Source organism: Thalia democratica, chromosome 1, assembly GCF_965202585.1.
Source record: "Thalia democratica chromosome 1, ktThaDemo2.hap1.1, whole genome shotgun sequence".
In the NCBI taxonomy this organism is placed as follows: domain Eukaryota; kingdom Metazoa; phylum Chordata; class Thaliacea; order Salpida; family Salpidae; genus Thalia; species Thalia democratica.
Genome location: NC_139165.1, coordinates 109,418,350 through 109,490,438, shown reverse-complemented (window position 1 = coordinate 109,490,438; position 72,089 = coordinate 109,418,350).

Sequence of the window (72,089 nt, the reverse complement as noted above, 5' to 3'; positions counted from 1 at the left end):
CAATTAGTAAAAGTATGTTTACTTTTTTTAACTTGGGATTTAATTCGTAAACAAACTATTCTTACAAAGATGTGAATATAATAAAGTATTTTTTTATTTAATTTTTTAAACATAAGTACTAAAAATTTTACGTAAAATATAAATTAGCATTAATTAGTATTAATATAACGATTTTCCAAGTCTCACTTGAAAACCGTTAAGTTTTTAAAGAAAATTAAGAGTTATTGCAGTTATTAATTAAAAGCACTTAAAATTCTTGCCCGTGCAAAGTCTAATGTAACAAAAAGTAAGAAAGAGAATGAGAGCCAGTTTTATTTTATGACGTAAAGAGAATAAAAGAGAATGAAAGCGCATATGTCTTTTATGAAACTGACTGACGAAATTTTTGATTATTGTTTTAAGTCACAAGCTGATAGTCCAGACTGGGTTGTGTGTTAAACCGCCAGGAGCTGCAGAGACTGTATACAAGAAAGACACTTAAATATTGGTATAGATTTGTTTAAAAACGCTTTAGTATATATATTTAAAAATTGTATTTGTTAGATTTAAAGATTGTTGTTTAAAGAAAATTTTGTAATTCTCTTACTGTACATTTTATAGCTCCTTTGATTTTCCACAATTGATTTACTTAAAGCATTTTTCACATAAGTGACATACTTTATAGTTCTTGTATTTTTCAACACTTTGTTTTGCATTTGATATTAACTATTTCTTAAAATATTATTGAGCTTTTTATAGTAGTTATTATACAGTATTTTAGTACACAAATTAAATATTTAACAGTTCTTGTGATTTTTACAATTGGTTTTGTATTCATTAAAGTTCGTTTAATTGTTGTGCCTGGTTATTTATATCTAGTAATACTAAGTCTAGACTAAATTAGTAAACATATCAAATACCAATATTAAAGTCACACTTAAATTAAGCCCCAAGCATGAATGTGCTAGGGTAAATGAACCTTTGGAAGTTGGGTAACCAACTTCCACTGGTTTCATTAAGTTAATATAATTTCAATTAATCATTAATGTTTCGTTTCAATTATTTTTACAATCTAGTTTAATAGACACTATAGTTTAACTATATACAATTTACTAAATCGTTTGACAAGATTTTGAACTATTTCTATTAGGATTATAACTATATTTAAGTTGGATCTTTTTGTAACTTTTGTAGCTAGAATAACTTCAACAAAACTATATTATAAAAAGTAAATCTATACAAATTTAATATTTAGATACAAAAATATCTATACTTTAGTCCATAAACTACATTGTAAGTCTAGTGTAAACGTTGGATTGTTGTTGACTAATCTTTTACTGTTTAATAGTTGGTTAATTTTCAGTTACATTTAAAAAAATTATACAAGTAGTTCCACAGCTTATATAGGCCAATTAAGATAATGTAATTCAAAAAAACATTAGGAAATATTAAATAATTTTGTTATATAAAGTTTAAAATCCTAATTTTTAGGTATAACCTAGATCAGGTGTTGGCAGGCAATTAGTGCTTAGAGGCCAAACTCCAAGTTTTAAAATCATCGCAGGCACAGTTTTAGTTTAGTCACATTTTAACAACCTTTAGGTTTTAGTTTTAGTTTCACACAATAGAGCATTGTATTAGTTTTATTGAAGGTCTTATTTTTTTCACTTTATCAATTTAAACGACTAAATACTAAAAAAAGGTTTATTTTTAAAACTTAATATATTTTTTGAATTAAAGTTTACTTTGACTAATATGCTTACGAGTATGTTTTATACTAGGTGGCATGGCAACCCTATGACAAAGTAATAATGCTTTATTAATAAAGAAAGAAAAATTATAATTGATTTATTAAAATTTTAATAAATCAATAGTTAAAAAATAATTGTGTTAATTTAATTTAACCAAGAAAAATAAACCAGCCGAATTTAAAAAAAAAAGTTTCAAACTAGTATAAGATAATTTAATTTTAACAAAATTTGCCTGAAGTTAAAGAATTTATAAGTGTATAGCAACACTAAAAACTACTAATATTTACTAAGTTCTAAATCGATTAAACAGCTTAACATGACAAAAATAATTTTTAAATATAAATATATAAAAAAACATTTTTTTTAAATTGTGTTAGTTTTATTCATAGAAATAAGCTTATTCTTTATATTCTATTTATTATACTGGTTTATTTGTGAAAGCTTGTTATTCCTGTGTAGTAACCATGGCATACATAAAATAAATAAAAACCTTCCATTAAAAATACAAACGTGCTCGCGGACTGCAGGTTTACCCATCGTTTACCCATGTAATTATTTTATAGCTTTATAATTAGTTTTTATTATTTAATTTTTTAAACTATTATTTTACCTCAATAGTTAAGTTTAGCATAAATTGTTGTCACCTTTCGCTTGTAATGTTCTTCTAAAACAGGGGTCGGCAAACTGCGGCCCGCGGGCCAATTGCGGCCCTTGAAGGGTAAATCTGCGGCCCGCGAGCAAGTTTATTTTTTGAATGGAATGCGGCCTGCGAAAGAAAATTTTGCGGCCCGCGAGCAGGTAAATGCGGCCCGCTGAGCAAAAATATATTCTAAGCTTAATTTTTTATAGTAAAAATGCTGTAGTTTGTTTAAATTTAACTAGTTTAATTTGAAGTCCCTGTATAACATTTTGAAACAATTAAAAGGCTTCACTGCCTTGTGTTAAAAACTTGAAAAAAAAAACAGAAGAGCATCCGAGCTGTGTTTTTCTCAGTTTTTAAATAACTATATTCTTACAATAGCAAAATATGATCTGAAGTAACAGTATTATAACACAGTTTATTAATTATATAACACGTATTTAGTAAATGAACAAAATGCAAATGTTTTCCCTTGTGTACAAAAGTAATGCATATTAATTATCAAAAGTTTCATTTCTTTACAGTTTATATACTTTGTTCAATATGTAACTTATATCTAAGATATTTTATCACTATATTTAAGTGTACACAAAAACATAAAAAATAGCATAACAAAAAGAAATAGGGTTTTTTTAACTTAGATATTAACATATTTTGAATGTTTTACAAGTTTTATGTGAATTTTAAGTTAATTCCTATGCACACCAATGTACAGAGATGTTCATTTATAAATCATTTTTTAAAACGTTTTTTAAGTTAGATTAAGTTGAATTTAATCATAATTTTCAATTATAATAGTTTTTACAAACAATATCTAACTGTGTACAGACACATTTAAAGCAATAAATATGACATAAATTAGATTAGCTTTTGTTCATTATACACTTTTTTTTCAAACAAAACTTTTTGGCAATTTAAATTAATTTCTATGCTTTGCCAACTAACATAAACAGAAGCTCTTTTTTGGAAATACCTATTAAATAATACTAGATTTATTTGTTAAGTATGTGTATTAATAATCAAAATAGTTCAAATTTGTAAAAATAAACAACTTAACATTGCTACACACTCAGACTAAGTCAGGCTGGTTTAAAAACTTTTCGAATCTCAGGCCAATATAGGCATTTTTTCAGTTTTTGACTTAAATAGTTGATTTTATTCTAAAATGTAAGGATAGTTTTTTTAATCACTCAGGCAGGAGTTTATGCTTTGAAGAGTGGCAAAGTAAACTTATGATGTATGTTTTGTTCATTTCACAGTTTTGGTTTTAATTATGATATATTTTAAGTTTTAAGTCTTGCAGCTGCTATAATTAGAAATATTATTTATATTATTGTTTACATATAAATGTGAACAATCATTGTTGCCGAAAAACCTTGAACTTTGAAAAAAAAAAAAATTGAAATTTGACAATTTAGGCTAAAAAAATATGGAACTAGAGAATTTTCGAAAAAACCTTAAGTTATAAATATTTTTTACATGTAAAGGAATTAAACTTTAACTTTACACAAAAGATCTGTCATGTAAATATGTTTTTTATTCTCAACAATTTCATTTATGAAAAAATACATTTAAAGTCGTCTAACAGTATCTTTTCAACGTTGTTATACTACTTTAGACAATAATTTCTTTTACATTAAGCTTAATTTTATATTAAAAGTAGACTTTAAAAACTTGCATTTTCAAAAACATCGAAGAAGTTCAGAAACTTGAAAAATTATTTTGAAAACCTTTGGTAACCCTGAAACTGTTTACATTTTTTCTAAGAGTTTGATTATATATAGCAGTTAGATATAGTTAAATATATATTTAAAGCACAAATATACTTTGTTTGACATATGTTATGTATATACAACAAAGGAACTTGTTATTTACAAAATAAGTAATAATGATAACTTGAAGTATATGACCCAACCATTTTTTATTTTTTATCTTTATCACCCTTTGTAGCTAACTAAATTCATAAAATAATTTCTTTACAACTTAGGTATTTGTTTGACATGTAGTTCTCTTATAAATGGTTTAGAACTACATATTATATTTGAGTGTACATAAAACTATTTAGGATAACACAATAATAAGAAATAGTATTTATTTTGTTTTGGTTTTGAAAATTTTGATTTAAAAAAAGTTTCTGTGTATTTAAATTGATTTCTATGCACACCAAAGTACAAAGATGCTCATTTTTAAACTACATTTTTAATACAGTAATAATAGTACTAAAGTTAGTAAAAACACCTCAAATTAATATTCTCAGATGAGCAGCATTTGTTGTAACTTTCATCTTAATGAATTGATTAAAGTCCTAATTTGATTTATTTACTTTTAGAATATCAAACATTGCCTAAAGGTGACTTTTTATTGTCACTGAAGAAGTTAACATAAATTTTTTACTTCCACCAACATAAGTCCTTCAAAAAAGTTTTTTCTAAACAGTGTTTATTTAAGATACTTAACAGTCGATCCAAGCTCACTTAAAATAACACTTATTTTGCTGAATATATTTATTTCACTGTCAAAAAATATTCATTATTTCTTTATTTCGTGAGCTTTATTTAAAACAGGGTTGCCAAACAAACAAACTAGGTTAAACCTATTTGAAACATTTAAAAAAACTTAGGTGTATGTGTGAAAATTTTATTTCAACTAATTTGAATAAATCTTTGAATTCTCAGAATAGTTTTTATGACTGTAATGATATTTATTAATTATAATTTTTTACTTTTTTTTTAAATTTTGTACTTTTTTTTAATGATACTTTAATAAAGTACTTAAGATTTTGTTTTTTAAAGCAAGTGTTTAGATTTTTCAATTTTTAATGAAGTCAGGCTGGTTTATGTAATTCAGACATTTTTGCTTTTAAAGTTGCAACCATGTTAAAGACTAATTATTACTAATAAGTTAATTTACTAAAGTATTCAAGCATAGATTATGTTTAAAAAATTATTATATTATTTTATATAACATAAAGGTATTAAAATTATTAAGTTAACTAGTTACTGAATTTTTTCTATAAGTGCAAATTGTTTTAAACGCAAAAACTTTTTTCAAGAGTTAACCCTTTTAACAATATGAAAAAGTGGTTGACAATAAAATATATATAAAAGTTACTTATAGATCTTTTTCTAGCTCTGTTTTTATAGAGAGTTAGGTTGTAAGTAAAATAAAAAAAATATTAAGTTTAACTTATGAACTTTTAAAAATAATACACAGTTTGTTAAGTTTTTTGTATATTAGTCTATAAAAATGAGTTCTATTAAATATGTACAACTTGAATAGATATTCTATGTGTAGCTATAAATTATCAAAAATAATAGACTGTTAAAAATAAAAGTCTTTTATTAGTGTCACTAAAACTAAAACTGCGGCCCGCGAAGATTCTAGAAACTTGAAATTTGGCCCGCGAGCACCAACTGCCTGCCGACCCCTGTTCTAAAACAACAAAATAAATTTCGGCAAAAAAAACCTTTAAGCTATGTGTTATTTAAAAAGTTTTATGTATATTTTTATTTAACTTAAGCGTAGACATATCATTATCAAACATATATGTATTTCTATGTTAGAAAAATAAAATTAAAATCTAGTTAACACTTTCAAATAATTTGTAGCTCTTTAAAATAAAATTATATTTCATCTTGATATACTTTTTATTTTAGATGTATATATTATCAAAGTATCAAATTATTTTAAATTTTAAACAGTGTGTTTTTGTGGTACTAACCAGTAGAAATTTTGCTTAAAACTCTAAGGTCACCGTAATTATAAGCACCTTAGTGTGCATAACAATTAATTCAATGTGCAAAGAAAACATAAGTGAAAAAATCAAAACCAATTAAAAAAAAAAAAAACAATTGCATCTCATAGCTTTTTTTTATAGTGTTTTAAATATTTCTGTGTTTATTTAAATATAATATATAGAAGAAATAACGATAACAGAAAAAATAGGTATAAATTACATGCTAGACAAAACACTTACGGTATAAAAAAATCAAACTTTAGTTAATTACTTTGCATAAATTTTGTACAAAATAGGAAACATTGGCATTTAGTTACTATATTTAAAACTTATTTTATAAATACTTATATAATCAAACTACTTTAAAAACTTTTTTTTACTTCACCAGTTGCTGTACAACGAAAAGTTATTGTCAAAACTGAGAAAAAGCACTGCAAGAAAGCTTATTTATATTTTCCAATTTTTTACGCCTAAGCAGTAATTTTTTTCCTGGGTTTTAAACGTTTTCCAGTAACTTAAAAGAAAAATTAATCAATTACATAGTTTTACCAAAAAAATCAATTTAAAGCAAGTTTTATTCGGCAACACTTAGATGGTCGCGAGCCGATTTTAATTCAACATAAAAACCTGATCGCGGGCAACAGTTTGCTGACCGCTGGTGTAGAACAAAAACCAAAAAAAATACTTAGTAGAAATGAAATTATTTATATATAAACTTAATTTTTAGATAAAAATCTTAAGTAGTTGAATTAATCATCTTAAGCGATTAACTTAATTAAATGTATACGTTTTGGTTACGTGAAATATTAAACTTTAGTATTAACAACAGTTCAGTCGACTAAAAACTAGTTAAAGGTCTTAAACAAAATAGACTGATAGTACTAATTGTTGCAAATAAAAAACATAACACAGTATTTAAAAATGAAATCATATTCATGCAGTTTTCTTTTGATTTATATTGATTTTCTGTTTAATAACTTCATCAACCATCCGGTTGATTTAAAATTTTTTTTCAACTTAATAAAGATCGAGCATTGTACTCTTTTAATATAAAGGTGTTCTTAGAGACCTAAGTTTGTGTTTTATTTTAGTATGATGTCAGTCAGATAATTAAGAAAACACGTTTTAAAGTAAGACTATTTGTTTATTACAGTTTTGTTAATCAATAAAATACACAAACTATTTTTAAAAAACACTAAGTTTGACTTTTCCGATGAGTTAACTGAGTAAAAATTAGTTTATAAAAATTTGAAGTCAAAGTAGTTACAAGACTAATAGAAAAAACCAAAAGCATTTAATTTTTTTTTTGATCTCTTTTATTAGCTGAAGTATCAATAGCTTTCAAAATTACTTTTACTATCGAAACGTGACTAAACAAAAATTTAATAATAAAGCATTTCTGTCTATATACAACGTTTTTAATAAAACGTTTGGCATTTAGTTTGATTACGTCATTAAAGCATTCTTTAAGTAAGATTCTTTAAGTACGTTGTACAATTGAAAGTATTAATCAATTAAAAAATGTTTTGAGTTAAGCATCAATTATTTTATTTTTTCTATTTATCATTTTACAAGTAAAATATTAAACTTTTATAATCATTAATTTGAAACTAATCAAAGTCTTAGTCATAGTTTATAAACACTGAACTTAACTTTTCTGATGAGTTAAGTGAATAAAAATTAGATTATAAATATATGAACTTAGAATACATACAAGACTTATAAGCAAAACCAAAAACCTGTAAAAAATTATTATTTATTTTAATAGCTGAAGTGACAACAGCTTTAAAAATTACTTTTACTGTCAAAGAGTGACCAAACCGTAATAAATAAAAAAGCGTTTCTGTTTATATATGAAATTTTTAATAAAACGTTTGGTATTTAGTTTGATTACGTCATTAAAGCAGTTTAGTTCATTTTTTAAAATCCACTAGAATATGCAAAAATATCGCATACCGTAAGAAAAACATCGCATATTGAATCTTTATTTTGGTTTTGCTTGTAATGCTCATTTAATTTTTACTTTCCACATTTATTTAGAGAAATTATTTTAGTTATGTACTAATTGTTTTTATTTACATTTAATGTTTCTCAAGTAATACAAACTATTTTCAAACATTAACTTAACAATAATTAAAGTCTTTGTCATAACGTTGTACCTAACAACTATGGTTATTTTTTGTAGTGTTAAAGTATAAGTGTATAAATACTTTCTGCTAGTATGAAGAAAACTATTTTTTTTACTTAAAAATTTTTATACTTCTCAGTATACATTGCAGTAGTTATTAAAATTATAAAGTATATTTATAATTTTATTTTACATTTTATAATTAAGTTAATTGTTATAACTTTAAACACTATTGCCAAAATAGAGCTAACCAAAACATTAGGTAGTTTTGTTTAAGTTAAATTATTTATTTTCATCTTAATAGAGTTTAACTTTGTGATAACTAAAAAAACTATAAGTATTTTAATACTCATAGTATAAGAACTTTGTGAATTAATAAACCTAAAATATTTAATAAAGTAAGTATATCTAAACATAAGTATGTTCTACTTAAATGTTTAATTAAATATACTCAATTTACATTACACTAATTCTAAAGCTCTATTTAACAACGTAATTTATCTTATAATTGCATGATTATTGTTGTATTTCATAAACAAATGTTTTGTAGTAGTTCACAACTTAGTATGAAAGCTTCAATAACAAAAACAAACTCCCTTTATCACTTCTTTTAGAAGTTAAATAAACGTTTTTCGAAACACTTTAATATAACAATTAAACATAGGCTGTTCAACGTAATTCTTTTAAAGTACTTAAAACTATAAACAATAGTATTCGTAGTAAAACTAAAAATATGTTTTATTTGTAAACTATATCAAAAACATAATTACATAATTTTTTTTTTACTTTTTTATTATTTTTACTTCATAGTTGAGTATGATAAATTTATAATCTAAATCAGGAAATACAAGTATAATTTTTTAGTTATTAAACAAGGTTAATTAAGATCTAATTCAGGTGTAAGTACAGATTTAATGCAAATATTGTTTATTGAAAGATAAGAAAAGTTCTCAAAAAGTTTTGTCTAAGGACCTGGTGAAAAAATCAACCTTTCGTTTAATGATTCGTCCACCACACACTTACAATACTTATAAGAAATTTCCTTCGAGCTATTAAAAAATAGTTTTTTTTTTCTTCTAATATTTACCCCTTTAGTAATAAAACAATCAATTAAACGATCTAATATGTTTTTTCGGCTAGTTGTAGCAGCTGAAACTCAAGTCTGAGGATCCTAATAACTATTGAATAATTTAGGTGTTTATAACAGTTCAGGATAAAATAATATTTTTTGTTACAAATAATTTAAACTAAAAAATTTGTATCACTCAAGCTCACAAGTTTTTTAATAACTTAATAATTAAAATAAGCATTTTTTCAACTGTAATTTCAAACTCTAAACTCAGATTGTCTTTAGCTTGTTTTTTTTCCAGTTTAAAAAACATTAACTAAAAAACTAAACTTTTATAGTTTACAAACTTGTTTAAGTGTAAGTGACAATATACACAACTATAACATGTGCGTGTCTAGACTTTTTTCAAAGGGGGTTCACAATTTTTTTGTTCTTAATTTGCCGCTTAAGTACGCATTTCTTAGGTATGCACTTCCAGTTAAGTACGCAATACTTAGCCGAAAAACTCTGTGTCTATAATGCTTTATTCTGCTTAGAAATAAGAAAAACATATAAGAAGTAGTAGAAAAATATTATATATTTTTTATTTATTATACTGTATTAAATTTACATAAATTATAACTAAACGAATCAGAAAAAAGTAATAAACTTAAAAATTGTATATCAAAGTTCAAATCTGTTATTTATAACAAAAATGTTACAGACATAATTAACTTACTTTATAAAAAATAACTTTTGTATCAGGAAACAATATTATAAAATAATTAAAACTAGAATAAACTTTTATAAAGACAATTTTAACTTTAAATTAAATGTTAGTATAGATGGAGTTCTTAAATTTTTTTTTAAGTTCTGACATTTTCATATCTATTTATAACAAACAATTCTTTTTTTAAGTAATTTAACCTATAAAAATTGAAGTTTCACTAAAAAATGTTTAGACTCATAGAATTAAATTAATATATCTTGATAAAATCTACTCTAGTTTTAATCATTTTATAGTATTGTTTCTTGATAAAAAAGTTATTTTTTTATAGTTTAACTTAATTATTACAGTAATACTTTTGTTTTATATAACATATTCGAATTTTGATATACAATTTGTAAGTTCATAACATTTATATAAAATATAAAGAGAATTTTATTTTGATATAAATGTAAGTATAGATGGAGTTCTTACAATTTTTTTTTTAAATTTTACACTTTTTACATTTTTATATCTTTTTATAACTGTTCAAAATATAGGTTTAATCATTTGCTAATAAAAGATCTATCTGAATGAAGTAACTTCACTGGAATATAAATAAAAACAAAATATATAATCTTCATTTATTGCACCAACATATGTTTCTGTGTGTTAACGAATCAACACACTTCAACTGGGTTCTGTAAAAAATAATTACTGTAATGAAAAAATAGAAGCATAGAATAAAGTTGATGTATACATGTTTTTCATTAAGATAAAATAATTTCTACAGATAATACTTAATAATAGGTAAAATACTTAATATTAAATCCGACTGTTATAAAACTATATAATATTTGCAATTATCAAGTCTAAAACAAGTAATGTAGTTTACTAAACTATTAATTTACTAATTTTAGTTAATTAATACTTAATTTACTTTACTTGTTTTAGACTTAAAAATTACTAATATTATATAGTTTTATAACAGTCAGATTTTATATTAGGTATGTTACCTATTTTTAATTATTAGATGTAGAAATTTTTTTATCTTAATGAAAAACATGTATACATCAACTTTATTCTATGCTTCTATTTTTTCATTACAGTAATTATTTTTTACAGAACCCAGTTGAAGTGTGTTGATTCGTTAACACACAGAAACATATGTTAGTGCAATAAAGGAAGATTACTGTATATTTTATTATTTATCTATTTATAATAATTTATTTCTTACTCAATTAATTTAATCTATAGAGAATAAATTTTACTAAAAAAATGTTTAGACCCATACAATTAAATTAAAATATCTAATTTTATTTAAATGTTTACCTAATGTTGCAGGGATTCTAATCATGGTTTTGAAATCTCTTGAGTTGAAATTTTCAAAAAATCAAGTATCAACTTTGTGGCCTTAGATAAAAAATGAACGAAAAAAAAAATTAAAATATTAAAACACCATTAAATGATAAAAGAATAAATTGCCAGGTAGTGTAGTTGTCTACAGATGATTTTAAAAACTATCTGAATTGAACTTTTCAAAATTAAAACCCAGTTGGTTGACACATTAACAAATAATATAAATGTTTAAGTACAAACACAACATTATTATATACAAAAAAAAAACAAAGTAAAATAAAACTTAAGTGATTATATTTGAAACTTCTAAAATAATTTTTTACTTACTAGCTTAAAAACACTTTTAAATAAACAGTGATTTACACTAAGTAACAATTTATAATGGAAACTAAGAGCATCTAAGTGAAAAGTTCCCTAGAAAAAAAATCTACATTAAAACGTTTACCTATAATGACATCACAGTTAAATTTTCATTTAAAACTTTTTTCAGCTGGGCAAAAATGAGCATTTTTTGTTAAGGAAATTTTTCAATCTATTAGTGTTATAAGTTCAAATTCATTATTTATAATTTATTAAATAACCAAAACAAAATCAACGTTTTTAGTGATATTCTGAGAATATCTTTTTCTCTTTTCTTTTTCTTTTTCAGGGGGTTCAAAGGAAACATGAAACCAGCAAAAACACGCCCCTGTACTATAATATGAAAATTGCTAATTAAACATTATATTTTGACCGGTTACGGACGAAGACCTGACAGTTTATATTTGATTATTAATTACCATAATTGATTTTATCTTTAATTATGAATTGTTAGCTTCTTTTAGTTTTAGCATTAAAAATGTAACTATTTTAGCTAAACTCGGTTTGTTGAATATTTTAAACTTCAAAATTATTGTATGTGTTTATTTAATTTAAACTAGAAACATAAACATTTTTCACTACAATTAATTTAATAAATTTAAGTTTCACAACAGTATGTCAAATATATTTAAATAAATGTCTTCGGACTTGATGCAAAAGACAATAAAATGCTTTTTGCGCTGAAATTCAACATATATGTAAGATATATATTTGTACTACACAGTAGTGTTAACATACTACACATACATATAAACACTTGTAACAATATTTATACCATAAAAACAATCATTATTATGCTTGTATTCAAAAGATGATATATTACTTTAACTAAACTAGAAGGTTGCCTAAACGTTTAAATTAAAATTTCCTTCTTTATAGGAGTTTGAAGTCGAAGGAGATTTCGAGGCCTAAAAATTTTGACTTTAGTTGTAGTTACTATTTGATGATCGTATTTAGCTGTATTTAGTTTTCTCTGTAATGTAGACAAATGTATGTTGAAAATAAATACCATACTTTTATGGTCAACGGTTATTAAATTTTAAAAACTACATTCATAAAACTTAAAAACGAAAACAGTATAGCTGCTGTTAAAATGCTAAAATGTTTTACACTTACATTGTAAAATATATGAAAAATTAAAACAAAGTTAAAATCATAAATAAATTATATTTTGAATATTAATATTTATCGTTCTTAAAGTATAATCATAAAGTTATACTAACTCTAAAATTTGAATGTTTTATTTGTTGTAAACATAACTAATAAAACATTTGTATAGTTTTAATACAATTTACAGGTAGTCATTTGCTTTAACAAAAGAATCATATTTTTTTTGCTTCTATTTTTCGCGGGTAATACGATATTGTGTTAACACTATTATTAAAAAAAAAAATTTCCAGGTAGTTCTTTATTTAAAAAAAAACACTTTATTAGTTTCTATTTTTGACGCTAGAAACTATAAAGTGTTAAAACTATCATATTTAAAAAAATCATTAATTTGAAGTTTGTGGTACGTTGTCTATTACGTAAAAATTATATCAAACGTCCATCTTGATTTTATTTTGATATACAGTTTATTTAAACTCGAACCAGTTGTTATATACTAAAATTGTAATTTTAGTAGCTATATTACAAACTTCTAAAAAATTAAACTGTAATTTTTCTTTAGAAAGATATTCAAAAATAAACTAGTTGACATAAAAACAAAGTTTAACATATAGTTCATTTTATTTTTATCATTGATTGTTTTTTTAGCAAAGTTGGACCTCGGAAATTTAAACTGAACTAATACATTAAAAAATCATTAAAAAACTATGATACTGACAAAAACAAAAGTTATTCTAAAAAAAATCATTCAACAGCATAAAACTCATTAAACTAAGTAATAGAAAACTAGATTGCATGTTTATATGTGTTACGATAATAAAGTAAAATTAATGTAAAATAAAAAATGTTTAAATAAAATTAAGTGATGCTTTTATTTCAAACTTTATCGTGTATAAGTAGAAAACTAAACAAAAGAAAAAAGATGACAAATTGTTTTTGTAGTTTTATAGTGTACATTATAAAATACAAATATTAGTTTTAAGAAGTTATCAAACAAGGTTAATTAAGATTTCGTTCAGCTCAATTACAAGTCTAAGCTAATACTTATATGCTGCTACTTTTGTAAAAAGGATGACAAATTAGTTTTGTAGTTTTATAACGTAAATTATTAAATAAAAATATGAGTTTTTAAGTTATCAAACAAGGTTAATTAGAAATCGGTCAGGTCAATTACAAGTCTAAACTAATACTTATATGCTGCTACTTAAAGCAGCTACAAACTCAGAAATGATGATGAGATTAAATAGTGAATATTTCAGTTCTTAATATTAGTTCAGGTTGAAGTAATCGTTCATTGTTACATGTAATTATAAGTTGCATTAATAAAATTTACAATTTGATTTATTTACCATAAAAAAAAAGATATTTTTTTTTCAGATTATTCCAGTTAAAAAATTAAAACCTTGGTCTTAAAATAAAACTATTAGTTTGTAGCTTCTTGAAAAGGAAGAAATCAAAAATAAGTTTCACTTATTTATACAGTGAATATATTTTTTTAATTCCAGTGGAAAACTATTAGTTGTAATCTTTAAATTAGTTTTAAAGTAAAGTTTAGTTATCTTTATGTAAAGCACAAGCGAGGTTAAAAAGCTTATAAAAAAACTATCGTTATGTAAAACGTTATTAATTTTAAACGTAAAAACGGAAAAAAATCGTTTGTATGCTATATTTTTTTAACTTGATTATCATAAACCATTAACAAATGAGTATAAAAAAAAAATATTAATTTAGTTGATAATCAATTATACTTATCAATCTCTTGGAAATTATAGAAATTCAAACACCTTCTATAATAATAATTTTTTTATTAAACTTAAATAAAGTTATTAATAAAGTAGCCGTTAGGTATTATAATGTTTCTCTACTACTCTAACCGTAATACAAACTTTGAAAACAAAGTATTTGGAATTACAACATTTTGTTTTTGATTATAAAAAGTTATGTAAACTTACTTATCATTACTTAGAGTTTTGTTTAAGTATCTACAGTAGTTTTGAACAATCATTATAATGAAATGATTTTTTAAATTTTAACCTTTTAATTTTTTGTAAGTTATATCGTTAAATTTATCGAAACGTACATTTGAATTCATGACTATTGAACTTCAAACTTTAATTTTATATAACCTAGTTTTATGTATAGCAGTTTTGTACGTATAAAAAGCTATGTTTATAAAAATACTAGATCTGATAAACAAAAATTGGTCAGTTGTGTTCGTAACAACTTAAAAATATTGGAAACTACATGAGATACATTAACAAAATTACAATTTAGTCATATTATAAATAAAGTTAGTAAGTAAATTTTACTGGTTTTATACACTACACGTCACTAAAAGATATTGGTTTCATGCTTGACTAAACACAATATGATAAAAATGTTTCTTTATATACGTATAACGCACCTTTTGTTTTCTGTTTGAGTTTTAAAATCAAAATGTAGTTTTAGATAGTTTTACAACCAATCAAAATTTTTTTAATTCAGTAAAGTTAAAACAAAACTGTTAAGCGAATAATATTTCTTTTACAAATTTTTTTTAATATAAACTTAAAATATAATTAATTTTTCTGAATAAAACTTGTAACAGTTATTGTCAAGTATTTTTCTTTAACTTTACTTCATATTATAAAAGCTTTGCATTCATATTAATATATATTCTGATTATTATTGTAAACATTTTCTTAAAAAAAAAAAAAATTCAGTCAAACATTTTTGGGACTTAATTATCGCGTTATAACCTATAGATGTAAATAACTTAAATACTAAACTTAATTTATATTAAATGCTAATATTGAATAAAACTTAAGGTTACTATGTAAAACAATACATGACAATGAACGAACACGTTTTATTAAAGAACGATTGCAGACACTAACGAAATAAAATAAAACTTAAAACTTAGAAAATACTTTTAACGTTGTAGAATATTTTATACAAAAATTAAACTAGCATCTACTATACATTGAGAATATTTAAATTCAAATGAGAATTAACTGCTTGAAACTAAAATTATAAATATATTTATTATAAAACATTGTTAATTAAAAACTTTAAACGAAACAAATATATATTCTTGAATAACATGTTTACTGCAGCAGGCTGTGGCTAGAAAGCCCAAACCACTCTCTGTGGATAGTTTATATAGTAATGTTGTTAACTTTATTTAACATCACAACAGTAATTTCTGACCTGCTCTTTGTTTTCTCCTTATCTTATCTTACATCAGTGTACAATTCGACCTTGCAAGCTTTTTTTAAGATGCTTGTACAAAAAAAAAATTTAGTTCAAACTTTCTATAAAATTTAAACAGATATCAAGTGCAATTTTATATCTTGAAACAGTTAAATTTCAAGTTTTCCAGGTTTAATGGCCACCCAGTATAAGTGTTTAAAATATAAACAAGAAAAAGGAACTCCTTTTTACCAAAGTTGACACACTCGGATGAACTTTTACTCGGATGAACTTCCCAATTACTTTTTATTTACTTATTTAGTTTTACTATTTAGTATAGCTAGCAAAACAAAAACCGACATATTTTTATGCATACAAATATTCGTAATGACCAACAAACTACAACAATTGGTTTAATGTTTATTATGTAACCATTTTTAGTCATTTTTTAATAGTGTTTGTTCTAAGTAATTTAGTTTGTAGCTTCTAAAGTTAGGAGTAAAATAAATACTTACGAGAAAATATAGATATATTTTATTTTTTTTATTTTAACCATCTAATTATATTAAAAAAAAAAAGAATAACTTCACTTCCCGAAAATAAAAGTTCTGTATAAATTGCAGTACAATTTAAACCAGTTTTTGAAAATCCCACTAAAAAGTTTTAAAGCAATTAAGTAATTTATACTGAAAGTTTTAACCAATTAAAATGTTACGCCGTCAACTGTAGAAATGTTTCAAAGTTATCATAGTTATAGTCTAAAATTAAAAATTAGTCAACTTTAATTTTGATGTTTTGGTAACGTTTATTTTTTATTAAACATAAATTATTTTATTATCATTTCTCTCATTGTGTGTCCTGTTTAAGTGGCTCATGTTTTGATGCCAGAGTCAAAAGTTGCACAATATTCAATATAATAATAATAAAAATATTTTTAATAATATAAAGTTGTTATATATTGTAAAATATAAGTTATTATACATTTTGTAGTCAAAATATATCCCAAGCTTTTGTTTTATAGTTTAAGTTTTCATAGTTAAACTTAAATAATGTTTGTAAAATAGATAAAGAAAGCCTACAATTGACTAAAAACATGATACAATAAGCAATATAAAAAATTTAAGCTTCAAAAACTTTAGTCTGAAAAGTTATGGGATGGGTAGAAGTTGTGACAATAGAAACTATTAGTATATCTAATATAATATAGGTTGTTTATACATAGATAATTTAAGATGTTTAGTTTATTTTAGTTTTAGTGTAAACCAACCAGTTATATTTCATGCTAAACTTAAGTATTTTTTTGTTTTACTTCTATTTTTTAGAAGTTATAAATTACCCAAATGAGAGACACGCTAATTAAAATAACTTTCTGATATTTATACAAATGTTATACGGATAACATTTCTTGTATTTTAATTAATGCGTAAACCTAAAATTATAATGATTTTAAGTCTAATTAATACGTATAATCAGGTTTTAAACTAATATTCTATTAACAGTGCGCTAAAAACTTTACTTATTTTATTTTTAAGTATACTTTATTTAACTGTAAAACTAAATTTTGCCTTTGACTTCAAAAACTTTACTCTGCAAAATTATGGGATGGGTAAAAATTTTGACAAAAGAAATTATTAGTATACTAATATAAAATGGGTTGTCTATAAATAAATGTTTTGAGATGTTCAATTAAATTTAGTTTTAATGTGAATAGGTTAGACGTAGAGCAAAATTTAAGTCTTCTTTATTTTACTTCTATTTTTTAGAAGTTATAAATTGTCACAATCTGTATCTACCAAATTAGTTATAATTTTCTAGTTTTTATACAAGTGTTACGCAGACAACATTTCTTGGAATTTTAACTGTTGCGTAAACCTAAGATTACAATGAATTCAAAGCCTATGTAGTACATGTAAATAGTTTAAAAACTAATAGTCCATAAACACTTTGCTAAAAAATTACTTAGAACTTTTTTTATTATAATTTATTTTAATTGTCTACAAAAGACTAAATTCTAGCGTTTAAAAGGTATTATAAAGACTATAATGATTTAAAGTCTAAGTAATACAAGTAAATAGTTTTAAAACTGATAATCTATCGATAATATGCTAAATAAGTTACATATTTTATTAGGTATAAAATATTTTAACGGTAAACTTTGTATTGTCTTAGTGTGTTAAACTATTATAGGTTTATTGTTTTAAAAACTAGATCTCTACTTTATAAAAGGTTAAAATTTGTATAGATTTTTTAAAACTCTATTTTGAATGAGAACGCTAATAAACCTTGTCAGTGCCTAAAATAACAAAAAAGAAGCTAGAAAGTTTAGATTAAAATGTGTTTAAGTTTAACCCGTTAGCTCGGTGAAATTTTTATTGTCATTTTAAAGTTTTGTTGTGCATTGAAGCATCCGTTATATTATTCAAAATTTTTAACTACGGTATATACTTTTAATTCAAAACGCTTTAAAATGTTTTTAATCAATTTCGGCGTAACTTTTAATGCTCATAGAATATTTTTATCGAGCTTTTAATTGAATAGTTTTTAGATAATAGTTTTTTTACATGATTCAGAAACTTAACTTATTATTAATTGATTGTGTTTCTAGTTTTGATTTTTAAATTTAAATTTTAGCTTAAATTTATATTTTACAACCGAACAGTTTATTAGTTTTGTACTACATAAATACAAATGTAATAACATTAGAAAAGCAGAATGTTTATTTTGTTATAAAATAGTTAAATTATATTCACGATAAAGTGTAAGGATCGGCATTTGAAGCATAACTTGCGCCCCTAAAATTTAAACTAAATGAATACAATTTTTAAATACAGTACTATACATACATTTCTGGTGATAAGGCCCTTAATTTAATAGATTCTATTTACTAGTACACTAGTATTTCTAACCTGTTACTATAATGGTTTAAAATAATGTTTTTATGATGATTAGTATAAATATTTTAAAAATTACTGTAGACGGAAAAAAAAAATTCTTGAAAATCGGCCCAAGACTTAGAAAGCCCAAGACTGCGGACCACCGATAATTTAGTTTATTTATATATGGTTAGTCTATTTTGTTCTAAAATGAAATACCAGAAAAATTTAAATAATTAACATTCAATATTATTCAAATAGTTAAACTTCAGAACAACTAGCTGTTTATTCAAGTAGTTATACATTTCATAAATTTAGAATTTATACTTTATATTTTATCAACTTTCTTCTTATTGTTTTTGCATTAATAGTTTTTGTATAATAAAATTTTGATTAATAATTTCTGTATCTTAGTGATTTGATTAATAATCGTTTAGTTAATTCATCCTATTTTGTTGTTCACTAACACAAAGCATCTTTGATTATAAACAATACATATTATCTGGTAAAATCTAAATTAGCTTTTTTTACAAAAGTTTTCTAAAATTAAACAAAATTTAGAACTTTTAAATAAAGATTGTAATTAAGTTAAGATGAAAGATAACTTAACTTATGAGTTTTAACTAGTTTAAACTTTAATCTTTAATATTAAGCTGCTTGCATCTAAAAATAATCTATATTAGTTTTATATATATACGTCTTTAACGAGGCTAACTATCGTGAACTTTTACTATTGCTTTGATTCATTATAAGTACAAAGTTTTAAACCAAAAGTTTTTAGAATCTTACTAATAATATTTACAAATTTTAAAAACACCAACTCTAAAACAAAAAAAAATTAGATTTTTTTTTTTTTTCATAAAGTTGTAGCAAGGAATAAACTCCAATGTTCAAAACTAATGAGTTTCATTAACTACGTAAGTAAAATTTGTTTACAGTATACTTGAATCTTGACTAGTTATTTTAATTATGAAAAATACAAAATAGACCTTTTACCTGCTATACGTTAACTTAAGTTATGACTTTACTTTATTTTTGATGCATTTATTAGCAGTTAAAAATCGGCTAAAGTTTAATTCATATCCTAAAGTTATTATAAAAGCCTTAAATATTGTCTTCATAAAAAAAAATAAATTTAATTACAAAATTTAAGAAAACTCTCATTTCTGTTTCAGTATTTGTAACCTAACCTTAGCTTAAAAGAGTAACAAAAAATACAAAATTATTTTACGATTAAAGACATACAAATCTATAAAGAAACCTACTTTGGTTGTATATAAACTATTACTCGATTACTGAAAGATTCGTCGTGCACCAGTTCCTTGGACCAAATATTTTGAGCATATTTTTTATTGTTAAATATACTTGTAATACTATGAACTTTATGATAGGTTAAATACTAAGTCTTAAGTTTTTATTGTAGGTTTTTAGGTTTAACAAATGCAAAGATTTAATTGAAATTACTTTTGCAAAGGTTTAAAAACAATTCAAATAGAATATATCTTTATGCACTATTAAACATATATACGAAACTTTATATTAGTAAAGTTAGTAAAAATATACTTTTATCTTAGTGGAAGACTAAAAAACATATATTTTTTTATAAATAACTTATAAATAACTAAAAAAGAGAATTTCGTGAACCTATGAATCAACTTTTCAATATCATCCATTGTTCTTAATAGTTAAACAATTTAGTAGTTTAAATTGTCATAAGGAAGTTAACTAAACCTGAAAACCGTTGTAAATAGCAATACAAATAAATAGTCTGCCAAACTTTTTATGACTTTGGATATGAATACAGTTTTTAAACTGTAAGTTCAAAATCTAAACTTAAATTGTCTTTGAATTGATTTTTCAATTAAAAAAAAATTGCACGAAGAAATTATAACTTTATAGTCTACAAACATATTCTAGTGTAAAAGCAAATAAATTGTATAAATTATGATATTAATTGAATTTTATATTTTAAGATTAAATTCAGGTTATATACAGATTTAATTTTACATTTATATTTGCTACTTGTAGCAGCTACAAACTCAATTCAGAAGAAGTACTTAAATACATAATATTTTAGTTGCTAATATTAGTTCAGGTAAAACTAAACGTTTGTTGTTACAAGTATTTTAAATTAAAGCATATTTAAAACTATCTGGTTTATAAGTTCATCAATAATTTATAATTAAGAAAATATTTTAGTTTTTCAACTGTGATTACTAAATCTAAACTTAAATTGTATTTCACTTGCCTTTTCCTGTTTAAAAGTTTATAAACTAAAGAATTTAGACTGTACAGTTTACATACTATTATATTGTAAGTAGTTATTAACTATAAATAACTATAGTATGAAAATTACTAAATTACACTTATATTTTGACCGGTTTTAGACAAAAAACCTGACAGAATATATTAGATCACATTTTATTATAATTGATCTTTAATTTTGAGTTTGTAGCTCCTATAGGTCCGAACATTAAAAAAAAATAGGTTTTTAACTATTTTGGGTTTTTTCGAATTTTCAATTTTTAAAATTATTATATATAATAATCAAATTTATAATATAACGATCAAAATTTTTCACAGCAATTAATTAAGTAAATTTAAGTTTTTATAGTTCTTCAAGTAAAGTTGTTTTAAATGAATATCATTGCCAAGTTTAGCAGATAATTCAATTTAAATTCTCTCTTTAGATGTGCTTAGTTCATTTGAATAATCTTTACTTGCAAAATATAGAGAGATTAAAAGAAATGTTTTATGTTTTAGAACATAATATATTATCTCTTATTCAAACAATGAGAATTTAGAAGACTCGAATCTTAAAATGTTAATTAATATAATTTAAAGTTAAATTAAGGTTATAACTCAACCTAATTACTCAGTATATCTAACTGAAAATACTTACTGTTTAATCTTAAAGCAACTTGACATTCCAATTTATATTAAAATTAAAGACTTTCAAAATATAATTAAAGCTTTGTATGTATAATATCTAAATTATTTTTAGAAACTTCACTTTCTTTTATGTTTCTTGACTTCTATGAAAGTCTAACTACCATAAATAAAGACTAACTAAGTTAAAATAAATGAAACAAATTTAACTTAAAATTTTTATGAGTTATATATGATATTGTAACAAAACTAACTATTTTTTACAGCAAAAATATATTGTATATTTTTAATGTTATATAGTAACTAGTTGAACAACTATATTTTATAGAAACTAAAAAACTTCACAAGTTAAAATTAAATAGCAATACTTTTAAAACTAATCAAACTCTAACTTACTAATTCTTTTAAAATTTCACATTTAAAACGAGTGCACATAGTTATATCACCAAATAGAAGAACAGATGACATATACATTCAGTATTTAATAACCAATACAAGCTATAAATTTATTAAAATCTAATTTGTGATATTTAGATAAAATTTTAGTTAAGTATCATTACAAGTTCATATATAAAATTTAGTTGTTAAAAATTTTAAAGAACTTGAATTATGACATTTTTCATTAGATAAGTTAATTAATTCAATAACCAATAAAAAAAAGCTAAATATATAATCTAATGAAAGTTAAAAAAAATTAACTGGTGTTTTTACTAACGTAAGATCTTTCATGCCAACTATAATGGTTTATATTTGTATGATTAATAATAAAGATTAAAAGCTAAATTTTCGAAAATTTTATTTTATCATTTATAGCTTCTAGTAGTTGGAGTATCACATGTTCATATTTTTTAGAGACCTTAGATGGTAAAGCATTCAAAACATAGTTTGCGTTAATAAGAAATATAAGCTTTTTACTAATAATTTAGAAACTATTCATTTATTCAGACAAGCTTTGTTTTCTATATGTGTTCTTATATTTGATACTATTTAACCCTAAGACTTACAATACAAATATGTTCTTTTCTCTTGATTTTATCATTTAAATATTTTTCAGTTATATCATAGTTGACTAGACATATAAAAGCGTTATCTAGATTACAAGGCATTCTAGAAGATTTTTTTTGTCACAATTCTTCTTTGTAAATTAAAAATTAATACTAATAATTTAAGTCCTTATATCTTAACAATGTTGTATTAAACATAAACATAAGATAACTTTTTTTTATTATTAAAAACGTAGAGCTCATACAGTTTTATTTTTGTTTTTTTACTGTCTAAGTTAGTTGCCGAAAACAGTTATAAAATAATAAAAAGTTTTAAGCATTATTTTGTTTTATTTATAAAACTTATAACCTTTAGCAAATACAAAAATAATTTTACAAACATATATCACGTTTATAAAATCTAATTATTATGATTATAGATACCACTATAGAAAAAACATCAAATGTTAAATTTATCAAGTTTATCAAATTAAGTTTTCTCATTAGATAATTTAAGTTAGATATATTTAAACGATATTTTACAGTGTGAATAAAATAATATTTTGGAGGATACATTCAATATTTAGTGTAATAGTTCAAGAAATCTTAAAAACAATTTGCAAATAATTAATTTTAAAATTATAAATACATTTAAAGTCGTCTTTTCTGGTGTTTTTTTTTTAATTTTGACACATTTAATTCAATTAACTTTGTGTATATGTTCGATATAAGTTTAAAAAATATTATAAATCTAAAATTAAGTGAAAATAATAACTTCTTTATTACACTACTGCAAGTTAGAAATTGATTGTAAATAAATTACCTATTAATATTTTCAGTTTATATAACATTTAAAAATTATAAATATTTTGTAAATCTAATTATTATAAGCTAATAAAATCTATTAACTTAAAAAACAGTTTATTAAATTTTATCAATTTTAGTTATGATAGAAGTTGTGAAGTCGTCAAACAAAAGTAGTTAGTCAATACTCTAAAAAAATATATTTCCGTACTGTATAATGGGTTAAATTATAATTTAGCCAATAAATTTGTTTATACGTTATAAAATGTTCATATAAAAGTTTTGATAAGAATTAAAAAAAAAATAAAACATAATTAGAGCTGTACTAAATCTAAATTTTCTGTAAATATATTTTATATTTTAGTATGTTTCAGGGGCGTGTTTTTACTGGTATCTGTTTTCTTTGCACCCCGTGATATAAATAAAAAATATAGGGAAAAACGTTTATATTATCGTTCAAAACATTATTTAACAACCGGAGACACTTTAATAAAGAAAAAATTATTTTTTGCCAACCTTCTGAATAATGAGGAACTATTATGACGTAGTTTTGAAAGTTTTTATGTTAAAAAAACATGAAAGCTGTATAAAAATGTTATAATTACAAAAATAGCACTTTAAAAATAGGGTATGAAAAACATTTTAAAAGAATACCTAAACTGTAAAGAAATGACATATCAGTTAATAACTGTGCATTACTTTCATACAAATGGAAATTATTTGCATTTAGTTTATTTACTAAATACTAATTATATAACTAACTTACTAAATCCAAGGACTCTTTACACTCTTTTTTACAGATAATTACTTGCTGTTGTACGGAGAAAGTTATTAGAAACTGAGAAATAAAAAACCTGCAAGAATTCTAATCTTTATTTTACACATTTTTAAGCTAAATCAATAAAGTCTTTTAATTTTTTTAAAATTATTTACAGGAAACTAATAGAATTTCATCAACTTAACAATATTACCGAGAATAATATAAATCAATCATTTTTTGGTCAGCGGTCCACATTTACATGCTCGCGGACAACAAAGTTTTCTTTCACGGGCCGTATTCCATTCTAGAAAAAAAGTGCCCGCGGGTCGCAGTTGGCCAACCCCTGCTTTAGTTGAATATTAGTACCAAGTTTCAAACTTTAAATTTTCAAAATCCTTTAAATACTATATACATAATTTTAAGAATACCAAATCTAGATCAATTAAATTCAGATTTTTTCATAAAGTTGTAGCACAGAATGAACTCAAATGCTTAAATTAATAAGTTTTACTAATTACGAAAGTAAAATTTATTAACAGTATATTTAAATCTTGACTAGTTGTTTTAATACTAAAAAATACGAAAGAGACCTTTTAACTGCTATACGTTAATTTAGGTTATGACTTTACTTTATTTGTGATGCAGTTCATTTGGTCAACAACAATTTCAATTCTTATCGTAGAGTTAATATAAAAAACTCAAATATTGTCTTCATAAAAACAAATATATTTTTGTTACAAAATTTAATAAACTTCTCATTTCAGATTCAGTTTTTGTAAGCTAACCTTAGCTTAGAAAAAAGGTAATAAAAAATACAAAAATATTGTACCACTAAAAATATACAAACCTATAAATAAACATACTTTGTTTGTAAACAAGCTATTACTCAAAAACTGAAAGATTCGTTGAGCACCAGTTCCTAAAATTAAATATTTTGAGCGTATTTTTTATCGTTCAATAAACTAGTAATACTTTGATAGCTTTAATGATAGGTCTTAAGTGTTTACAATAAGCTTTAATGTTTAACAAATACAAAATTATAATTGAAATTGAGTAAAATAATTTTGCTAAGGTTTACGGACATTTCAAATAGACTACATCTTAATCAAATAATTAAAAAACAGATTTTGTGAAACTATGAATCAACTTTTCAATATCAACCATTGTTCTTAACATATTAAACATTTTAGAAATTTAAATTGTCATAATGAAGTTAACTAAAGCTGAAAACCGTTGTAAATATTTTACAAAACAGCAATACAAATAAAAAATCTGCCAAACTTTTTATGACTTTAAATATGAATACAGTTTTTCTAAGTTAAAGAAAATATTTACTAAGAAATTATAACTTTATAGTCTATAAACTTATTTTAGGGTAAAAGCAAATAAATTGTATAAAACTATGATACTAATTAATTATTATATTTTAAAGATTTAGTTCAGCTTATATACAGATTTAATTTTACATTTATATTTGCTACTTGTAGCAGCTACAAACTCAATTCAGAAGAAGTACTTAAATACATAATATTTTAGTTGTTAATATTAGTTCATGTAATACTAATCGTTTGTTGTTACAAGTATTTTAAATTAAAGCATATTTAAAACTATCTGGTTTATAAGTTCATCAATAATTTATAATTAAGAAAATATTTTAGTTTTTCAACTGTGATTTCAAAATCTAAATTTAAATTGTATTTAACTTGCCTTTTCCTGTTTAAAAGTTTATAAAGTAAAGAATTTAGACTGTACAGTTTACATACTATTATATTGTAAGTAGTTATTAACTATAAATAACTGTAGTATGAAAATTACTAAATTACACTTATATTTTGACCGGTTTTAGACAAAAAACCTGACAGAATATATTAGATCACATTTTATTATAATTGATCTTTAATTTTGAGTTTGTAGCTCCTATAGGTCCGAACATTAAAAAAAATAGGTTTTTAGCTATTTTGGGTTTTTTCGAATTTTCAATTTTTAAAATTATTATATTTAATAATCAAATTTATAATATAACGATCAAAATTTCTTTACTTTCAAAATATAGAGAGATTAAAAGAAATGTTTTATGTTTTAGAACATAATATATTATCTCTTATTCAAACAATGAGAATTTAGAAGACTCAAATCTTAAGATGTTAATTAATATAATTTAAAGTTAAATTAAGGTTATAACTCAACCTAAATACTCAGTATATCTAACTGAAAATACTTACTGTTTAATCTTAAAGCAACTTGACATTCCAATTTATATTAAAATTAAAGACTTTCAAAATATAATTAAAGTTTTGTATGTATAATATCTAAATTATTTTTAGAAACTTCCTTTTATTTTATGTTTCTTGACTTCTATGAAAATTTATATTTTTTTTAACTACCATAAACAAAGATGAACTAAGTTAAGATAAATGAAACAAATTTAATTTTAAAATTTTTCTGAGTTATATATGATATTGTAACAAAACTAACTATTTTTTACAGCAGAAATATATTGTATATTTTTAATGTTATATAGTAACCAGTTGAACAACTATATTTTATACAAACTAAAAAACTTCACAAGTTAAAATTAAATAGTAATAATTTTTTAAAACTAATAAAACTCTAACTTACTAATTCTTTTAAAATTTCACATTTGAAACTGGTGCACATAGTAATATCACCAAATAGAAGAAAAGATGACATATACATTCAGTATTTTAAAGCAATACAAGCTATAAATTTATATAAATTTTTATTTGTGAGATTTAGATAAAGTTTTACTAAAGTATCATTACAAGTTCATATATAAAATTTAGTTGTCAAGAAATTTTAAAGAACTTGAATTATGACATTTTTCGTTAGATAAGTTAACTAATTTAATAACCAAATAAAAAAAGCTAAATATATAATATAATGAAAGTTGAAAAAAAATTAACAAGTGTTTTTACTAACGTAAGATCTTGTTAAAAAAAATTGTTATAAAAACATAATAATTCCTTAAAATTAACTGAGAAATATTTAGAAGGTCAACATTAAAATCAAACAATTGACTGTTATACTATAGAAAAAATTAACAAAAAAATGAAATTAATAATGATAACATACAAATATATAAATTGTAAAAAAAATAAGCTCAGGACCAATGGTAACGGTTAATAGTAAGAGTGCTAAAAAAACAACAACAAATAACTAATAAAGATTTTCAATAGATTAAAAACTTTATAAAAAATACATTTAATTGATAAAAAACAAAAAGAAGAAGTAAAAAAAAGTTACCAACCGAGGGTAAGGGTTAGGGGTAAAAGATAAAGTAAAAATAGAATCATAAAAAACAAAACATGAAAAAACTAAACAAAATGTAAGTTTTTCAACCGGTGCAAAATTTAATTTTCGTGCAATAGTGACACCTGGTGCAAAAAGTCTTTGTGTCAAAGTGAAATTTACTCATATTTAAGTTTTTCTAATTAAGATTAAAATTACTTTTAAAGAAATCATAAAAGAGGTTACTACTGTATTACCGTTTTTGATGAAGTTTTTCAGAGTTGTCTTGACACTTACCTGAAAAAGGTTTAACAAAATTATTGTTTCCTTTCTTAAATCGTTAATTTAAGAGTTTAGTTTGAAGCTAATGCAAAAACTAAATTTTAACAAATTTTGCCGCTAAAAACAAAAATAAATTTTCAAAAACTTAAAAAAATTGAATAAATATTAACATTTTAAAAAGTGTAACTTCTAAAATTAGGAGTACTTAAAAAATGGAGACGTATGAAAATATATTAAGCATGTGTAAAAAAGATATTTTATAATTAATATGTTTTTACATTTAAAAAAGTATAGTCAAATTAGAACAGGTATTAAAAAGAAACAAAATATTTTTATACGACAAACTAGAAATAGTTAATCCTAGGATATTGTGTAGAAAATCTCTCTAATATCAAATTTGTTATAAGTTATACTTTGTAAAACAGATTGTAACAAAATATCTTTACTTGTAAAAATATTTTATCAAAACTTTTATTTGTTAATTAAATTTAACTTACCTAAAATGATAGTACAGTGTTTTTTTAGAAGTTAAGCTAAAGCTTTTTAGTTTACCTTTTTCCAATAAGATTGTTTTTATATAGAAAGAAAAACGAACTTTAGTTTATATACAATATTAGTTGAATTATATGATAAAAAGTATATCACATTAAATTTTAATGTAATATATTAAATAAAAAAAAAAGATTTGTATAAGTTTGAACATTTCACTATACTTTCTTTATTGTAGAAATCTTTACTTTACTTCTAAACCTAAAAGCTACAATCTTTTGATAAAAATTTCAGTACAAATTTAAAGTTTTTCTTTAGTACATATGCCTTAGCTTTAATACCTATGTTTTCGAAATTTATACTAGTGCGTTAAATGGAATAAGTATAAAGTTCGATTATAATTCTTACTCCTTAACTTCTGAGGTTTAAGTAAAATATAATATTTACTTTTTAAAATAAGTACAGTAAATTTGTCAACCTTTTGCGTTGTTTTATAAATAATAGTCATATGATTAGTATGTTTTTTTTTCTTAAACATAGGTATATTTACTTTTAATTAAACTTGTTTGCTATTAAACTCGAAGAAACTTTTGAACGTGATATAATTTGTTCCTATTTAATATTTTCATGATTTAAATTTTATTTATTTTTGTTTCTTACTATCACTGTTATCCCTTACCCTTATATTTTTAAAAATAATAATTTATTTGTTATAATATTTTGTTTTATACTTTTTCTTTTTTCTTATCTCTGTTCCCCCTAATCGTTACACTTGGTCGGTAGTAAATTTTGTTTTTTTTTTCCTTTTTTTTTTTGATATTTGTTAAACAGTAAAGTTTCTTTTAATTCTATTAAGTAACAATTTCAAAAATATAAAAAGGAAAAATTAAAACGTTGTTTTATCGACATTCTAGTAAGCTTAAAAAGTTTAACGAACTTATATCAAACTTTTAATGACTCAAACCCACATTCAAACATGGTAAACTCTGTAGTGTCTATATTATATTGCACTGCTGTTGTTAACAGCTTAAACACAAACGTCAGAATTAACATCAGGACCAAATATTGTAGCATTAACAGTTTTATACTAAGTATATAGAGCTTGATCTTCACAAGATCATGTTTTGTTGTGTTTAAACTAAACTGTTAAATTAAAGCTTATTAAAAATTTTCGTCCTTTATTACCACCTTACAAAAAATTTTAAAATTAATAAAAGAAATAACAAATTCTATATCAATAGTGTATTTAACTTTATACCTAAATTTCATCTGTGTTTTTAGTTAACAGCTAAAAACTTTTTTATTACGTTAGTGAAAATAAAAGGCCTTCTTTAAAGGGCTTTCCGCTAGACTCATTTAATTGAGCTTTACCTGTGAACAAACTTTATGTATTTCTTGCTTCTTCAAGGGTCTTTTATAGACTACTGTTCATGACTTGGTATAGTTTCTACTATACCCACCTTGTTACGCCTTTAACCCAAAAAGAAGGTTTTGGCGGGCGGTGAGTGCACCGTAGTTACTAATGACTATTTATTTTCTATTGATCATAAAAATCAAATTACTTACAAATCAAACAAATTAGCGACTCTGCTTTCTGAAAATAACTTGAGGACAAAAACACCTAAACATACGGGACATAATGACCTACTACTTTTCATAGCTTAACTAAAAATGTATGGCTATATATCACCATACCGGATTAGGAATTGTCGTATCTGTTTCATCTCCCTCTGTTTGAAGTTAGGCCGCCTAGTCTGTAATTTAAGCTTTCTCTTGGTTTATTTGTACCTATATACAAAGGTCTCCAATCCTTTTTTGAATAGGCACCTTTTATAAAATTTCTTGCTATTTCACTTTATGAAAGAAACTTATTTTCAACATTAACATATTTTACTTGTAGTTAACGTATAACCGCGTTGGCTGGCACGTTATTGAACTCTACATTATACCCCTCAAGTTAATTTAATTTATTGACTATTTCTACTAGTTAAAAGTTGAATATTTATATACTAGCGTTCATATAATTGTAAATAAAGGTAAGACAACACTTTAAACCTTAAGACTATTTCTTCTAATTTAATATCAATAAATCGTGCTATATTTATACACTATAAGGTTTATTTTTATATACTTACAAATAAAACTGTAATAAATCTGAAGAATATAACTCACGGCGTTAAACGGAATCATACGAAATTTTGCACGTCTATAAGACGAAACCGGGGTAAAGCTGAACGAACATATAAAGAAAACATTAAAAATAACAACATAGATAAAGAAATAGTAATAAATCGCTGATTTTGCATAATCATAAGAGAAAATATCAGGCTTATTGTCAATAAGCAAAGTATTTCAGAAAAAAAGAAAAACAAAAATCTTCATCTTCTTTACTCTACATTAAAACCGGACACTAATTCGCTCTCTCCTTCTGCTATATGATCAAATGGAGTTCGTCTCAATTCCATCAATCACAGCACCATTAGAGGTCCAGTAAAAAGGAGACGTGACCAGAAATTAGTTAAACTTATGTGGTGATTAGTTGTTCTGACTCAGTTTCAATCTCTTAATCTCCTTTTAAAAACATAATTAGTAATAGAAGTAAGATTTCGTAACTTATTATAAGCCTAATTTTCTAACACTAATGTTTACTGTAAATAATGTTACCTTTAAAAGTTTTTAGTTTTTTGAATATCTATTAATTATAAAAATATAAAAGTGTTAACTAAAAAGAATAACTTTAATTTTGAACTTTAAATGTATTATTCAATGTATTATTTGTGTTATTTTAAGTTTTATTTAATTATCACTGATTTTCAAACAAAACAGCTGTATTTTTTTGTTCTAGTTGCAATACATTACAAAAAAAACAATAATTTTTTTAATTTTTACTTCTCTACTAAAGTGTTACAAGGTCACATATAATGTTCCTATATCTTTTTTAAAAGTAGACGAAATTGTATTCAACATTAGAATATGACATTTTATATATATATATATATATATATATATATATATTCTCTTGAGCATGTAATGTTTTTATTTGGTGTAATGGTAAATGAATTATTATCAACATAAATCTAATTTTAGGTCACTCTTAAAATTAAATTTCTGTTCAAGTATGAGTTTAAATTATATTGGAACCAAATATCATGTTTTACTTCTATTTCTAATACGTAAAAATTTCTATTATTTAAAATGCATTAAGATACGTTTTGTATTCTAAAGTTTTAATATTAATAAATTTTAGTAGCTTAAAGTTAACTGTTAAAAAAAAGTTAAAAAAAAAGAAATGTTTCTGTTCATCTTTTTAGCTTAAGTTTTAATGTCTCGAATACATTCTACTAAAAACACTTATACAGTAATTACCATTTTTATACAATTACATAATAATTAGACAATCTGATTTTAGCTTTAGCAACAAATACAACATGTTTTTTCTTTGTTACTATATACTTTGTAATAACTTTAATAGTTTACTTGTGATAATCTAGTGGTTTTTACTGTTGAGTTTAAAACCATAGAATTAGCTTAATGCGTTTGAATATTAACTTAAACTTTTATTAAATATCTAAATACTAACTACTTAATAAACCAAGAGCTACTAATTCTATTGTTTAAACAAAATATAAATATATAAACAGCCTTTAAAATAAAATATTTTTGTGTAAAACTTACAAAAAACTTGTTTTAAACCATTCATTTTTTAGTTTCCTAAAATAATTAAGTAATAAGTTTAAAAAAAGTTTTAATCCAATGATTGTTAAAGTTTACCGAATAAAAAAATTTATTGGTTTCGATCAACACTAAATTATAAGTAAACCATAAGAAATGACAAATAGATTTAGATAACTTATATTTAAACTAAGTAGTTTGATGTGTTTTTTTATAAGTTTTTCAAGATGTTCAAACAATATGCCTTGTAATGCTAATCGTGACGTGACATATAAAAAGCAACTAATTCTTTATAAAACGCGTAAACTTATATCGACCACCAAATTCAACCTTAATCCAAAAGTTTCACAATTTGTTCCTGTTGGACTCTTTCAATGCTGTTTCTACCACAGCTAATTATCACTTATTCTCAATTCGTTATTTTGATATATTCTTAATATTGAATTTAATTTAAAGTTTTAAATGTTTCAAAAAACAATGTTGTTGTTGATAACTTTATAATTTAAGTTATAATTAATTTAATTCACACAATGAAGAAAAATTTATCACAAAAATCATAGTAAAATACTAATAAATAACAAATTAATGTTAGCAATCAGAAAAAAAATCGAAATATTTTAAATATTTTAAAGATTCACAGACTTTGTATATGTTTGCTTATAATTCTAACTACTTTGTAGTGAGTGTTTTAATTTAAAGTAATAAGTTACAAATAACACTTAAGTTGGAAACGTTACTTAAGTTTTTTATATTCAATAAATACCCTGATTTTCTCTAATGTTTGCATTTTATTCATTGTCTTCTTTGATCATATTAATACTTCTTAAAATATTTATTAAAAGCAAAATAAATCACGTCTCTATCTGAGGATCGAAAACCTTAAGTATAAACGAAAAGTATTTTAATTACTGAATCTAAATGTAAGCATATGTTGTTAAAATTATTCTGTTTTACAATTTAGTATTTTAAGCAATAAATTCATTTTTTAAGAAAAATCACTACATTACAAAAGCTTTCAAAGTTCTCTATAAGAAATATAATTTAATAATTTATTTTAAGTATATTACTTTCATCCACTTATAACTAATTACTAGTCTTTTACTAGATCTTCTTTACTTTTATAACACTAATTAAGTTTAAAACAATGATACAAAATGCAGCTTTTTTGTTTGTTCGAATTTAAATAGCTTAGAATATTTGTTGCTTACTATGAACTTTAGTTTTAGAATACTTAAGTGTCTTAAAGAACTAATAAAAGATAAAAACTGATTTTTATTTAAAAATTGATTATCTTGCTTTATCTTTTTTTTAAATCAATTTTAGTTTATTGAAACCGACTTGTATCATTTTTTAACATGTAATTAATTGTAACAATATAATTATAAAATTTTGCAAAAGCGTACAGTTAAAAACATTTATAAAACACAATCAATTTATTAAATCGTATCTTATCTTTTAAATAGCTTCATATATCTTATAAATTTTACAAAAAACCTTTTAAACAGCTATAAACAAGGTTTGTTTTATTGTTAAACTTAAATTTGATTAATCTCTATTTTAGTATGAAAATTATATAAATATATTTAATTTATTAGAAAAAAAAAACTAGTTTTAGAGTGAAATATTAACTGATTTCTGCTCATACTACAACAAAGATTGTTTTAAACTTTAACAACTTCAATAAAAGATTAAAACAAACTTTATTTGACTAGAATAATTGCAGAGAAAAATATAATTGTTTTAGTTGATATTTAAATATAAATATTTACTTTTGAAGTTTAAAAATTCAAACAAACAAAATTCAGCTAAAATACTATAACTTTTCATGCCATTACTAAATTGAGCTACGAACGCAAAATTGAAGACAAATCAATTATAATAAAATTTAATCAAATAAAACCCTCCAGGTCGTTTGTCTGAAATCGATCAAAAATACTAGCTTATAAGCAATATTTTAGTTTTTAATTCGTTGATTTTTATTAATAGTTTGGTTTAGTTCTTATATTTTAGATTGTTCTTGTGCTTTGGGTCAATAACATTTTATTTGTTACTAATCTATTTAGCATGTTATTTTGCAACAAATTTATAAAAATATTTTGTACTTATGAATTAATACATATTTTTTTGTTTACTATAAAAAGTTTCAATGTTTTAGCAGGCAAAAATAGTTAAGTACTAAAACAGTTTTTTTAAGAAAAGAATACTGATCATGTAGCAATTATTTGTTTAGCAATGTAAAGGTAAATCATTCTGCTGTAGTTTTTCACTATAGACAAAACGAATTTTTAACAAAAACTAGCTTAAAACTAAAATAAAAAAACAAATATATATATTAAAGTTAAATAAAATTAGCGTTGAAACTTAGTTGTAGGTTGTTTTTGCTATTGTGTTTAAATTAAGATGTTTAAATTGATAAAAAAAGTACCACAACTGGCGACTCAGTGTTTTCAGCTAGATGAGTTGTTTTTATTAAAAATTTGGCACTTATAGTTATTTCAAGGTTTTAGCTTCTATAAGTAGAAGTAAACAAAATGTTCATAGATTATTCTAGTTAGTCTGTTACATACCCATTTTAAGATTGGAGCTTCTAGATTTAAAGTAAAATCAAGTAAAAATGTTTCATTTTAGTACTGGAGAATGTATTAGATAAAACAACTTAAATTTTTGTACAAATTTAATGGTAAGATTTATATTTAGCATTTGATTAGTATAACGTTTATACAATAAAAATTAAAAAATTAAACTTTCTTTAATTTTTCAAAAGAAGTATTTTTTGAAACATAAAGTAACAAATATTTTATTTATTAGTCGAAAAAAAGTCTTTATATCGGAATGCCTATCTAAAATATTTCATTTTAACAGATAAATAATACGGTTATGCTTTGTAATACTTAGCTTATATATTAAAATACTTAGCTTTTGAATTTAAAAATAGCCTAAGCACAGTCAGAAATAAACGTAACATTTAATGATAAAATAATAATTAAACTTTAGTTATACAATTATAAACCTCAGCTTAGTACTTAATTAAGATTATGAATCTTATTATCTTTCTGAGTTGTTATCACTAGTCGTTCTGAATGAAACGAAAAAAATATATATTAAGTACTTACTATATGTAAATAATTCTTTAACTCAAACTTATAAAATATTCGTAAAATAATTACTTCTGTTATTACTGCTATAGAAATTAACAGTACAAAATTAATTTAACATATTTAAAAAAATAATTTAAAACTCAATACAACTAAAGTATTAAAAAAGTCCTTCATAAAATTGAAAATTAGTTTACGATCATTTTTATTAATTCATCAGCATAAATCTGAATAAATTATACTGAATTATTTAAAGTATGAAGCAGACTTGAACGTATCTTCAATTTGTTTAATTCATTTGTTTCTCTTATAGAAAAATTGTATTTTTTAGTGTGTAACAAACAAAATATCTTGTAAAATTTGTTTGCTTAATTAATGATTATAAGTTTATCAAAAAAATTATTAAGATCGGATATAATACGGCTGAGGCTTTTCTAAGGCTGTTTGTTGTTTAATTTTTTTTTATTGATCTTGTGCTAGATAGCTTTTATTTGTCTACTTTTTTTTCTTTTTTCATTACAAAATTCGATTAAGGTTTTAATTTTTTGTTTTTTTTTGTTTTTACGCCGTTTCGTATTAACTATTTCGTGTCTGTTTGTTGAACCTGTATAAACCATAAATTAGGTAACCTATTTCTAAGTACAGTATTTTTAATTAGATATACAGTGTTATTTTACTTATCCGGACTTCAACTATCCGGACTCTCACTTATCCGAACAGTTTTGGTTTTAATATTAAGCACTAATACTTTTGTATGTAATAAATATTAAAGCTTTTATGCTGTAAGAAAGTTTGAAGTGGTCTGATGAATTCTACAATTTTTCTCATTATTATGACGTAATACTACTAAAGATTACAATTTATCCTTATTCAAAACTAGTTTAGTTATCAAAAACGTTTGCATGTAAAGTATGTCTGTTAAAAATTTTGTAAAGCATTCTTTTTTAAAAATTAACTTTGTTTTTCATTTTAACTTTCAAAGTTTTTTTAAAGTTAAAAAAATTGTGATTTATTAAAAAATACGTAAATAACAGTTATTTTATGTTTTATTTTCATTCAAACATCTTTACTAAATATGTTAATTCAAACACTTTTTGTTTTAGATGAGATGCGTGTCTGAATATATATTTTAAAAGTTGTATTGGTTTGACACACTTAACATTCCAGGTTTTGGAAATGGACAAGAATTCTTAAAAATAAAACGAGTTGAATGAACCATTGAAAACAAACTAGAAGTTTATAAAATAGTAAAATCAATGTGCCAAAGTCTTTTATAATCAAGCAGTTGAGTATATAGGCGGGTCAACTTTGTATGGCATCTTAAAAAATAAAGAAAAGCTGAAAAAGTTCGTAGTAGAAATGGAGGAGCTGGGATTAACTAAAGCTTCGAAATTAAAACAAAAAAGTAGAGGAAGATTAGTTTAAAAAGTTGGACAGCGCCCTTTATATCTGGTTTAGTCATGAACGTGAATGGAGTATTTCAATATTACTTTTAAAAAATGCCTCTGAATTACAAAGTTCTGTGAGAAAAATAATATTTTAATATAGATAACTAATTATTTAATGTATGTTTAAGATATTAAGAATTAATTTAAATTAATTTATTACATTGAAGCCTTTTTTTATATTTTGTTTTAGTTAAAATGAAATAATCTATAATCCGTATACTTTATTTGTTTATAAACATTTACATTAGTGTAGTTTTTTTGCGTAAGATTTACAACATTGATATTATTTTTGTAGATATAGATTTGTAGTAGTTTGCTTTACCAATTTAGGTAGCGAAGACAAAACAAATTTTAATATTTTTATTTAACAAAGATGTATCTTTTTTTCTTTTAAAAACGAAAGATAAGATTGTAAACGATATCTAAGCAATGTAACAAAAAGAAAAAGTACAAAATTTTTTTAGTTAACGCAGTAGTCAATGTATCACAAATGAATCTTTATAAATATTTTTTATAAATATAATTTAACAAAAAAGTAAATAAAAATCTAAATTTCTAGCTTATAGAAAGAAGTTGAATTAAAATAGAAGATATTTTAAAAAACTAATATAAATTTTAAATGATACAATTTAAAACTGATAAAAACTAAGGAAAATTAAAAAAGTTAATTATTAAATACTAAAACAAAATCAAAGTACAAAAATTAAAAATTATAAGCGTTCTAACTAAGATATTTAAGGCTAATTAAAAAAAAAGTTATCATATTAAAGATTTTAAAATTTAAACTAATTAAATCTAGATTATGTTTATTGTGAAAGTTTTATGTTTAAGTATATTTATTTATTTCTTGTACATATTGCACGAGTATTCTAATAACAAAAATTAAAAAATTATTGATTTTATAACAGAAAGATTTTATAACTAACGCTTACTTTGAAATAACAAACGATTACTTTGAGAAAACGTACTTCAGATGCTAAACCACAATACTTAAAGTTTACAGCTACAAGATATTGCAGCTCAAAAGTTTTAATAGATATTATACATTTTACTAGTAAAATTTTATTACATGCTTTAAACGTAACATTTTTACAATACAACATTAAAAATAAAAAGTTAAAGTAACATTAACCAACAAATAAGATATTACGTTTAAATCATGTACTGATACAGTCCATAGTAAAAAAAACAAACATATCATAGTTTAATATAGAAACTCTTTTTGTTTTTATTTACAAATAACGTAATAACCTGATTTTAGAAACGTAGTCATAAAAAACTTAAATGCAATCTGATTTTGAAGCTTCTTTAATATGATAAAAATAAATAATAACAATAGTGTTGTAATGTAGGAATATTTCCGTTGAAAGAGGGAAAACTTTGGTTAATGAATTTATGGTTTTAGTTAACTTGAAAACTTTGAATTTATCAGTTTTCATATCATAGTTTATTATTTATATAAATAAATATATATAATTACTTATATGCACTGAAAGACAAGAGATGCCTAAATAAAAAAAGCTTGTTTGTGTTTTAAAAATCACTTTCAAAGTTTAAGAAGTTTTAGTTTCATCTTATTGAAACTTAAGTTTCAATTTCGTTTATCTTTTTATCTTTTTCAATTGTCTGTTCAAATATATAGTTACTTACTGAGGTTTTATGAAATTTTGCGAGTTTATTGTCGACTGGTAAAATAAATTTTGCACAAGCAGTTTTACATGATTTTTGACAGTTTTAAAATTACGTCATAATATATTTATGCTTAATTTTTTAACTTTCACTTTTGTGTGTTTTGTTTTGTGCTCTATTTTGAACTTGTTTTGAAGTCGATGAGTGCATATGCACAAAACTCGAGTTCTTCAAGTTTTACATCTTGATATTGTTTATTACTACTTACACTAAAATAAGTTTAAAAATTATAAAGTTCATATTTTTTAGTTAGTTACTTTTAAACCTGAAGCATGTAACAACAAACTTCAATCTCAAATATTATTAACAACTAAAGTTTTTAGTTGGTAGTTAAGATCTTCACAATTGAGTTTGTAGCTACACGAAGTAGCTAGAATGTTAGATTTCCTGTAGATAAACTGAATTTAATTTTAATGGCTCTTTTTAGTAATTTAAAACTAATATTTTTATTTTATAATTTACATTACAAACCTACTGAAGTAATTTATCATCCTTTATTATAGTAATAAAACTAATAAACTATTAATTAAATATTTACTTTGAACATGTTATAAAAATTAAAATTTAAGTACAGGCAAAGAACATTTTAAAACAAATTTAAAAGATAAAACTAACTTTTAATTAAAATTTATTAGATTGAAGTCAAATTTTAAACTTTTCATATTAGCAGTTAAGTAGACATTTAGTAAATATATTACATAACTTTTACGATTTAAAATTTTTTTTAAGACCGTCTTTGAATAAGTTAAGACTTACTTGTTGTACAATAGAAAAAAAAAAATTAATTGTAGTAATTTTATCATTATGATAGCATTACGCGTTTGTTGTTATTTAAAAATTATATTCAAAAAGTTTAGTTATATACCCTAAAGAGCAGTGGTCGGCACGCTGTACACTGGTGCACACTAGTGAACACGAATTTTATTTTGGGGTGTACGAAACTTTTAGGGTACACGAAAGTCATTTAGGGGTGCACGAAGTTTTGAGATTACACAATTTTTTTGTCCTTTTATTATATTTAATTTTTTTAAGCGACATAGTTAAATATTTAAGTTGAATCTAGCCCTGGTGTTTAATTTAGATTTTAGTTTATTAGCCATTTTACTCTCATGATCTATCTTGGTATTAAACATCGCAGATCATTCTTTATATAAAAATTGAGGAAACAGTTTGCATCTGAAAGAATTTAAGAAGCAAACTATACGAATTTTAAAGTTTTATAATGAAAATATACAAGTTTTTTAATACTAACGCTTCCCGTAGCAAATAAACTCATAGTATTGTATAAAAAAAAGTAGACATACTTGTTGAAACTAAATAAGCAGTGTCATAAATTAAGATTAGTTTATACAATTTATAGTTGTTATACTATGTCATACTACAAAACTACAATAAATACCTTAGTTACCCATATTGCTAGAAGCTATAAATTTACAAAAAAAATATATTTGTAATTAGAAATTTTAACTGTTTTATCATTAACATCAATACTACATCGTTTGTTTGTGGCATATGTTCTTTTTCATCAAAATTTACTTTTGAAAAAATTTTGTAAATTTTAATTACGATAAAGTCATAAAGTAACAGTATTTGATACAATTAAATATATATCTAATAAAAAATTAAAAACTTACAAAAAAACCATTAATAACACTAATAAAAATAATAAATAATAAATGAAAAAACTTCTTCGTTCAAAAGTGACTCTTTTTGTAAAAGTGACCCTTCATGCATGTTTGACATCTACTCTTTTACAATTTATTTATTAAACGTTGTACGTTTTTTCGTAATGTATTAACATGTATACTTTGAAGAGCTATTATACATAATATACATAAGTAGTATCTTTAACGTACAAACATGTTTTTAACTACCAGCTTTCTGGTAAAAAATTATACTGTTGTGTTGGTATAAAAATAAAACGTCTACAATAATGGATTATTAAATTAAAATATCGATTTACTCAGAGTTACAAACTTCAGAGTCACGCTTTTGAGGCAGATAACAAATAAAAATATGTTTTTTATAGCTGTAAAAATTGTTTTAGGAAATACTAAAATATTAACATTTACAACCTGTCATTATACTTAATACACAAACTTAATTTTCAAAGAACTTTATGACAAAAAAAAAGTGATGAATGATCGTTTTCCATAAAATTGTTTTTGTCATATGTAGCCGGTAGGTTGTTGTACAGTATATTTTACAATATAAATAACTTGCAATCTTAACACTTTTACAATTACTGGGTTAAACTATAAGCTTACTTGTAATAACTAAAAATCAACAGTCGTTTTGACTAGAAAATCTATATATAATTTTAATTAAAGTTTATATTTAATTTCTATCTTTATGGTAACAACATGAATAGCTTAAATTAAATAAAATGTGAAAAAGTTTCGTTATTTTCTAATTATGAAAAAAACCAGTGTGTGAAAAACATTGTGTTTTCCAAATGGTTTTTCAAGTTCAAATTATACAAATTCACGCAGAATAAAAATATTGTAGCTTTAAGTATTGTAGTTTGTACTAATTTTTTTTTTCTTACTTTTCAGCATTAACTACTTTTAAACACTGTAAAAATATACTGATGTTTTATACGATGTATTAGTTTTGATACTTAACAAATGTGGATAATATTTTTTTAATATTGAAAGGAAAATTTCTAAACAACAAATAATATTATTAGAAAATTATTGTAAATATAAAAACATAATAAATATGAAGACTTAGTTAAATATAATATTTGAAGTATTTTTATAAGTGAATTGAATCTGTTCGTCTATAGTATTAAGTAATAAAGATAAAGTTATTTAGTTAAATCAAGACGATTAAGAACTTTAAATTTGTTGATATTAATTTTTACAATAAATGAAGTTTAAATAAAATTGTCTCCATTTAAATTTAATTTGAATTAAATTTAGTCAAATATCGAAAGATAGACTTTAATCAATTAGGTCATGTAACTTTTAGAAATAGAAGAAAAACGTAACTTAAAACATAAAAAAAATAATTTAACAATTATTTGAAAAGAATAGAGTAAATTTTTGTAAAAAAATAACATTTAATAGTCTTATTATAAAAATAAAAGTGTTTGGAAAACATAAAACATTGAACATTCTATGACAAAAGTTTGGTATTGCAGAATGTCAGAATATATTTGCCTTATTAGTTTTAGTAAAAGGGTTACCGAAGTTCTTACTGCAATAAGAAACACTAAACAAAAATTAAATATAAATAAACATATTAAAATCCTTACTTATGCAAAATAGATATGGTATAAAACCAAATTTATTAAACAACTAATATTTTGAATTCTAAAATACCACTATCATCATATATAAGACAAAAAAATTTGCTTGTTAAATAAGTAAATTTACATAATTATAAAATGAGTTCAATAAAATTCTATAATACGTTTATCGACAAAAGTTTATAAAATAACCAGTATATATTTTCAAATATTTTATAACAAAATTTATCAAACATATTTCATAAATCATAAAAGAATCTATATTTACAAATCATGATGTCAAGCATTCTGTTAAATTGATATTCTGTTGTTCAAAGTTCGCCTATTTTATTCTATAATCTTGTACGAAACAATCACAAAATTAAATGAACTGATTGAAAGAAAAGACTTTAAAAGGTTGATTTTAAGTTGCTTTAAAAATTTTTATTATAATTTTTGTTTATACATTAAAGGGCAAAGTATAATATTTGAGACCACAAACTGACCAACAAGTCTGCGGCCAAATTATTTACACAGTAATTAGGCTTAAAACAGCTGAAGTTCATTACACATTATAACACATTTATTAAAATTACAAATGTTTATTACATACTTAATTTTAATTTTTTTTGCCCATTACGAACAGTTTTCGAAATAGCTTAGAAGAGTATCCAAAAATTCATACACCAACGTTTAAATAAACTAATATTTCTAATTTAACTAGTAAAAGTTTTTAAATTACCTTTCCATTACTTCTTATTTAAGAAGCTACAAACTGTTTTGTATAATATATTTTTAGTTGTCATATAGTATTATAGCAAATTAATGAAACCCAGTAAGACAACGTTTATGTCGTTTAAACTAGTAAATGTAATAATACACGAGATGACTAGCTTGCTATGCTTTTTGCGTTTGTTTTAAATCGTTATGCTTTAAAGTTTGTTTTGCCTTATTGTGAAATATGACAAAAATTGTAACAATTGTAAGTATGGTTAGTAGTAATAGTCGTACAAATATTTAATGTTTGTTTATAACAAGTAGTAGTTTACTAATATTTTCAAGAATTACAATAAAGTAGTCAAAAATAAGTTTAAGTAAAAAATTACATCAGAGGAGTCAATATAAGTTTAAATGCAAAACTACAACAAATGAATCTATATAAATTTATGTGGAAAACTACAGAAAGGCTTTTGCGCGTGACGTAAGTAGAGAAGAGAGTAAACAAAATGATTAAGTTTTTCTTCGTATGTTAAAAAAATGTTGTTGTGTGTGCGGGTTCTTGTTGATGGAACGGTCAAAGGTAATAGAAGTACTGCAGAGAATAGAAGAATCGTTCGAATTGTGTAAGTCTTAGCCAGCAAACAGTCACTAAGCTCGAAGAAAATCTCGAGTCAGTAATGGTAGAACTGCATAACGTTACTCACTTTATCACATTATCGTCTTTTATCTTTTGTTGTATATAAATCATTATTTACTTAAAACAGTTTTCTTAACATTAACTTAGTAGTAAGAGCAATACACTAAAATTAACGGACATTCCCTTTGAACGTTTTATAATATTATATATATATAAATATATTAAAATTTCATATCGACCAAACGCCTATCGATTGACGACATAAAATGCATAGCGCGGTCACAAAGGCAAATGGCCAAAACAAACAACTACTTAACCTAAATACGACAAAGCCATCGGTCAGTGGTTATAAGTTGATTTTGAGGCTACAAATATTTTGTTAATTTTTAAACGAAAAATGTCGGTTTTAAAGTTTATTAAAAATTGAAATATATACAATTATTTTTGTGCCCCTAATTTAGAACCGAAATATTTAAAGGGAATAGCGAAAACTTAATAACTTAATTAATTTAATTTTTAGTTTTAGAAATAATGCTATTTAATTAAGCATATTTGATTCATAATGTTATCTTAATTCGAGATTAATAGTTTGGTTATCTAGTTTTGTATTGACTAAACTATGCTGTTGAAGTTTTTAAAATATGTCCGTGAAAGTTTTTATTTTTTTAAGGAATGTTAAACAAATAAATCTTATATATACGACAGTGCAAAAAACAACCATAAATTTAGAATATACAAATAATATCAATATTCGTAATATAAACCACAACATGCACGTATTATAGACACTTATTGACCTCATTTTATAATTCTGTAAATTTACTTATTTAACAAGCAAAATTTTTTGTCTTATATATGATGATATTGGTATTTTAGAATTCAAAACATTAATTGTTTTATAAATTTAGTTTTATACTATATCTATTTTACATAAGTAAGGATTTTAATATATTTATTTACATTTAATTTTTGTTTAGTGTATCTGATTGCAGTAAGAACTTCGGTAACCCTTTTACTAAAACTAATAAGGCAAATATATTCTGACATTCTGCAAAACTTTTGTCATAGAATGTTCAATGTTTTCCAAACTACTTTTATTTTTATAATAAGACTATTAAACGTTATTTTTTTCAAAAATTTACTCTATTCTTTTCAAATAATTGTTAAAATATTTTTTTTAATGTTTTAAGTTACGTTTTTCTTCTATTTCTAAAAGTTACAAACTGACCTAATTGATTAAGGTCTATCTTTCGATATTTTACTAAACTTAATTCAAATTTAATTTAAATTTTTTTTAAACTTCATTATAGTAAAAATTAATATCAACACAGTTAAAGTTCTTTATCGTCTTGATTTAACTAAATAAATTTATCTTTATTACTTAATACTATAGACAAACAGATTCAATTCACATATAAAAATACTTCAAATATTATATTTGACTAAGTCTTCATATTTATTATGTTTTTATATTTACTATAATTTTCAATAATATTATTTGTTGTTTAGAAATTTTCCTTTCAATATTAAAAAAAAAGTTATCCACATTTGTTAAATATCAAAACAAATACATCGTTTAAAAACATCAGTATATTTTACAGTGTTTACAAAGTAGTTAATGCTGAAAAGTAAGAAAAAAAAATTTAGTACAAACTACAATAATTAAAGCTACAATATTTTTATTCTGCGTGAATTTGTATAATTTGAACTTAAAAAACCATTTGGAAAACACAATGTTTCTCACACACTGGCTTTTGTATAATTAGAAAATTACGAAACTTTTTCACATTTTATTTAATTTAAGCTATTCATGTTGTTACCATAAAGATAGAAATTAAATATAAACTTTAATTAAAATTATATATAGATTTTCTAGTCAAAACGACTGTTGATTTTTAGTTATTACAAGTAAGCTTATAGTTTAACCCAGTAATTGTAAAAGTGTTAAGATTGCAAGTTATTTATATTGTAAAATATACTGTACAACAACCTACCGGCTACATATGACAAAAACAATTTTATGGAAAACGATCATTCATCACTTTTTTTTTGTCATAAAGTTCTTTGAAAATTTAGTTTGTGTATTAAGTATAATGACAGGTTGTAAATGTTAATATTTTAGTATTTCCTAAAACAATTTATACAGCTATAAGAAACATATACTTATTTTTTATCTGCCTCAAAAGCGTGACTCTGAAGTTTGTAACTCTGAGTAAATCGATATTTTAATTTAATAATCCATTATTGCAGACGTTTTATAATTATACAAACAGAACAGTATAATTTTTTACCAGAAAGCTGGTAGTTAAAATCCTGTTTGTACGTTAAAGATACTACTTATGTATATTATGTATAATAGCTCTTCAAAGTATACATGTTAATACATTACGAAAAAACGTACAACGTTTTATAAATAAATTGTAAAAGAGTAGATGTCAAACATGCATGAAGGGTCACTTTTATACAAACAGTCACTTTTGCACGAAGAAGCTTTTTCATTTATTATTTATTATTATTATTAGTATTATTAATGGTATTTTGTAAGTTTTTAATCTTTTATTAGATATATTTTTAATTGTATCAAACACTGTAACTCCTAAAAATATTTAAATTTATGATTTCTTATTATGTTTTTTTTTTCTTCATTGTTTTTGATATTTATTTTATTGCTTTTTTGTTACGTTTTTTTTTTTAATTTTTATTAATAATATATATGTGATTTTTATTTATTCTTTATTTAAAATCATTGTTTCTTCTAACCCTTATTCTGAATCACTAGCTTTTTTTGATTAATTTAATATTTATTATTACCTCGTTTTATTAGTTTTTATTTATGTTCGTGCAAAAGTATCACTCCCGAGAAAAAAAAAATTGTGCGTATTTGTACCGTACTAATTGTAAAATAGTAATTCTGAAGTTTATTACGTTCAAAAGTTTGATAATTTATTCATCATTGTAAAGTTTTTTAAATCTTTCTTCTAAAAAGCTTAATATTTAATATTTTTTTCCATTAGTTTCTTAAATTTAAATTTACATTTTAAAACAGTTTATTATATATTCTAAGAGTTCAGAATAACAAAAAACTTTGACAACATAAAAAACACAATTTAAAATGTAAAATTGAATGAAACACAAAAAGAAGTAAATTAACTCGAAAATAAAGTTTAAAGGTTTTAATTACAACATAAAACTATAAAATTTAGCATGATAAAACATTAACACTCATGTTTTTTAATTTATTTAAAAAATTAAATGCAATTTTCTTATTTAATTGAACAAATAATTATCTAATTAGTTTTAATTTTAATTAACAAAAATATTTAATCAAGCTTATTTAAAATCAATTTGTAATAGGAGCGGTAACGTATGACTTATGGGAAATTACCAATTAAAATTTAGCCAGCAACATATTTTTAGCTTTTAGCGACCTCTAAGAGAAACTTAATTTTCTTGTATAGAAAACATATTTAGTTTGCTTGTAATTTATATTTATTATTACCCTATACTTAGAACTAACCATTAAATTTTTGTCCATTTTCTTACTTATTGCCTCTTAATATTTTTAATAATCCTATTATAAGGGGAAACATTGGAAAACCTTACTTTAGAATCACACTACTTCTAAAAGTTAAAAAACTATTAAACTACAAAAAATAAATTATTTGTAACTGGAGTCAGGTACGAGGTATGAAATAAGCTTCACTTAATCACACTCTCAATAAGATCTAAAGTGATATAGGTAAATATTAAAGTTTTTTGTAAAATTGCATGCATGGCAACCAGTTTTTTAAATGTTTGAAAAAAAATTTAGCAAACTTCCATAGTTAAAAGTTGTGTAAAAATTAAAATTCAAAATATGTAAATATTAAGCTTACACTACACGCTATGCATTTTCAAAATCAATATATAAAATTTTAATCCTTCAAATTAAGCTCTCTTTTTTATCATTAGATTGTTGTTTAAAAATTGTTGTTATCTGTCAGTTTCAATAATATTTATATAAATTAAGCATTTTAAAAGTCTTAACATATTAAACAGATTATTTACATAACATTATTATAAGCTAAAAATCAAGGTTAACATTTTAAACATTAAAAAAACAATGTTTATTTTTAATAAACAAGAAAAAATTTTTTAGATAATTTAAAAACGTTATTTCTTAACTAACAAATTTATTTACTGCACAAATACAGCCGTAGAAGTTAGCATATTTTATCAGGATTTTTAGTTAATACAACTTAGAAATATTTTTTCTCCATGATTAAAACATGCTTGATTATTTTCAAATACTTCAAATTTTACGTTATAATATATTTTACAGTGTTTTGAAAACGTTTAATACTTTGAGTCTTTTATGATAATTTTTTATGTAATTTTAACTGGTTTTGTTTAGTAAATTTTTAGCAATATTTTTCACTTTCAGTTTAAAAAAAAGTTCTTTTTTTTTTTAATTGTAATGTTTTTCAGTGTAATGTTTCAAAACAAAAATAAAATTATTATTTATATACACTTTAGACAATTATAACGTTTTATAGTTGAACCGACCGGTTAAAGTATAAAATACAAATACGAATATTAAAAGTTCTGATAAAATTAATTGAGATAAACACTTCGAAAATAAAATAATGCAATCTTTAAATATTAAATCGTTTAAATATAAAATTAAATTTTAAAAACTGAGATAAGTAAATTTCAAACATTTATTTCAAAAACAAAATACTCCACAAAGTACATACTGTGTATTTAAAATTTTTGTAAGACATTTGAAACTGTTTAGATTGATTTATTTTTATTTTCATATTAACTTTTATCTATAGTTTACTGTCATTAATTTTAAAAAAGTAAATCGACCCTTGTAATTTTGTTACTTAACAAAGATATTAAGCATTTACTGCTCTTAAAGTTATTTGTAAAGAATGATTGATTTTGTGATACATTTATTTTACATTAAATATTAAGGTATTTATACAATTTAAACCCAAAGTTAATTAAAACTTTTTTCAAATTCTTGTTGCGTACAAAGGTGTTACTGACATTTACTATTTAGATAACTTTTTTTATAATATTACGATTAGTTTTTATTTAAAGTATATTAAAAATATCAATTCGAATTTGACGTATATGGTTATTTTATGTTTATTTAAACTAGTTTTAAAACTAGTAAACATTAATGACATTCTATAAAGTAAATAAACAAGTAAAAATAAAGTAAGTTTAATTTTACCTGGAAGTATTCAAATACATGATATAAAAACATTAATTTTGAAATCTTATATAATTTGCTTCAAAATAATTTAATATCTTAATAACCTTACGTTAATTTCAATAGTTAGCTTAATATTTAAATGTATAGCTAAAAGTACGTTGGTATACAAAGCTACATAAATATCATTTTTTTGAATGTATAGTATAGTGTTTGTAAGTAATATAACTCCGCAGGTAAATTGATTACTTTAAATGTTTAGTGAAACGCCAGTACATTAACAAAACCCTAAACTAAACATTTTAATTGTACAATCAAATGAATGTAACTTAATACAAGCTAACGTAAAATCCTTACACTGACGCAACACAACTTTAATTAAACGCTTTAACGATTATTTACTTAATTTTTAAGTGCTTTTTGATTTGAATTTAAAATCCTTGCATTTTAATTTATTTATTTGTAACTAGTTGATGTTGCTAGTAATAAAAACCAAATATTTACACTAAATATCAAACATAAAATAGCTAAAAACCTAACTACAGATAAGTTATTAAATAAAAAAATTCGAGGCAGTTATACAGTATTAATCTTAAATGCTATTTCTGATTAGTTGAATTAGTTCAAAAGAAACACTTAACGACTACAAATTGTTATTCAAACATTATAATAACTAAAAAGTTTTAAACCTCTTAGAATTGTAATACGAGTTTAAGTTTTTTTATCATGATTTTTTAGCACATACATTACTTTTTACAAGGTTCCCATAGCAACTAACAATTAAGCTTATTACAATTGTGGTAAGGAAATTATAATTAGAGATCTAAAACCTTATCAAAAGTGCTTGCTTAGTAGAAAGGTTTTGTATATAAAGTCATAATAAAAAGAAAACAAACGGGAATAACTAATTTAGATGGATGTTGAATTTAATAGGATGTTGTTTTAGAGATAGTAAAACATATGTTTTTATGAAAAAAAGATCATAAATTTCATAAAATCATTTTATAAAACATTATTAAAAGCAAATTACTCGTTTTACAAGTTATATGTGAGTTTATTTTTACAGAACACAATCAAAATCAACCCGCGTTCAAAATCCACTTGGTAAATAAAATTAATAAAAAAATACAAAAAGTTAAATCAAGTGAATTTTGAACGTCAGTAGATTTTGATAGTTTACTTTATTTTTACAGACTTTTAAATTAACAATAAGTAGAGTGAAACTTAGTTCATAATGTTTATCATACGCCATATTTTAAATTGATGCTTTACTTTATAAAAAGATGTAGTTGTAGCAAAAGATAAACATCTATTTCTAATAAAAAATACTTATTTTTAACTTAATTACATCACCCACGTAACAGTTACAAAACAATTTTTTTAAAACCTACTTTATATTTTAATTCTTAAATTTTTAGTCTTAGTAATACTAACAAATAAATCACACGTTTATTATTTGTTATTAATAAGCACTAAGACTGAAACAAATAAGACTTAGATCAATTTACATTAAGAGCAATCTTAAGGGCGTTTTTAATATTGGTTTATAAATATACATTAAATTAATTAACTTTAATAACTAATTACATTAAATTTAAATTAAATATACATTCGTACAATTGTTGAAAAACGAAAACATTGTTTTTCTTTCCTTTATAATTGGTAAACACTGATTCAACACTAAGTAAAATTGTTTTAAATGTTATCAATATCATTCAAAAAAGATAAATCATAAATTTCTCTCTTTTTGTGACATAACAAACCATACCACAAATCCTCATTTAAAAAATTTTGTATATAATAAAAATAACAATTGATTATATAGGAACAAAGTTATTATTGATCGGTCTTTTTACTACTATTTTTAAGTTGTTGAAAACACAACTGCTACCACTTCATAATTAACTTTTTAAAATTCGGTTCTGTCAGCTTTTTTGATTAAAGCCAGAAGTAGTTTATGTTTCATTTTCAAGTTTAATTGTTTTGATTGAAACAAAAGCTTTTTTTTGTAATTATTTAGTATAAAATTTAAAACTAATTTATTTTTAAATGTATAGTCAAAAGCAATTATTTTCTACCATTTTAAATCAACTGTTGATTTTGAATTTATAATTATTTGTTAAAAGTGTTTTAAGTATAAGTTCAATAAAGAGAAAGGTAAAAAACAACAATAGCGATAATCTACAGAGCCTTAATCTTATAATACTGTGACAAAACTTAGATTAACAAAAAAACATGCTAGTTTCAATAAAAACGAAACCATGGTCTCGGTCTACCGAAAACTTATAGTATAATGATCAAAAGGCTATGAATTACAATTACATTTTGTACAAGTCCACTAACTACCTAAATGCATATGAAACTCAAAAATTAAATAATAAGTGATAACTTTTTATCAAAAAAATGTTTATTTACTCTCAAGCAAAAACAAACTAATTATGAAAATATTATAATTTTCGTAATGACCATTAGTTGCCGTGAAACAAATTTTATGACTTCAGACTTTAAGATATATTTCAATGTGATTTATTGTTATGATTACTGATTATGTTTTAATCTATTATTACACAAAAGTTTAGCTAAAAAAATATTAAACTTTAAACTTTTCATAATCAATCTGTAGCACACATTGTTTATTAGCTTATATTTCGTAAGTTTTGAAAATTTCAACCGTACGTTTCAGCAAAAAACATTATATTGAGTGACTTGCATTTTGAACTTATAAGCTTTTTGTTTGTTTATAAGTTGTGGTAACTTATAAGCTACGTCATAATTAGCGAATCTTAAAATATGGTTATACGAGAGATCCTATTCTGTATTGTGTTAACAAATTACTGATTTTAAATCTCATATTTATCAGATTTATTTTTTAGTAACACCAAGAATATCTTAAATTTTACTTAAGTACTAACTTAAAAATAATCAAAATATTATCTTCTATGATCTACTTCTAAAATAAATATTTAGTTTTATATATTAATTATACCTCATAAAGCTTTAAATTTCTAATAGAACGCAATAAAATATTTTTCAAAGTTTTTAATTTACTTTCTAAAAACTTATTAAATTGCACGATTAGCAGTGAATATTTATGGCTACACGTTAATCTTTTGTTTAAATTTTTAAAATTGGAGCAAAAGTAATCATACTACAACAACTGTAGTATGTATTTTTTAAGTTATATTTATAACTATCTTTATCAAATGTTGTTGTTTTCCTTAATTTTTTGGGGAAAAATTAATTTTTAATTATTTTTTTTTAAAGCTGTTTAAAGTTGGCTACTAAACTTATCAACTCTTCATTCAAAGTTTCTTAAATGATCAAAATGAATTTTCGGAATGCAAAATATATTCCATTAGAATAGAAAGTAAAATTAAAAACTTCTTTGATATAATAAAATAAGTTATCAATATCTCTTACTACCAATAACAAAAAATCTACAATAAGACAGAAAGAAAGTTAAAACTTTTGAATTATTTACAAAAGATGCTTTTATTTTATATAAAATAAAAATATCTTTATTTGTGTGAAAGTTTTTTAATAAAAAGTACACTGGTTGACTTAATATTTGTTTTATAACAATTTGTATGAATTACATAATAAGAAAGCTTATTTTATAGTTTCCAATCCTTAATGGTCTAACTTTGTTTTAATTAACAATGTTTATATTTTTCTTCCTGCATTAAATGACTAAATATTTGTTAAAAATTGTTTATTTATTTAAACTATTACTGTTATGACAGTATTATTATTTTTTTAATTTAAATTATTTTAATTGTTATTGAATTAGATTATTAGTAGATTATATTCTCTATGGTTTTTTCTTAACTATTTTTTTCAAATTTAACATTTTAAACCTAACTCTTATTCTATCTTTCGCTTAACAAACAATTTCACAGAAATCGATATTTTTCTATGTCATAATATAAATGTGTTAACAACAAAAACAACAACAATGCTTTCAAAAATGTCTTTCTAATGTTTACTGCCTGGTTTTGTTCTAAACATTATTATATTGTTAATTAATGTTTATTCTACTATTATTATTTATTTTATTATTTAAGCACAATGTCCTTAATATTAATTTATAACTTTATAACTTCTAATTCTGCAAAGTTTTTTTTTTCAAATCCATTAGATATCAACATCCCACTGTTTACCATGGTTCAATTGTTTTTGTTTATGAATTATAACTCTATAGTTTTTTAATTAAAAGTTTTTTAACACTAATATAACTCTTAATTCAATGTATTTTTAGTTTTAATTTTGTAGACAAAAAACTTAGTTCTTAACAATTTTTAAATATTTGTCTTTTTACCATAAATATTTTACAAAAGATTCATAATTTGAAAATCCGCTCTGCGGTGAAACTTAGTAATGGTTTTTCTTAAAACTATTAAATTATTGATATTTAAAAGCTTCTACAAACGTTAATTTTATTATTAATTATTTAACTTAACAACATCAGATTTATAAGCTTTAGAACTAACGACTAAAATAATAGTTTATTATTTTTTTATACAATTTACAAAGTAGTTTTTCAAAAATCAAAAATTAATTATATTGATTGTTAGCTGTTATACAAATTATATTGATAAAGCAATGTTATTCAGCAGAATTAATAATGTTTAATAAAAGAAAGATCTATTGCTCAACGTTTTTGATTAAAATTCGAGCCAATATTTTTCAGTCATTTTAATCATTTTAATCTTAATGGAATACATGTTAAAAATTTTATAAGTATAAACAAAAGCTAAAAAAAAATATTTTTTATTATTGATTGACTATCAAAGCTTTCGTTAATATAATTGGTAAAGTTGTAAACTGTAGAGTATAATGAAACATTTACCGACCAAACTCGGCCCAAGGACTTCTTTAATTTAACAACTACATCTTACTAATTGTTGTTAATTGAAACTTTTTGAACTTAAAAAGAATATTTGAACATAAATTTTAATAATCAAGTTTTGAAATAAAGATTTTACATATCTTAAAATACAAAAATAAATTAACGATGGTTTAAAAATCTACCAGTTTATTGCACGTTTTCTTCAAATTAATTTCGGACAACCGTCCTTCATCAGTGAAACTTTAAAACTAGTAGAACTATGTTAGTTATTGTTAGTAAATAGTTACTGCTATCGGCGAAATATAAATAAAAATAAAAAATAAAAATAAAAACTTTTCCCAAACAATACTTAAAGTAATTATAAAAACTTTTATTAATAACAAGCTGTATCTTACAAACTTTTTATCTTAAAGAAATAGTTTAATCCCTGAGTAAAAATACACGTTTCAAAATAGTTATTTTTATTCAGGGATTAAACTATTTCTTTAAGATAAAAAGCTTGTAAGATACAGCTTGTTATTAATAAAAGTTTTTATAATTACTTTAAGTATTGTTTGGGAAAAGTTTTTATTTTTATTTTTTATTTTTATTTATATTTCGCCGATAGCAGTAACTATTTATTAACAATAACTAACATCAAACAGTTCCTTACTAAGATAGTTTTAATTTAAAGTTTATATTGGTAAAGTGTTTGTTTTTATATTCATTTCATTTGGATTTACTTTTACTTACAAAAATATTATTACAATGTAAAAATCGTCTAGCTTTTAAAATTTTAGTTTTATACACAGTTTTGAACTACTACGTCATAATATATTTTTTAACTTTTATTTATTTTTTGTTGCATGAATGTGTTTAGTTCTACTAGTTTTAAAGTTTCACTGATGAAGGACGGTTGTCCGAAATTAATTTGAAGAAAACGTGCAATAAACTGGTAGATTTTTAAACCATCGTTAATTTATTTTTGTATTTACTGATGCAGGGAAAAAATCACCAGTAAAAACAATTGACTTGTGTCCTGGACCGATTTGCGAATTATTTATAAATCTTTAACATATCTTAAAAAAAATTTTAATGCAAAAATTAACCTTAAAAAAAACTTCATTTATCACAAAATAAACTGTTAATAAGTATCACCGCATAACTGATTTTAAAACTGTGATGCTTCAATACTTGCATTAAATTACAAACTATCGTTGAAAATTTTTACATAATAACAGTTTTAAAATCAGTTTCTGCAGTGAAAATAAATAATTGTCTATTTTGTAATAAATTAATTTTTTAATAAAATAAATCTTCAATTTATTTTGAACTGAGACCTGTGTTAAGCTTTTTTTACATAAATTTTTAAATGACCAGATTTTTTTAACTAATGTTGAAATTATCTTTTTAAACTTTTTTTATTAATCGCTTTCAACAAATAAAGATAACAAAAATTACTAAATCTATGTTTTGAATATATTGAGATTCTGTGGACGAGGTTCTTTTAAACTTGATTAAACGTGTGAACTTGATTAAATTTTTGAAGAAATCTTAATTGTCTTGTTGCTGAAACTTTTAATTTGTATTAACATATTTCATTAAGTTTTACTGTTTATAAAATTTAGTTGATGTTTTATACTTTACGCGAAACATTTACAACTTCCGCTGAAATTTTTACTGGAATATGATAGATTTTATTCGGCAAAGTAATTGTGACTTTTTTATGTATATGTATATAATGAATAAAGTAATTAAATAAATATAAACGTTTTCACAGAGCAAACTCAAAAAGCTTTTCAATTAATTATTAAGAAAAGTAGATTTAAAAAATACTAAAAAATATGTTAAATAAAGCTAAATGTTTTAATCATCAACTAGTAAGGTTTGAAATGACTAGCAATTTGTTAAACATTAATTCAAAAATTATCCAAAAAATTATTATATTTTTAAATTTTAGAATCAATTTTCATTTATTTAAAATCTTTTATTGATTGTAGTGCTTATATTTCTAGTTTATTTTTGTCTAAATAAACAATATATTAAAAAATATTTCAAATATAAATCGACCGAAGTGGGCCGATAACTAGTAAGGGGCGAATGGGGGGGATTTTATAATTTTAGGCAGTCATAATTTTTACATTCTATCATCTTAATTAACTAATTTTAGCTTGCAATTGAATATTTGACCCTGAGGTAAAACTTAAACGAAAAAAGTCCATTTTGTTTACGAAAAGTTTCATTCCGAACATTTAGATAAGAATAATAGGTTTTCAGAAAACGTAGAGACGAGAAAAACAAAACAGTGTAAAATCAAAAACATGTTCAATTAATCTACACGAAGTTGCTAAATTAGCTGGACAATTAGCTTATTATTATCTGTCTCTCATAGTTGCTAAACAAGGACTGCCTCACACAATTGAGGAAAAAACGTTTATTCCTGTCTTAAAAATAGTTCTGGAAATGATAAATCATTATAAAAACACGGGTAATGTTTAACGTTCTATTCTTTAAAGCAACAACACTGTGAAAAGACGTATAGATGAAATATTAGAATGTGTTTAACAAAAGTTAGTTCAATGATGTGAAATAATTTTTTTTTCGATGCACGTTGACAAGTCAACTTTGCACGAAAATAATGTATTTTTCTTGTTTGCAAGCGTTAAATAGTTGATGATATAACATACGAATAACTAGCCTTCTTCCAACTAACGGAAACGCATACTACAGGAAGGTTTTTCTGTGTAAAGTTGAAAAATATTTTAAAGTAAATAAAACACCTTCAAAATATCTCATAGGTTTTGCAACAGATGGTGCTCCGTCAAAAATAAGAAGGTAATTGCATCAATCACATATTATAAACCGTTATAGCATTATATATTTACTATTCATTGCGATATACATAGCCAACATTTAGTTGCAAAAAAATGAACGTCTGTTTTAATGAATCATTAAACTATGTGATAAAAGCTGTCAACAAAATAAAAAGGTATGCTTTTCAAAGTCTTCTCTTTAAACAGCTGTGCAATGAAAATGATGAGATTTTTGTTAAGTTGATAATGTAAACAGAAGTGAAATGTTTATCAAAGGGAAACTGTTTAGAAAGTTTTTGGCTGGTTTTTATTCAGTCACTGACATGTTTTCTGAAAAGTATAAGGTTGTGGAAGAAAATCTTGTTTAAAGGAAAATAGATATTGCTCACATGTCACACTTATATGAAAAAATCAACAATGTGAACAAAACTTAACAAGATAAAATCTTAAATCTTGTAAAGAAAAAAAAATAAGATAACCAGTTTTAGAAATCAACTTCAACTGTATGGTAAAAATTCAAAAAATAATTAGTTTTCACAGTTTTCAAGTTTGGAAAACTTAAAAAAGTGAAGGTGAAATAGAAATAGTTTTATTTCATCTGGAACATCTTAAATGTGATATTGATATACGGTTTACTGACGCTCTTCAATTAAACGTCCTGAAAAGGATTATGGATCCCTTCGAAGCTGATCTTTTTGAAGTAAACGTTGACTTAAAGGAAACTTTCTTAGACTTACAAACTGACCTTGAACTTAAAGTAATTTTTTCAAAAGAGCGATATAAAAGCTTTTAGACTCAACAAAAACTAAGGCAAAAGTATCCAATAATTTAAGAAGAAGAAAGACTGTTGTTTACAGCTTTCCTTTTAGCTATGTTGTTTAGAAAGCTTTCAGTTCAGTTGTCAACATCTTGAGCAAAAGATATAATCTAGATATTTGTAAAGTAGGTAACTTGGTGCTTTATTTGAATGATTTAGAACCAGATTTAAAAAAACTTGCAAGCAGTCATGAAGCTCACCCTTCACATTAGACTAGACTTCAGTTGCAGACATTATTTTCTGTAACGTCTTCAACTTTAAATAATTTTTTAAAAGATTTTTTATTTAAGCTGGTTTGTAATGCATTTAATTGTATTTAAGTAGTCTTTTTATAACAACAATTTTATTAATTTATTTATTCTACAATAGGTTTGCCTAATGTTTAATAAGTATTAATTACGGTAGACTTATTCTTGAGTTCGCACTTTTACTCAAAAAAAAAGTGCAAATTTATATTATTATAAATTTAACTATAATAAATAATATAAATAACTAAGTATTAAAAAAACAAATATTTTATTATACTTAATTTCTTATATACATCAGTCTTTTTTAATGTATGTTTATTATATTTTTTAGTGGATTTTATCTTAATTCACAGCATTAATGCATTACAACATTTTAAAAGTTGCCATTTTGTAAAAAAAAATGATTATGCATTTTTGAGTTCGCACTTTTTAATTTTGTTAAAAGTGAAAATTCAAGCGGCAGTCTACTGTATCTATTAAGTGGTTAATGTTTAAAGAATATTAATAGTTATGTTATGCCTTGGTTTATTTTGTAGTTAAAATTTGTCGGTTTACATTACACTAAAAGTTTTTATAGCATAGTGAATAAAATATTTGTTTAAAAGATATTTATTTACAGATTTTTATTATTACTTGTTTAATCTGTTTATGTGAAAAAATGTTGTAAACAATTGAGTTTTTATTTCAAAAAATATTTTTGACTTAAAAAGAGTATAGATTTGAGGTCTCTATTTGACATGACTTTAACTATCTAACTAAAATGATTCTTAAAGTATTTTTATTTTCTAACTTGATTTATTTTTGTTTAAAATCTGTATATTAAGAAATTTCAAAGTATAAATATTTATTTTTTTTTAACTTTAATTCAAAATATTTTGACATTTAAAATGTGTTGTTTGTTTTAATATTTCAACCAAAGCTTTTAATATTTCACTATTTTTCTCTGTTTAACTATTATAGGTTGATAGCTAGAAAACAAATTCATTTTGAACAGAATTAAATAAGCCATCGAAAAGACTGCTACAGTTACAAAACAAAATTTTAATGTAATAAATTTTTTTTATTGATTACTTTCTGTTCACAAAATTAACTGTAAAACTTTTAATATTTTTTTAGTTTAAATATAGGAAACTAAATATTGCTAGGATTAAGGTTTAGTTTTCTAAAGGTTATTACAAGTCAAATACTGTTTTATGGTATTCTACTTGAAACATTTAGTTTAAAAAGTTTAAAATTAATTTTTTATTTGTACAACTAACTTGTTTATAATATCTCTTGGCATTGAAATTCATAATTTTACTGCATTAACAGGTATTAAACTTAATATTGAATTTCTATCTTTATTCTAAATTTTTACATAAAAATATTAAAATTAAATTTAATAAGTACAAAAATTCTACTTTTATAAAAATAAATCTACACAGGTTGAAACAACTCACTTAAGTTAAATAAAGTAAACAAAGATATTCCTCCGAGTAACAAGATCAAGTTAACATGAAAATTATACTTAAAGTTAAGTCTAAGCTAAAAAAAATTGAGTAAGTAATTTTTTTTTTATTTATACCTTTATCCCTAACTCACCTTATCCTAACAAATTAAAACTCAATCAGAAAATAAAGTTTAAGTAACAAAGATTAAAAATAACATAACAAAAAACTTTAAAAATAAGTAACATTTTCAGCTAAGACAGACCTTTAGGTATACTAGTCAATTTAAAAAAACGTTTAATCGTATGGTTTGATGATCGAAATGGTATGATTAAACCATTATGTAACATTTTTTTTTTAAATAAAAAAGAAACTATAGCAAAACACTTGATTAAATAAATAGTTATCTCGATTTTTGTGATAAATTTTGTTGATTAATAAATGAAAAAAAAATCTAGTCAACACTTATAATTAAAAAATTCAGGATATTAGAATAATAATATACTATATGATAAAGCTTTTAATTTAGTGTAAAAGGTAGTTTGTATTAAAGGTATTATAGTGTTTAAAAACTATATAATGTTTTGTTAGAGTTTTGTGAAAATCCTTATGATCAGGAACACTAAGAGATATATAAATTAAATTCAAAGAAATTTAAATCAACTTTGTCTGTGTTAAACTTGTAAATTAATATAAATCTATAATTTCAGTAATTTAGAGCCTTACCAGTTAAATTTTACATTAAAAATTAGGTTAAATAAATTTTTCTTTATGATGTTACTAGTATAACTACCTAGCATCTTAATAATTAATAGTTACTGAAAACTTTGTTTTTTTAAGTTACTAGACTTACTACTAGCTCAAACAAGATAAAATTCAACCTTCTTATCGAGATGTCTAACTTCATATAAAAGATCAAAAGTTCTTTGTTGAACAAAAACGCAAATAGTAATGTTATAATAGAGTAATATATCATAGTAATATAGCACATTGTATTCCAGTTTAAAGTATAGTTTATTGGTATTGTTAGGTAAAGGTTATACATAGAAACTTATTATTGTAAAGAAAAACTAAAAGCAAAGAATAAACAGTTTTCAGTAATTTTTAAGCTAGTTTATTTATTTCTAATGTTTTATTTTTCACTTTATAGCTTAGTTGCATGCAAAAACCTAAAAAAAGGTTATGTTTGTCTGATTGAGTAGCTGTTTTTTATGTATACCTGTTCAATAACCAGTTTAGAAACATCATTTAACAAAAAAAAAACAATTTACGAAGAAATCGGAACCAATCGATAGAATATAAGTAAATATCAGCAACAGAAACAATAAACTACGGTTCTTAAGTATGTATTTAAAAAACTACATAAGTTACAAATTACCATATTTTTTTACTTTTTTACGAAGTTTTAATATTTAAAATATGTTGTCTTTGGTTCTTAATTAATTTAAACTGAGTTGTGTTAGCTATCATAATATATAGATGATGTAAAAATAAGCTACAAGTATGATTTAGTTTAATAAAACTTGGTTTATTCACAAGAATGTATTTGTTGTAGTTAAATATTTTGACAAAGTTTTATATCAATGTTCAAACTTTTTCTTTAAAAATAAAAAGTTATCTTTTAAAAACCATATAAAAAATTTAAATAGATGAATGATTTAAGTAAATAAAATTACATTTCAGATATATTTAGACCTTTTATTGTAATTAAGTACCATTTAACTACAAGACAAACAATTTTTTTCATTATAAACTTTATTAAAACTTAAGCGCTTTCGGAATGTCCAAATTCCCTTATCAAAATACTAAACACTCTCTAGTTAAACTAACACAAAATAAATTGAGTGAAATTATATCATTTGTAAAAAACACAACTAATTAAAACGACAAGTAATTAACAAAAATGGATTTTTATAAACAATTAAAACAAAATGGATTATTTAAATACATTAATAGTTACTCTTGATCCTTTATCAGGACCAAGCTGATTATTCAAATTTGGCTGTAATTTTTTAATAAGTAGAGCTTCTGAAGATAATAATTCATTATACGAAGTGCACGTTTTAATAACTTTGAAACAATTATAAATATTTTTACAATTAGTACAAAATACACAATTTTCAATATGTTTAAACACCGCACTGTTGGTTGGGGTCACATGTTCTTTAATTCTGACGAAAAGTTGTCTTTCTGTCTCACCAATGTACTGGTTGTTCAGATCTCCTGGACACATAAATTTATAGACAAGACAACTTTGATACATTTAAGTTGCTTTTTTTTCAATTTCAATTTATTATGAGCCAGTTTAAAAACCGGTTAATAATCACCAGTTGACAGAAGAAAAACGCATGGTTTTTCTAGTTTTATACCAGGGGTCGGCAGGCAGTTGGTGGTCGCGGGCCAAATTTCAAGTTTACAAAGTCTTCGCGGGCCGCAGTTTTAGTTTTAGTGACATTTTAATAGTCTTTTGGTTTTAGTTTTAGTCACACTAGAGAAAAGTTTACTTTTATTCACCTTATCATTTTAAATTACATAGAATGACTATTTAAATTAAATTAAATAAAATTAGAATAAAATTTACATTGACTTATATATTTAAGTGTTAATAAACTATGTACTTTCATAAGCACTTACTAAATTAAATTTAATACTTTTGTAATTTTAAACACAATTTAACTCTCTATAAAAACCAAACTTAAAAGACAATTTATTAGTTACTTTTATATATTTGTTATATTATCAACCCCTTTTTTCATATTTCTAAGAATATTAACTTCAAAAAAAAGTTTTTGCGTGTTAAATAGTTTACTTTCATTAAAAAATTTAGTAATTAGTTAATTTAATAAAATTAATACTTGTTTGTATTATAGAAAGCTAGAACAAATTCTTTAACATAATTAATTTTCGAATACTTAAATAAAATATCTTATTAGTAACTAGTCTTTTACTTGGTTGTCACTTAAAATGCAAAAATGTCTGAGTTGTATCAAACCAGCCTAAGTTCATTAAAAGTTTGAAAAGATAGTAAATCGTTGTAAATCAAGCTCAAGTACCTAGTAAAAATATCATCATCATTAAAAAGTACACTAAGTGTAAAAAAAACAAGAAAAAACTACAATTAGTAAACTACACTACAGTCATAAAAACTGTTCTGGGAATTCTAAGATTTATTTAAAGTGTTTGAAATAAAAGTCTCACACACATCTGAGTTTTCAAGCTTTTAAAATAGCCTGTTTGTGTAGCAACCCAGTTAAAACAAAGTTCACAACATAAAGAAATAACAAAACTTATTAACAGTAAACAAATTACATGCCAAAAAATATAAGTCAGCTGGAATGGACAATTAACTTTTTTAAACATTTTTAACAAAAGTATAAAACTTAATTGAGTCATTAGCGAAGAGAAAAACCTCTTTTTTATTAAGCATTACAGCAATTCTTTATCTGCAATAAGAGTTTAAAATATTAGTTGTAAAATAAAAAACGAGCAACAAAAAAAAACGTTAGTTAGGAGTTATTACGAGAAACGATAAAAAAACAAATCACCAAAGTCAGTTCAAACAAAGCACATATTATCTTCAGTAACTACAGAAAAAATTTGTTAAGGCAAGTTATAAAGTAGCAAAATTTATTATTAATAATGAGATACCGTTAATAATTGAAAACTTTTTTAAAGAATTTTTGTTGGCAGTAATGAAAAACTTTTGTTTATTTCTTCAATGACAACAAAAAGTCCTATTTAGGAAATGCATTAAAGTCGCATAAATCAAATTATGACTATAATCAATATGTTAAGATGAGAGCACTGACAGAAAAACTATTGCTCATCTGAGAATTTTTGTTAGAGATGTTTTTTTAACTCTGACACTTTAGTATAACTTCTTGGTTTAGTTCAAACACGAAGCACAACAATCGGTGAAATTTTACAAGTAAAGGTGCAATGCACCAAAAGTTTTTAGAAGTACAATTCTTTCTTTTATTTTTAGTATAAAGTTTAATTAAAGTTTAAAAAGTGTCTTATAAAGTATATCAATATAAAAAAACACTGTTAAGCTACTTTAGTATATTTATTAATAAAGAAATGTTTATTTGCTAAATTTCTTGTGTCAAATCGAAATTTCACTACTTTACATGTAAAAATTGTTTGAAACTCCAGTCTTTTTCAAAAATTCTCAAGTTCAAGTTTTTTTTTCCAAAACTTTTAAGCATTAATTTTCAAGTTCAAAGCTTGAACTTGATATATTATAACTGAAACTAACACTTTGGGTTGAGCAAAACTTACATCATAAGTTTAATTTGCCACTCTTTTAAGTAAAAAAGCGAGCCTGAATTAACAAAAAAATTCCTGATATTTTTGTATACAAAAAACAATTCTAGCCAAAAACTTATAAAATAACTTAGTTGGCCTGAGATTTGAAGTCTTTAAATAGTGATAGTCTGAGTGTGTGTCAATGTTTACAAACTATCCCTAAGTCTAGTTTATATTAAATAGGTAGCTCCAAAAAATAGAAAATGTGTGTATTGATATGCAAAGCATAAAAGTTAACTTAGTTTGACAAAATCAATGTTTGAAAAATGGAAATGTATACCTAACAAAAACTATATTAGTTTATGTCATATATATTGTTTTAGTTGTGTCTGTACAAATTTAGATATTACATGTAGAAAAAACAAACTTAGGTATAAAATATATTGGAGAGAATATCTAAGCTATAAAGAAATGACACTTTAGTTAATTACTGTGCATTACTTTTGTACAAAATGGAAAACATTTGCATTTAGTTTATTTGATAAATAGGTATATATAACTAACTTATTAAATTCAAGCACTCTTTTTTCAGATAATTACTTGCTGTTGTAAAATAGAAGTTATTATGAAACTCAGAAAAATATCCTGTTAGAATGCTAATCTGTCTTTTTCACATTTTTAAATTAAAGTAGCAACTTCTTCTAATTATTTCTAAATGTTATACAGAGACTTAAAACCAAACTAAACAAATTAAATCGAATTACATGCTCGCGGGCCACAAAATTTTCTTTCGCGGGCCGCATTCCATTCAAAAAAATAACGTGCTCGCGGGCCGCAGATTTACCCTTCGCGGGCCGCAATTGGCCCGCGGGCCGCAGTTTGCCGACCCCTGTTTTATACGAAAATACTTCATACTTTGCGTAAATTTTTCTCCTTAAATACTCAAGTACTAACTGTTACATCAGTAAGTAGTTGCTATATAAAGCTATGTCGGTCTATGCATAATCAGTGTTGTTTAATGATCGATAATTATGTTTTAATTTTGTTTTAAGTTACTTTTTTTTTACTTCCCGTCAATGCCTGAACTATAAACTACGTTAGTTTTATGTTTGTTAATTTTAATAGTAATTTACATCATAATTGTCCAAAAATTAATTTTTCAATAAAAACAGCTTTACTTTTATTAAAAATAACTTTTCTTAGGGGTTTTATTTATAACATTTTACTTAAGCATTTAAATTGTTCTATGCTAGTTTATAGTTAGTCCAGTGTTCTTTTAACTGTTTTCGGCTTTTGTTTTAATTTATTGTTTACAAATGAAACTTAGATTTTTTAGCTGTGTCAAAACTCTATATGATTTTATGCATAGAATGAAGTCTTATGTCTTAATTAAATGTTTTTTCGTTGTAAAAACCTTTTGTTTTGTTTAAACAGTATATACAGTAACTTTTTATTTCTCTGTTGTCATGTAGAAAGAGATTAATAAGAAATACTTGTAAGAAATATGATCAGTAAGAAACATTTGTTTCATAAGCATTATAAATTTTTTTCAATTTTAAATGTTAATTTGCTAAAAAGGTTAAGCCGTTTGTTTATTTTACTTTTACTAGCTTAAAAATTTATTAAGTTTTAAATAACCTAAAGTCTTAAAGTAAAATTTGAACTTAACTTTATTCTTAATTTAGCTGTTCAAACTAAGAGTTCCTACAAAAAATTTATTTACTGATTCGTTTAAGATATAATAGTAGAAATGTCAATTATTTTTGTACAACAATTATTTCGCTAGACGAATTTCAATCAAAATAGAAATATTTAATGGCAAAAATAACGAAACGTTTTATGCGTAAATACAGTAAATTTTTATTAATATCAACAACTAATTTCTTACTTATTTAATTAAATTATACCAAGTAAAATTATGAAATTTTTATAAATCTTCATTAAATTAAAAAAAGTAAATTGATTTAAAGTTTCAGCAGTTTTTTAAACAAAATTTGAATATAAAAAAAAACTTAACGTACGACATACTAATTTACCAATGCAAAACACAAAAATAGAACAAAAATTATAAAAACAGCAATATATATTTTTTATAAAAGATTTTCAAAAAACTGATGTTTGACGTTAATTTTATTTTAGTGAGTAAAAAAATATAATTTAATGTCTACAACATATGATTTCAAAAATTAGAAACAGTAATATCGACTAATAACATTAATATTAACAACAAGATATCTATTACATATATTAAACAGTATACTTAAATACTACTTTTAATACTTTATTACTTACTTATCTAAAAATACATTTTATCTTTAGTTTCTAAAAACTTTTTTTATAATGTTAGTTTTACTGCTAAAGGAAAACTATTAAATTTCGGATTCATTTATCAATTTGAGTAAGAGTATTGAGAAACTTTTACATTTATTAAAAACCGTTTGCACATTATTATTTTTTTATTTATCGTGTAGATATGTTTATTAAATAGATAGTGTATAACAAAATATTATAATTTATTAAAAAGTTTTACTGATTGCAAAACCAAAAGACTTTCAACACCAAAAGAATAATTTAGTACACTTATTCACACCAACAAAATTTAACGAACTAGTTCTTCAGAGTATTACATTGTATTAATCTTTTATACAGTACAGTTATAGTTGTAAATTAATTTTATTATCAAGATTTTTTTATCAAAAAATATAGACATTTCTATTAAAGTTTTAGTAATTAACATTTTTTTTTAATATTTTGTTTGGTTTTGATATCTTCAATGTTTACCTATAGAAAAAAAATATTAATACTTACTTCTTACAATAATCGTAATAAGTTTAAAAAAGAATAAAATATTACTGCTTATACCATTTTAGTCAAAAAATTATTTATTAAGCTAATTTTAAAACATTTCATACTACACAACAAAAACGAAACTTAAAAACACAATTTCAAACAATTTGGTAAACGCGCATTTAAAAGCGCATTGTGACGTAAGAAGTAAAATTGTTAAAATTTTAAGAAGCGTTTAAAAATAAATAAAACTATTTTGATACGAAGTTGTTTACTTAATATGTTGTATGATATATTACTATATTTGAAAGCTGTTTCTAATACAGCTGTGTACATTGTATTATTAAATATTTACTTTTACCTATATTTTATTGTTTTCTCAACGTTTCTCTTACTAAGCAAAAACTATTTTCTTCGTAATTTCAAACTTGTTTTTGAATAGCTATAAGCTTTATCACATGTTATTTAACTTTTAGTTGAATTATACGTGTGCCATTTAAATATTAACTGCGGAATTTAAGTTTAAAAGTTTTTTTTACGCCAGCTTTACATTATATCATTAATCAGTAAAGTTCTAATTACGTTTTATACTATTTGTAACTAGTTTTTTTCATCAATTATAACGTTGTATTTAGTATAAATCAAAATATGATTAGACTTGAAAGGTTATTGTTTAGTTATGTAACATGTCTCCGTAAGAAACTATTTCAACCGTAAACTTTTGCTTTGAAGTTTTTGTGTTGTAAAAAAGTTTTTACATGAAAATTGTTTTTTTTTTTCACCGATATTTCAAAAATAATTATAAAACTAATCTGAAATTAGTGAAAATAAAAGACATGATTTTTTATTTATTTAATTATTAGATTCAAAATATTGTGTGATTTTTCTGCAAGCTTGTAAATTCCAATTGTTGCGTTAATAATCAACTACTATGATGTTTAAAACTTTTCTGAATTGTGCGCTATGTTAGTTTATAAATTAGAATGGTTTCTAGATACTTTATAAATTTGTAATAATAATATTTATTTAAACTGTTTAAACAGATATTTAGGCACTTTTCAATTAGTACGACAATCATTCAATCATTTTACTTTTTAAAGCTTCATTAAAATATTATGATGCTTAAAAAAAAGACCAAAAACTTTTTTAATTTATCAGATTTCAACACATATATAATTTTTTGCTTGCTAAAGTTAATGTAAAAACTAAATGAACAAGAATAAAACTGTAGCATTAACATTAAGTGTAGTAAAAGTTTGTTTTTAGTTTAATTGATTTGGAAAATTAAATCAGGAAATTTAAATTCAGTAAAATCAGATAAGTTTAACAAATCTTTTTTATTATTATTATAGTGCTAATGCAGGTTATTTCTTTTTTTGTATGTGAATGTTTAAATTAATTAATTTTATATTTTATGTTTTATTATTATACTTTAAGACTTTTTTCTTTTAGTTGCTAAACTCATTAATTAAAAAAGATTAAATTTTAAGATAAACACGCTACTAAAACAATAAGAAACAAAAACAATTTAGACTACAATTGCTTTAGAAAAAACGATAAATCTTGTTGTTGAGATTTGTAATGAAATTTTTTCTTATAGCTGTTTTAACCACGACAAGACGTTTATAAAAACCTTTAATTTTAATTAAAGTAAATATTTAGCATTTAAATTTAAAATTTATAACAAAACTAATTTCAAACATGCTTTTACGTTTCATTTTCGTAAATAGTTTGTTTCATAAACTATAAAGTAAATCATAAATATAAAATAAAAGAAATATAATAACCTAAAAAACTAATTGCTAAGTTTTATGTATTGTATATGAAAGAACTGTTACAGTTTTGAAATGTTGCTTAACAATTTTTGTGTTTTTAAATTTTTTTTTGAAAATATTTTATTTCTTTTTCAATGTTTTGCAAACCAGTTTTGAATTTATTTAAAATCAGCACTAAATGAATAATAAAGATGTAGTTTTTAACTTGTTTATTTAATAGTATAAACTTTTTTGTAAATATTACATCTACATGCATCCAAATACTAATTGTTACATAAGTAATTCGTTAAAAGTTTTTACTCTTATTTTATCTTTTTGTTCTTGCTTGTTCTTTTTTTTTATAAATTTTTCGTCTAAACCGAATTGTTTTTTAAATACTATTGATAATATCAGATAATTCAGCAAATAGTTAAAATATGACTTAAACTAGTATATTATTGTATGTTACACAAAAAACTAAATCTAAAGAAATTTAGTAAGCAAAAACGTATAACTAAATGCATTAGTATAAATATAGTTGATACTATTAATAAATACAAAATAACTATTCATGCGTAAAAAGAAAGTAAATGAAAGTAAAAAGAGAGAGAAAGGAGAAATGCTTTTTGTTAATTATTTTGATTAGATTAAGTTAGCAATTAGAAAAATATATTGTATTGTAATTATAATAATATCAGATTAATAATAATCAGGTAAATTTAATTGACCTAAATCAATGGTTCAAATTAATAGTAGCTTAAAAAAATATTTTTATTTGTCTTTTTAAAAACAAGCATTTTGATTAAAATGACACATTAAAAGTTATTTTGTAATAAACAGAAATTAAAATATTTCAAAATAAACAAAAACTTTTTGTAACGGCGTTTTTAATATATTTTACAAAAAAAGCTTACATCAATTTTTTGAAAGTTTTCTATTATATTATCGGAAAACTGAAGTTTTTTTACAAGTAATTCGACCACATTTCAAATAATAAACAATAATTTATGACGCTTACGATATAAAGCATGATTTTAAGTTTTTTAAACAAAATTATATGTATTCAATATTTTGATAATTTAAAAATATGTTTCTTGCATACTAGTATTCAAACAAAATTTTATTTTCTTTGACTAAAACAGTAGCTTTTAGTATTATCTTTAGCGTTGATTTTGATAGAGTTGCTTTTGCATTCGATTTATGAATAAAAAATTCAAAAAACAAAGTTAAATAAAATACCGAAAGTAAGCAAGAATTAATCTTTAATTAAATATTTTAAAACACATTTATCAAGTATTTTCTAAAGGTAGTTAAATGAAAAAAAGTTAAATAATTAACCAAAATAAAAATTTGTATGTTTTTAATTAACCTCATTTAAACGAGATAAAAAAAAATTAGTTAGTATTTAATTTTTTTATATGCCAGCTTGAAAATTTTTAGATAGTAAAAATTTTACAACATTAAGTAATTTTAACCCAAACTTAATTAAAAAATATTTGAAAACTTTTTAGCGTGCTGTAGGCTAACAACAAACCAAAACGGTAATAATAACTCAGAAATATAAATGATTTTTAGAGATCTCAGTGAAATTTTGTTTAGTAAATTAAGTCTAACTATTGTTTATAAATAAAATATATAAATAAAATAAATAAAACCAGATATTTATTTTACGGAATACAAAAATTTACTTCATTAACACCTTTGATACTAAACTACGGCTTAGTTTAACAGTATTTTTTTTTTGTACATATTAATTTAGTCTATAAAAACATTGTAAACCTTAGTAAGTTTTAGGTTGACTGTGAAACCAAAATTATAAATGATATACAAATCGATAAATATTTATTGAACAAGATTACAATGAAACTTTTTTTAAAGCTTGTATAAAGTTGTTGGTACATATTTTTTTCACTAGTTGTGTAGATATGTTTTAAAATAAATCAATTAAATATTAGACTTAATCGATAAGTTTTACTTATTTTAAAACAAAAGGACTTTTAACAACAAAAGCTTTTCTAATATAACAATTTAAAATACTTTTGAAAAATTTAGTACGCTTATTTACAATAAAGCATTTTTATTATGTTAAGTTTTATAAACTAGTTTTTTTAGAGTATTAAACTATATAAATTTTCAATACAAACAGTTGTATCTGTAAATTTAAATTACAATAAATATTTTAGTATCTAAAAGACGGAATATTTTCTTTTACTAATTAACAATCTCGTATTTTTTTTTAAGTACTCTATTTAATTTTAATACTTTTAATGTTTAACATTGGAAAAACATATCTACTAACTTCTTTCAACAATCAAAGTAACTTTTAAAAATAGCAAAATGTTACTTTTTATATAACTTTAATCAAAAATTACTTTTAAAAGTAATTTTAAAGAATTTAAAGCTAAACAACAAAATGAAACTTAAAAACAATTTCAAACAGCTTGGTAAACGCGTATTTTAAAGCGCATTGTGCCGTAATAAGTAAAATTGTTAAAATTCCAATAAGAGTTTAAAATAAATTAAACGATTTTATTACAAATTCGTTTACTAACAATGTTGTGTGGAATAAAACCTTATTTCAAAGCTGTAACTACTACAGCTGTACAATAAATCAATAAATATTTTCTTTTAACTACATTTTATATATAGCTCAAAGTTTCTACTATTGTGTTCTTGTAAATTTCAAAGTTCGAAAAAGTTTAAATATTAACTTGTGAATCTAATTTCATTATACGCCAGCTATACATTATATCATGAATCATTTTAGCTTCAATTACGTTTTATACGACTCTTCACTAGTTTGTTTCATAAGCTATACACTTATATTTAATATAAATAAAATAAATTAAAATTGACCTAGATAAAATATAGTTCAATTATGTAAATTATTAACGTGAAAAACTATTACAACAGTGAACTGTTATTTTGAAGTTTTAGCGTTTTAAAAAGTTTTAAATACTAAATTAGTATATCTTGTTTATTGTATTTATAAAGCCAGTCTTGAAACCGGTTAAAAAATACCAACTTAAAAAAAAGTAATCTAAATCTTATTTAATTACTAAATGAGCAAAAATTCAATTCTAAAAGTTACGTAAATAACCATACATTATGATATTTAAAGTTTTTCTGAACTACCAGCTATGTTAGTTTATATATTAAAATGGTGATTAATATTTTCTTGTAATTTTTCATTTTAAAAAGTTCAAATTAATTATAAACATTTTCGTTAAAAAAAGCTGTTAAAACTATCAAACAATTAAGCATTTTGTTAATTGTATGACAACAACTCAAGTATATTATTTTAAAAGTTTTCGTTACAAACATTATGATCCTTATATAAATGTACAAAAACTTCATACTTTATTAAATTTAAACATTTGGATGCTCTTACTTGCTAAAGCTAATGTATAAATTAAAATTAAAATTATATTTCATGCATAAACTTTAAGTATAGTAAAATTTTATTAATAGTTCAACGGATTTTGAAAATACAAATATTTAAACTTATTTTTCATCATCAAAACTTCTTCTAATTTTTAATTTAGTACCAATGCAATTTTATTTTTTCTTTTAATGTAAATGAGCATCTTTTTTAAGATTTTTTAAATTTTTTAATTAGTTCAAAGGCGGTAATATTTCATACATAATAACTGCATAAGTTAAAAAAATGTAAAAGTAAATTTGAAGAAGCTTAAGAAACTATTTAATTTTTTAACTATAATATAACTTGTTACAAATATTTAATTTAGAGTATAACTATATAAGTTTTCAAGCTATAAATGTTGCTATTGGTGCTGTTTTAATCTAAACATACTCGTTTTAATTTTAATATTATACTTATAATTACATGTAGTTAAGAAATTAATTGCTTGTAGAACTTAGTTTATTAAATTTGTGTTGTTTAAAATAACATTAAAAGAAAAATTAAATAGGGTTTGTAAAACAGTTTTACTTAGATACACAGTTATATTAGACATTTAGTTATACTTAATTTAATAGTTTTAGTATATTTATAAGGTTTTGTTATAAAAGTTATGGTATTACTAAACGAAAATACTGTTATACAAAACTTGTTTGAATGAATGGCTTAAAAAACCATCAAAAATATTCATTTATATTTTTTATCAAAAAGATTTTTTATTCATCGATTTTATAAACAAAACAATTTTAAATTTTACAGTTTAATCAAGTAAATTATTCAGGTAAACTTTTAAAAAAACACAGTTATTAAGATAAATTAGATACGTTATTGTTTTTACACAATTAACAGCTTGAAATATTAAAAAATCACCATTTTCACAACTGGTTTAAAATAGAAAATTTAGATTTGAAAAACGAAATGACTAATTGTATCATATCGGTTGCAGTATGTTTAGCAAGTTAACTCGGAAGCTATGTAAATACAATTATTACGTCATTATTTGTTTCTAAAGCATTATAAATGTTTCATATTAACTGCTTCTCTGCTAATTGTTTTTTTTTATAAAAGAGTCTGTGTTAGAATTATTTTATTTTTTGTATAGTTTGGTTTTGGTAATGCTTTTAATTGAAAAATTTAAACATAACTCACTCATTTTCGAAAAAAGTTCATTAATAAATTTTGTTTAGCGCATCCTAATAATAATATTGCTAAAAACTATTTATATTGTAGTGTAATTTTAGTTATACACAATAAATTTATATAGTCTAGCTAAAAATAGTTATGTCAAAAAAGCATAAAAGTCTGTTTAAAAAAAATTTAAAATAGAATTAAGCTATGCTAAGCTAATTTGAATTAATTTAAAAGACAAAATTGCTAAACCAAAAAAAAATTAAAATAGTAGTAATACTAAGAAGAGGTGTTTTTCAATAACATTTTTTTTATTCTTGATGATCATTATAAAGTTAATTAGTTTTAAGACTTAATTGACAAAGTTTAGTCATTAGAAACCATTTTTTATTTAAATTATTTCTGTACTAAAACAATTCTTATAGTTCTCTTTTTTATTAAATTTATGAACTAAACTAGTTTAAAACTGTCTAAAACATACATCTATCTGATTATGTTTAATGCTTTAACCGAAATAAATATATGTTTATCTATTAACAATAAATAACTTTATATATAACTTAAAAACTATATATATTTATTTATATTTTATATTATCTTGTTTAACT